The 72,089-nt window shown below is 37.6% G+C and overlaps 6 protein-coding genes across 7 annotated transcripts; 2 read left to right on the top strand and 4 right to left on the bottom strand.

Annotated features, from left to right (window-relative positions):
• Nucleotides 1–22,382: 22,382 nt before the first annotated feature.
• On the bottom strand, nt 22,383–26,755 carry LOC133782594 (uncharacterized; the record flags this gene model as incomplete). Its single annotated transcript, XM_062221951.1, has 2 exons — nt 26,678–26,755; nt 22,383–22,841 (listed from the first exon to the last, which is right to left on the bottom strand). Coding segments are annotated over exons 1-2 (537 nt in total), but the record flags the coding sequence as incomplete, so codon positions are not given.
• Nucleotides 26,756–34,948: 8,193 nt separating this feature from the next.
• LOC133782505 (uncharacterized) lies at nt 34,949–37,415 on the top strand. Its single transcript, XM_062221862.1, has 3 exons — nt 34,949–36,775; nt 36,856–37,229; nt 37,364–37,415. The coding sequence occupies exons 1-3, from the start codon at nt 34,949–34,951 to the stop codon at nt 37,413–37,415; spliced, it is 2,253 nt and encodes a 750-aa protein (XP_062077846.1).
• Nucleotides 37,416–37,754: 339 nt separating this feature from the next.
• Nucleotides 37,755–38,778, bottom strand: LOC133815154 (uncharacterized). The gene is made up of 2 exons (XM_062248044.1): nt 38,404–38,778; nt 37,755–38,302 (listed from the first exon to the last, which is right to left on the bottom strand). Exons 1-2 carry the CDS (start codon nt 38,733–38,735, stop codon nt 38,083–38,085), a joined length of 552 nt encoding a protein of 183 aa, XP_062104028.1. The 5' UTR covers nt 38,736–38,778; the 3' UTR covers nt 37,755–38,082.
• A 284-nt stretch (nt 38,779–39,062) lies between these two features.
• On the bottom strand, nt 39,063–40,845 carry LOC133815099 (uncharacterized). Its single transcript, XM_062248001.1, has 3 exons — nt 40,231–40,845; nt 39,619–39,756; nt 39,063–39,523 (listed from the first exon to the last, which is right to left on the bottom strand). The coding sequence occupies exons 1-3, from the start codon at nt 40,780–40,782 to the stop codon at nt 39,215–39,217; spliced, it is 999 nt and encodes a 332-aa protein (XP_062103985.1). The 5' UTR covers nt 40,783–40,845; the 3' UTR covers nt 39,063–39,214.
• Nucleotides 40,846–45,164: 4,319 nt separating this feature from the next.
• On the top strand, nt 45,165–46,549 carry LOC133785802 (ras-related protein RABA5b-like). The gene is made up of 2 exons (XM_062225020.1): nt 45,165–45,697; nt 46,030–46,549. The coding sequence occupies exons 1-2, from the start codon at nt 45,370–45,372 to the stop codon at nt 46,344–46,346; spliced, it is 645 nt and encodes a 214-aa protein (XP_062081004.1). The 5' UTR covers nt 45,165–45,369; the 3' UTR covers nt 46,347–46,549.
• Nucleotides 46,550–62,437: 15,888 nt separating this feature from the next.
• Nucleotides 62,438–68,963, bottom strand: LOC133785790 (uncharacterized). Of its 2 annotated transcripts, XM_062225007.1 has the most exons (14): nt 68,618–68,963; nt 68,392–68,501; nt 68,067–68,129; nt 67,765–67,963; nt 67,461–67,565; nt 67,237–67,367; nt 66,573–67,125; nt 66,221–66,286; nt 66,012–66,088; nt 65,315–65,596; nt 64,383–64,710; nt 64,109–64,261; nt 63,170–63,700; nt 62,438–62,955 (listed from the first exon to the last, which is right to left on the bottom strand). In XM_062225007.1, the coding sequence occupies exons 1-14, from the start codon at nt 68,879–68,881 to the stop codon at nt 62,767–62,769; spliced, it is 3,051 nt and encodes a 1,016-aa protein (XP_062080991.1). In that variant the 5' UTR covers nt 68,882–68,963; the 3' UTR covers nt 62,438–62,766. The 2 variants fall into 2 exon arrangements, with proteins under 2 accessions (XP_062080991.1, XP_062080997.1); XM_062225013.1 differs by lacking the exons at nt 68,392–68,501; nt 68,618–68,963 and adding an exon at nt 68,322–68,341.
• Nucleotides 68,964–72,089: the final 3,126 nt, after the last annotated feature.

Genomic DNA, 72,089 nt, shown 5'->3' with positions numbered 1-72,089 from the left:
ATCTTACCTCAAGCTCAAGATGGAACCCTCTTCAATGGTTGAACACAATCCTAGACCCTCAAGGCTTACTCCCCTAGCTCGAATCCTCAATTGGGGCGTCAAAAATTCAAAAGAAAAAGGAGAAGAAAATGACCGGGAGAAGAAGAAGAAGAAGCTCTGTTTTGGTTTAAGTTTTCTACAGCCTTCTCTAGTTCCCATATATCCTTGGTCAAAAGACCAAAATGCCCCTAGGTTAAATAATTCCCTCTTAAGGCTAACGAGGGTAAAACCATCCTTTCTCCCCTAATCTCGTTAATCATAATTAACATCCTCGAATTCCAGTTATTCCCAATATTATCAAATGCTAATAAATCATATCCCATTACCCTTTAATTCCCGGTAATGAACTAATCATCAAATTACCCCGAGACTCACCCCAAGCCCTGAAATTAACCCCGTTATGACCCAACCGCTAACTTGCATTCAAAGATCGTCTCATGCCAAATAGCTCAAAAAAATCCATATTATAATGTGGCATCATCAATGATTCACCAACATGCATGAAAATATACAATTATGCCCTCAATGGGCAAAATTACCAAAATGCCCTTATAATGAAAAGTGGACCCACATTCATGCATTTATCATCATATAATAATATAACTCACATAATCATGCATATAATCATTTAATGGCATAATAAATCATTTATGGCCCTCCTGGCCTTCTAATCCAACCATTAAACCTCATTAGGGATTTTGGGGCATTACAGTGGTGGATTGGATTAAGAAATCAGTCCAGGAAGATGCAACTCAACAACCTAATGAAGAAAGCTCCAATGCAAAAGGGAAGAGGCTTCCCATACCATAAACAAGGAGGAGGCACCTGCATGTGAAGCTAGAGTGCGAGTGAGACCCATCTAGCTGAGGGACTTCGTGAGCATGGAGAGGCGTTAGATAATTTTGGTGTAGCCAATTCTGTTATGATGTGTATTTCTTTTTCTTGCTACTGACTTGTTAAGTATAAATAGTTTTTTGTAATGACTGGGATATTTTTTATGCTAAATGAGAAGCTGAAAAGCTCAGGGAGATTGGTACTGTCTCGAAGAGAAAAATTCAAGGAAAATATTGGTGCTTTCATTGTTCTTGCTTACCATGAAGAACGAAGAAATTGCTACCATGCTTCAATCCTTGGAACTCAGTTTTAAGCAGTATTCTGATGCTCAATTGGAGTTCGAGAATTTTTTTGCATTACTAGACCAGCATGTGCTCAAGACGGAGGAGCAGGTTGGCCAACAGTCAGTACCAGCTTCGCTGGCCATGGAAGGGAAGGGTAGTGTCGCCCATGATACTGGTCGCTCATCAGGAAGACGAATAGATTCTGAACTGACAACCGCGACTTGAATTCGATTCTCAAAACCTTGAGAGTTAAGGTTCCCCGTTTTGATGGAACAAATGTTGAGGATTGGATTTGTAAGATTAACAAGTTCTTTGAGGGTGGAATATGTTATGCGTTTATTTATGGTGGCATTTCATTTGGATGGAGCTCCATCTACATGGTTCCAATGGATGGAGAAAGGAGGTGCTATTTCGGACTGGGAATCCTTTTTGAGATCTCTACAACAGCGGTTTGGAGCATCTATCTATGATGACCCATTGGGTCAAATATCGAAGCTCACTTAAACGGGAAGGGTCTCACAATATCGTGTCGAGTTTGAAGCTCTAATGCCCCGCATTACAGGTGTTTCATAATCTATGTTCTTAAACTTCTTTATTTGGGGACTGAAATCAGAGATATGCAGGGAGTTGTTGATGTATAAACCATTGGATTTGACCGATGCTATGGCTAAGGCCCAGTTGTTTAAGGACCGTAATGACGATTTGACTCTGCGCCACCTTTCGGACAACACTCGTTTAGGAGGGGTTGGTAGATCTTCGGCTACTGCTCAAGGGAATGCCACAATTCAACTATCTTCGGCCAAACAAGGGTTGGTATCATCAAATGCCGTTGGTTCACATCCGAGCTCCAGTTCAGGTACTACGTTACCTATCAAACTCTTATCACCTGCTGAGTTGAAGGATAGGAGAGACAAGGGTCTCTGTTTCACATGTGATGTGTACTGTGTATTGTGTATTGGTGAATTATTTTATCTTAGTTGTGGTGTGGTAATGCTGGGGCATGCTTATCAGCAGTTGGTGCATGTGGATGAATGCCTATATTTTGAATGTTTGTGATTGGTTATGTTCCTTGATGGATTTTGGAGAAGTTTTTACCCTGTCATCATGGTCTGACTGTCGAGTCATTGATTGCAGATTGACTTGGATAGCTATGCGTCCAAGAAAATCTATGCGACTAGCCAACACTAGGTCTGGGACCGGGGGTGATGACCAGGGCCCGATCCCTCCGCCAGTCCCTGAGAACTGGCAGCAACTCATGGCAGATATGCATGCTCGATTATAGAGCCCAGGATGAACATATTCGCTTACTGCGACAACAGGCTCCATTAAGGAGCGCTGCCCCTGTTGTACCACCTGCAGTGGTACCAGCTGTAAAATCTGGGAGGTTGGGAACAGGTGGGAGCCATTGTATGAGCGGTTCAGGAAGCAGCAACCCCCAATCTTTGAAGGTGGACCAGACCCACTGAAGGGTGAGCAGTGGCTGACTATGATTACGACTATTTTGGATTTCATGAGAGTATAGGGGCATGATAGAGTGGCATGTGCCACTTATATGTTGAGAGAGGATGCTCGCATCTGGTGGGAAGTGGCATCGCAGACCAGGGATGTTACCGCTTTGAGTTGGGAAGGCTTCAGAGACTTGTTCAGTAAGAAATACTACAATGTTGCCGTCAAGGCAGCAAACGTTAATGAGTTCGTGGGTTTGGTGCAGGGCAATATGATTGTTACTGAATATGCCCTAAAATTTGATAGACTTGCGAAATTTGCACCAGATCTTGTGGCTACTGATGCTGCTAGGCAAGATAGATTTATCAGGGGGCTTAATGCTATGATAGCCCGGGATGTTAGAATTACAACGATACCTGGAGGAACAACTTATGTTCAGGCCGTTGAGAAGGCTCTTGCCGCTGAGGAAGAGGAGAACAAGATTTGGAAGGAATGTGTGGTGAGGCGCGAAGGCCGCAGAGTGGTGCCTCCTTATTCAGGGATAGGTAGGGGCGGAGGCCCCAGTGGCTTCAAGAGAAAGACTCCTAACACTTTGACTGCTGCTGGTCCTGATAGGAGGGGTCGGGGTGGTCAGGGTGGCCGTCAGGATGGTGGTGAGGCATGGCGGACCTATCCAAAGTGCCCGAGGTGTAGAAGGCGTCACCTGGGCGAATGTCGGGCCACAGCTTGTTTTGTGTGCGGAACAGTGGGGCATCTCAGGAAAGATTGCCCAACAGTGAAGAAAGGTGAAGCAGGAAAGGTGGATAGCTTGACTCCAGCTCGAGTATTCACCTTGACTCAGGCAGAGGCCGAGGCTAGTCCCTCGGTAGTTACAGGTCAGCTTTCTAGCACTAGCTCTCCTTTTATTGTATTGATTGACTCTGGTGCTACACATTCCTTTGTTTCTAGTAGAGTGATTGATAGATTGTGTAGACCTAGTGAATATCGGACTGCAGGGTTTGGGACTTTATTGCCTACAGGGGAACTGGTAATTTCTAGGAGATGGATTACGGCACTGCCAGTGATGGTTAATAGTAGGGAACTTTCGATGGATTTGATTGAGTTAGACATGGAGGATTTTGACATGATTCTAGGGATGAACTGGTTGGTTAGATATGGGGCTACTATTGATTGCAGGAAGAAGATGGTGACTTTTGAGCCTGAGGTCGAGGATCCTTTCGTTTTTGTGGGTGCGGTATGTGGACCCCGCGTACCCATGATTTCAACGTTGAGAGCCAGAGACTTATTATAGGGAGGATGCATAGGTTTTCTAGCCAGTGTAGTGGATACCAATAGGGTTATGCCAGCAGGGCCAGGAGAGACCAGATTGGTGTGTGAGTTTTTGGACGTATTTCCTGAGGATCTACCAGGGTTGTCGCCGCGCAGAGAGATTCAGTTTGAGATTGAGTTAGCACCGGGGACAAAACCAGTATCAAGGACACCTTACAGAATGGCACCAGCTGAGTTGAAGGAATTAAAGATACAGTTGCGGGAGCTTCTGGATCTGGGTTTCATCAGACTTAGTTACTCACCATGGGGCACTCCAGTGTTATTTGTTAAGAAGAAGGATGGGACGTTGAGGATGTGTATAGACTACCGAGAATTCAACAAGTTGACCATAAAGAATAAGTACCCTCTACCAAGGATCGATGACTTGTTCGATCAGCTGCAGGGAAAGATGGTGTTCTCAAAGATTGATCTACGATCTGGTTATCACCAACGAAGGATCAAAGATGAGGATACACCGAAGACGGCCTTCCGGATGCGATATGGGCACTATGAGTTCTTGTTCATGTCTTTCGGTTTGACCAATGCCCCGGTAACTTTTATGGATTTGATGAACAGGGTGTTCAAGGACTTCTTAGATCAGTTCGTCATTGTCTTCATCGATGACATTCTAGTATACTCCAGTTCAGAGGCAGAGCATGAGCAACATCTTCGACAGGTTTTACAAAGGTTAAGAGAGCATCAGTTGTGCGCCAAGTTTAAGAAGTGTGAGTTTTGGTTGCCAGATGTGACTTTCCTTGGGCATATAGTTGGTGCAGAAGGGATTAAGGTGGATTCGTCCAAGGTGGAAGCAGTGAGAGATTGGCCGAGGCCAAGGAACGCCTCGGAGCTGCGGAGTTTCCTTGGGTTGGCAGGTTATTATAGGCGGTTTGTGAAGGGATTCTCAAAGATCGCTTCACCAATGACAGAGTTGACAAGAAAGAATCAGAAGTTTGTTTGGTCAGAGAAGTGTGAGAACAGTTTCCAAGAGTTGAAGCGACGACTTATTTCTGCACCTGTGCTGAGTCTTTAGAGGAAGGAAAGTTTGTGGTTTTACTGTGATGCATCGAGGATGGGTTTAGGTTGTATGTTGATGCAGAATGAGAAAGTTATAGCCTATGCATCGCGGCAGCTGAAGGAGTATGAGCAGCGGTATCCCACTCATGATTTGGAGCTGGCGGCAGTGGTATTCGCACTGAAGTTTTAGCGGCATTACTTGTATGGAGAAAAGTGTGAGATATACACGAACCATAAGAGTTTGAAATACTTCTTCACTAAGAAGGATCTAAACATGAGACAGAGGCGTTGGTTGGAGTTGGTTAAGGATTATGACTGCGATATTCTTTACCACCCGGGGAAAGACAACGTGGTGGCGGATGCATTGAACCGGAGGGGCCCAGGACAGTTGTATAGTTCCACCCAGATCTCAAGGAAGTTAGCAGATGAAATGACCAGAGCAAGGATAGAATTGGTGGTGGGCTAGTTAGCTAATATTACATTGCAGTCGACCCTGCTAGAGAGGATTAAGCAAGGAAAATTGGTGGATGCGCGGTTGCAGGAAGTTAGGCAGCATGTTCTAGCAGGGATAGCTAAGGATTATTCTGTCTCTGGGACTGGTATGCTTCAATATCAGGGGCGGATTTGTGTTCCAGCAGATGAGGGGATCAGACGAGAGATACTGGATGAGTCTCACACTACGCCATACTCGCTTCATCCGGGTACCACAAAAATGTATTTGGATCTACGGACATTATATTGGTGGCCCGGGATGAAGAAGGATGTGGTAGAGTACGTGGCTAGATGTTTGACATGTCAGCGGGTAAAGGTTGAGCATCAGCGACCAGCGAGATTGCTTCAACCTTTGGGTATCCCAGAGTGGAAGTGGGATGACATTACTATGGATTTCGTGGGGAGGACTACCCAGGACAGTGAGACTTTGTGACTCGGTGTGGGTGATAGTGGACAAATACACCAAGTCAGCTCATTTTTTGCCAGTGAAGTAGACGTACTCAGTGGAACAGTATGCAGAGTTGTATGTGAGGGAGATAGTTCGTCTCCATGGGGTTCCAAAGTCTATTATATCTGATCGAGACCCTATCTTTACCTCCAAGTTTTGGGGAGCTCTGTAGAGAGCCATGGGGACTTAGTTGAAGTTTAGCACAACTTTTCATCCTCAGAATGACAGACAGTCTGAGAGGACGATTCAGGTATTAGAGGACATGCTTAGGGCGTGTGTGATTGATTTTGAGGGATCTTGGAGTAGGTATCTTCCATTGATCGAATTCTCATATAACAACAGTTATCAATCTACGATTGGAGTGGCTCCTTACGAGATGTTATATGGAAGGAAGTGCAGATCACCCATTCATTGGGATGAGATGGGTGAGAGAAGGTATTTGGGGCCAGACATGGTTCAGAAGATCAATGAGGCTATTGAGAAGATTCGAGCCAGAATGCTTGCTTCGCAGAGTAGACAGAAAAGCTACGTTGTTCCTAAGCGTAGGGACGTGGAGTTCTAGGTTGGGAACCACGTATTTCTACAAGTTTCACCACTGAGAGGGGTGAGGAGATTTGGGGTAAAGGGCAAGCTGAGCCCTCGGTTTGTTGGACCTTTCGAGATTTTAGAAAGGATTGGACAGTTGGCTTACAGGTTGGCCTTGCCACCGTCCCTGTTAGGAGTTCATGATGTATTCCATGTCTCCATGTTGCAGAAGTATGTTTCAGATACGACACATGTGCTGAAGTATGAGGACTTAGAGTTGCAAACAGACTTGTCCTATGAAGAGCGACCAGTTCAGATTTTGGATCGGAAGGACAAAGTCTTACGGAATAAGACAATTCTGTTAGTGAAAGTATTGTGGAGAAATAGCAAGGTCGAGGAAGCGACCTGGGAGTTAGAGACAGCGGTGCGGGATCAGTATCCTGAGTTATTCAGGTAAATTTCGAGGATGAAATTCTCAATAGGAGGGGATAGTTGTAACGACCCAAAATCACTAATATGGCTTAAGGGCCTTGATTAGTGTGCCAGGAGGGCATAATTGGCTTATGTGTGAATTAATTGATTTAATGCATGATTACATGATAAGCATGCTTGTATGATTATATGAATGTAAATGAGGTTAAATGTTATATCTGTGAGAACCACATTATTATGTGGGTAGATTCGCAGAGTGCGACTTGAGACGATCCTAGGGAGCTAGATAGCGGGAAAAGTCACAACGGGGCTCAATATTTGACTTTGGATAAGTCAGGAGTATTTTAGGTATCGAGTAGTTATTTAGACTATCAGGTTATGGAAATAAATATATGGAGATATATTTGAGGATAGAAAGCTTAGGCGGGAATAATGGGGAAATTTACCATTTTTCCCTCGAGAACGTTTCCAGTACCCCGAGTCTCGGGATTGACTTAACTGGCTAGGATTAGACTAAGTTAATGAAAAGCAGAGGAATAAAACACAAACCAACCTTCTCAGCTCTTCTCCTGTCTTCTCTTCTCTTCCTTCTCTTTTCACTTTCAAGAACTACAGAAAATTCAAGGAAAATCAGCTGGGAACTTAGTGATTTGGGCTAGAAACTTGTAGGTTGAATCTAGTGCTCAGCTAAGGGAACTCAACCAAGATTAAGGTAAGGGCTGAATCATACTTCTAAGCATTTGAGTTTTGAGTTTTTGGCTGGGTATTAAGGGTGTTTATGGTTTTGATGTTCAAGGGTTGAATTAAAGCTAAGAAGCTTGGATTTTAGCTCAGGAATTTGTCAAGAAAGTGGTTCAGCAAAAGAGGTAAGCTTCAACTCGTAATTTAGAGGTTTAAATTGAGTATTGCATGACTGGTTTTGGTATTTGAGTTGCTGGGTTTCAGAAATCAAAAATGGAATTTTAGTAGGTTTTTAGGCTAGATTTCTGTGGGATTATGTTGTTAAAGTCATGTTAAAAGTTTTGTGATTAATGGGTTTGAATTAGGGTGCTTTGGGATGGTTTTGGATGAGGTTAGGATGCTAGAAATGGTGGATTTTCTGGGCATGAAGGGGAGGGTCGCAGCTCTGTTCTAGAGCGTTGCGGCCCTACGAAGCAAGAGAGCCAGGGAGGCTCGGCCAAGGGAGAGCGTCGCGGCGCCATTGGGCAGGGTCGCGGCTCGTGTCTGCTTGCTAGGGGCCTTGGGCTCTGTTTTAGGGGTGGGTCGCGGCTAGGTTTCAAGGGCCACAGCCCTTAGGTACATTCTTGAACATTTGGGGATTTTAAGCGCTGGAATCTAGCCTAGGGTGCTCGGTATCAATTTCACCACCGTGCTTGGTGGAATTCGATGTCCCGGAAGCTAGTATTGTACCCGGAAACCTTTATTTGAATATTAATGGAATCCATTACCTTGGTTGTGACTAGGTTTTAAAGCTAGGGCTCGGGAAATGGATCGTGCTCGAGGAACGTCGCTCGTAATCAGTAAACGTAGAAATTAAAGGTAAGAAAACTACACCCGGTTGTATATTTGTAATGGGACTAAGGGCTCCCTAATATGTATACTTGAAAGGATGGTAGTATTCCATGTAAACGGTGAACCAACGGCCTAAGAGTGCCAAGGGTTACACTAGCGCACAGGGCGCAGCTTGGCCACTGGTAGCCGAGGACAGCTTATTATGCACTGAGCTCGGTTTAAGCGGGCTGGAGTTAGTGGGGTAAACAGAGGGTGCGGCCTAAGTTTTCAGCCTTGAATCTTATGTGACCTGACTGTTATTTGTGGTTAGTTTTGTCATTAGTTCCGAATAGGTGCTGAGTGGTTAATGTGGAATATTAAGTGTTTGATCATGCTTCAAGAATTGATTATCTGTTATTGTTGGTTGTGTTGCATATTGTGTTTTCTTGCTGGGCCTTGGCTCACAGGTGCTACGTGATGCAGGTAAAGGCAAGGGCAAACTTGACCAGCCCTAACTTGGAGAGCTCTGTGAGCTGAATATACATGACCAGCTGCTCAGCCGCCACGGTTGGGGGAAAGGCAGGAACATGAGAACCAGAAATGTCTGCTTTGCCTTAGTATGGTTGATGGTTGTCTGTACTTTGGAGATTCTGTAAACCAACTTTTAAACACTATTTCTTTTTGGGATCCCATGTATAAAACTGTTTAATTATATAAAGTGTAACTTTTGAGACCAAAACCTTTTTAACCCTAGCACATTCATGGTTAGTGGCACGTTTTTAACTAAAAGACTTGATTAGCAAGTCCTACACCTTTATAAGTACACAGTGTAGCGGTCTTGGTTATCCAGGGCGTTACACAACAACAATAATTTCATCCAAGAATCCTTAGCTAACCATTTAAACGTACCATGGGAGGAAACCAAATGATTCAAAGTATACATGGGTAATGGTAATTTTTTACTCTGTTCAAACATATGTAAGGAGATGGAATTTGATATTATAGGGGCATCGCTTTGTTGTTGATTTATTCATGCTGCCTATTTGTGGATTAGATGTTGTATTAGGGATGCAATGGTTGCAAACTCTCGAACCTTGCATTCATGATCACAAAGCACTCACTATGGAGTTTTCATGGCAGGGAAGTGTGGTTAAACTAGCAGGTTCAAGTGAGGTAGCAGCCCAACAACTCACTTATACTCAGTTTCATGCTCCACTAAGGGAAGGTGAAGTTAAAGATCTATATAGGCTCACGACTATGGTGGAAGAACCCAACAACGTGTCTGAAAATTTGAGCACTTTAAAGGTTAATTTTCCCACTGAAGGACATGGTTTGCTCACTGAATTTCCTGCTATTTTTTAGCAACCAAAGCAGTTACCGTCGCCCCGTAGTGTGGACCATAGAATTTTCTTGCAGCTTGGATTAACTCCCATCAATGTGAGGCCCTATAGATACCTTTACTTTCAAAAAGATGTGATTGAACAACTGGTTACGGAAATTATATCCTTCAGCTTTATTAGACTGAGTATGAGCCCGTATTCTTCCTTGGTTTTGTTGGTCAAAAAGAAAGATGGGTCTTGGCGATTTTGTGTATATTATCGAGCCTTAAATGGAATTACGGTGAAAGATTGATTTCCCATTCCGACCATTGATGAGCTATTGGATGAGTTGGGACAAGCAGAGGTGTTTTCGAAATTGGACCTTAGAGCTGGATACCATCATATACGTATGGATCGCCGCGACATCCACAAGACAGCTTTCTAAACTCACGATAACCATTATGAGTTCGTTGTTATGCCCTTTGGTCTTACCAATGCACCATCTACCTTCCAAGCTTCCATGAATCAGTTGTTTCGACCATTTCTGAGGAAGTTTGTTATTTTTTTCTTTGATGACATCTTGATTTACAGTCCATCTTTGGAAGCTCATGTCTCTCACTTACGTTTAGTGTTACAACTTCTCAGCCAAAATAACTTCTATGCTAAGGCTAGCAAATGCTTGTTTTTTCAAAGCACTATTGAGTACTTGGGACATTTGGTGTCCTCACAAGGAGTGCATGCAGATCCTTCCAAGATAGATGCTATGGTTGATTGGCCCACACCTAAGACATTAAAACAACTACGCGGATTCCTGGGCCTCACGGGGTATTACTGGCGTTTTGTGGCGCACTATGCAACTATTGTTGCACCTCTCACGGAGTTACTGAAAAGGGACAACTTTAATTGGAATCCAATCGTTGCAGAGGCGTTTGAGAGACTCAAGAAAGCCATGACGACAACCCCAATTTTACATCTTCCAGTTTTTCTAAAGAATTTGTGGTAGAGACAGATGCATCTAAGGTGGGAATTGGTGGTGTTCTCATGCAAGATGGCCACCCTATAGCGTTTTTCAGCAAGAAATTGGGTCCGCAAATGGTTGGTGCTTCGGCGTACAGTAAGGAAATGAGGGCTATTACTGAGGCTGTGACTAACTGGAGGCAATACTTGTTGGGGAGGCACTTCATTATTCGAACAGACCACAAAAGTCTCAAAGAGTTGTTGACACAAGTTATACAAACGACAGAGCATCAACAATTTCTCATAAAGTTATTAGGCTTCAATTTCTCCATAGAATACAAGGTGGGCAAAACCAATTCAGCTGTTGATGCATTATCAAGGCAGTATGAGAGCAATTTTTCCACTCTTCAACTAGTTATGAGTTCAGGTTGTTTTGAGCTCTTGGAGGAATTGCGATGCGAAAATATAACCTGCCCTGACCTCCGTGAGCTACATACTCAATTGCTAAAAGGAGAGCTGGACAATTCTATGTATTCTGTCAAAGATGGACTGTTGTATTACAAGAAAAGACTGTTGATCAGTAACCATTCCAACCTAAAGCAACAACTCTTACATGAGTTCCATGCCACTCTGGTTGGAGGACACGCAGGTGCTGACATAACTTTTCTTTGTTTGGGAGCTAATTTATTGGCAGGGTATGAAATAGGAAGTGAGAAGATTTGTACGCTCCTGTCCCACTTATCAAGCAGTGAAATACTCATCCACAACACCTTATGGTCTCTTACAACCCCTCGAAATTCCAGAACGTGTTTGGGAGGATTTAGCGATGGATTTCATTGTTGGCTTACCAAACTTGTACAAGGTGACTAATATCTTGGTCATCATTGACAGATTCTCCAAATATGCACATTTTGGAGCCTTACCAACTTAGTACTCAGCTACCAAAGTGGCTGAATTATTTTCCACCATGATGATACGACTTCATGGTCTACCTCGCACCATTGTGCTAGACAGAGACCCTATATTCACCAGTGCATTATGGAATAAGCTTTTCGAATTCATGGGAACCACATTGAAAATGAGTTCGGCGTGCTACCTGATGTGAGTGTTGCCAATAAACCAGTGATGATGCCATTGTCTATTTTGGCTACTCGAGTGAAACTACAATAGAATAACAGGATTCTACAAGTCTTGGTGCAGTGGACTCTCAGTTCACCAGAAGATGCTACTTGGGAAGACTTTGATGCCTTCTGCTGACTGTATAAATTTCCCAACCTTGAGGACAAGGTTGTTTTTTAGGAGGGGAGTAGTGTTAGCCAGGCCCAATTTGACAGCCCAATTAACTTAGAACTGGTGGATATACAAGAAAGGGTGGTGGAGTAGATTAAGAAACCAGCCCAAGAAGATGCAACTTAGCAACCTAATGAAGAAAGCTCCAACGGCAAAAAGGAAGAGGTTGCTCATACCAGAAACAAGGAGGAGGCACCTGCGCGTGAACTAGAGTGTGTGTGAGACCCAGCTGGCTGAGGGACTTCGTGAGCATGGAGAGGCATTAGATAATTCTAATGTAACCAATTATGTTATGATGTGTATTTCTTTTTCTTGCTGCTAACTTATTAAGTATAAATAGCTTTTTGTAATGGCTGAGATATTTTTTATGCTGAAAAGCTCAGGGAGATTGGTACTGTCTCGGAGAATACAATTCAAGGCCAATAAAAACTGTATCGAACGTCTTCATTTAGTTGTATTAATTCAGCTCAAAGGATCTCTTATACAAAAGCATTAGAAGCTCTAAAGAAAGTGAGTTTTGTTCAATCTTTGGTATTATAATTCTGGAAAATAAATGTCATCTTCAGTAATATTTATCTAACCACAAGTGGTGAATTTTCTCTAGCATGCTGCTGATAAGAAAGTGGAAAGAAAACTTGAAAGGGGGGTTGCACTAACAATAGAAAATATAAGTTATTCAACTGCATATTTATGGTAAAAATGTAAAATTTAAAAGATAACAAATGAGGACTTATCTCCATTGTACTTACCATTGTCAATTCATGACAATTATTTGGCTAACGAGATGTACAAAAGGCCTGTAATCATATGCCAGAACGACAATAGATGAACAATACTTGCAGCATTTAATTTGGCGGTACCAAAGGTAATAGAAACTTTATTCAAATCTCACTTCCAAACAGAACATTTAGTGGCCTTTCTTTAAGCTTGTTAGCATGGTCAATATTTGTTAGGTTGTTAGAGTTTTATTCCTTAGTTTTAGGAATATTGTTATCAGATTTTTTTTGTACAAATATATGTATTATAAGCCCTAATGAATAGACAGCAAAGATATATCATTAATCTATTTCTTTTATCTTTTTTTAATATTTTTTCTTGCTGAATATACTTTCATGGTATCAAAGCTGAAAATATGACTTCGACAGGGGTAAGCAACGATAAGGTTCAGACTAAGTCTTTGAACCAGTCCCACCAGTCTACAAAATTACTCCTAACTCTCTCTATAAACCTATTTTCCCTTCAAATTTTGGCATTTAAATTAAATGGACGAAATTTTTTAAGCTGGTCCCAATCGGTTCAGTTGGTAATTTGTGGCAAAGGGAAGATCAGCTTCCTCAATGGCTCCAAACCACCTCCAAAAGATTCAGACCCTTCCTATTCTGATTGGGACATCAATAACTCATCGGTGATGTCGTGGTTAATTAATTCCATGGAGAACTCTATTGCTGAAATTTATCTTCTTTATTCAATGGCCAAAGAAATTTGGGATGCCATAACTATGGTCTATTCTGACCTTGAAGATGCTTCTTAGATGTTTCATCTTCGTACTTGTGCTCGCACTCTTCAACAAGGTGAAACCAGTGTTACTTTATATTTTAATAATCTAACAAAACTCTAGCAGGAATTGGATTTGTTTTCTCCACAAAAATGGCATGACCTTAAAGATGCTGAGATTTATCGCAAAATCCTTACAAAGGAAAGGATCTATGATTTTCTTGCTGGGCTAGACAGCAGCCTAGATCATGTACGCATCCGGATTCTCAGCAACAAAACAATCCCTTCCTTGGACGAAATTTTTGTTGAAGTCCGTAGAGAAGAATCTCGCAAGCATGTCATGCTTCCTTCCGCTATCCAACAAAAAAATCTTTCTTCTCAAGAGGCTTCGACATTGCCTGCTCTTAATGTTGATAATCGTAACTCTGAGAAGCCATCTCAGTTTTGTGATCACTACCAACGACCATACCACACAAAAGCTGCATGTTTGAAGCTTCATTGGAAACCAACTGATTGGGTCCCTCATCATCTTCGTGGCACTGAGAATAAAGCGTTACAAACTTCATCTTCTACCGAGGGTGACAGTCCTTTCACAAAAACTCAGTTGGATCAGTTGAGTAAATTTTATTCTGGGAATTCAGTTGTGTCAACAACACATGGTACAACACTTTCTGCTATTGCAGCCACCTCTTCTTCTACTTCATCCCCTTGGATTATTGACTCGGGTGCTTCTAACCATATGGCGGGTAATAGATCCTTGTTTTCTAATTATTCTTCATACAAGGGTAATCGTGGTCAAAATTGTTAATGGTTCTTTCACCCATGTGACTGGTATTGGTTCAGTTCACTTTATTCCTAATATTTACTTGAAAATGTCCTTTACGTACCTAAGTTATCATGTAACTTGATGTCCATTAGCAAGATAAATGCAGATCTCGGTTGTACGGTCAATTTTTCACCAAGTTTATGTGTTTTTCAGGACTAGGTCTCGGGTCAGATGATTGGGAGTGCTAAGGAAGTATTGGGACTCTATTATTTTTTGCATAAAAGGTCTTCGAATGGGAGTGGGAGTAGCTGCCTTCTTGTGACCGAATCTTCCTATTCTCATCAAAATAAAAAGATGCTTCTTCATTATAGATTAGGTCATCCAAGCTTTTCTTATCTACGTCGTTTATTTCCTAGTTTTTTTTCAAATAAAGACTATTTTGTTTGTGAAACATGTTTACTTGCTAAACATACTCAGGCTTCTTTTCCTATGCATTCTTATAAACCATCTAAACTTTTTTCACTTATTCAAAGTGATTTATGGGGTCCCTCTCGGATCTCATATGTTTCTAATAAAAAATGGTTTGTTTCATTTATTGATGATCATACTCGTGTGTGTTGGGTATATTTGCTTCGTGAAAAAAATGAAGTTTCTGATATCTTTGAAAATTTCTATGCCATGATTGAAACACAATATGAAACAAAAATTCAAGGTATATGAACTGATAATGGTACTGAGTATTTTAATTCTATCCTTAGGCCATTTCTTCTTAAAAAAATGGATTATTCATCAGAGTTTGTGTGTTAACATCCCTCAACAAAACGGGTTGGCTGAACGAAAAAATCGTCATCTTTTGGAAGTCACTCGAGCTCTTCTATTTGGGGCTAATGTCCCAAAACGTTTTTGGGGTCATGCTCTTTTGACAGCCTGTTTTTTAATTAATCGCATACCTTCCAAAGTTCTTAAGTTTCAAACTCCTTTACAATGTTTACAAAAATCTTTTCCTAATAACAAATTTTTTTTTTCAGAGATTGATCTTAGAGTTTTTGGTTGCTCAATTTTCGTTCGTGTTCATACTCAAAATCATGGCAAACTTGAACCACGTTTTCATAAATTTGTTTTTCTCGGCTATTCATCTCTTCAAAAGGGATATCGCTGTTTTTCTGTTGAAAAAAATAAATATTTCATTTCTAAAGATGTCACTTTTTTAGAGAATCAATATTTTTCTAAGGAAATTCAGTCTCAGTGTAACACCCTGGTTACCCCAGAACAATTACGGTGAACCAGAAATTTGACCTACTACCCGAGTCCTTTGGTTAAAAACGTGCTCTAAGTGTGATTAACGGGTTAAGGTGGAAAACTAATAAAAAGGAATGGATATTTTCATTACAAACTGCTCTGCAAAGCTAATCAAAACATTTACAAGTTGTTCTCAATACAAAATGGTCATTACTATTTCAAATTTACAATCCCGTCGACCTAAGCGGCAAAAATAGGGTAAACCCCCTAGTTCCTCTGAGAACGCCTTAGCCGTGGTGGTCAAGCAGCCGCATATGTACACATCACCACCTAAGCTCTCCACTTAAGGCTGGGTGAGCTTTTCTTTCCCCTTACCTGCACCACATAGCACCCATGAGCCAAAGCCCAACAAGAAAAGCATAATAAAACATGATATAATATCAACAATGATCATAATAATCATTCAGGACCAACAACCCAAACAAATAGGTGACAATCGCAAAAGTCACAAAAGTGGGTATAACCCCTTCTCGCCATGTGACGTTAGGGTCACTCGGGCCTAATAGATTAGTGAACCTTTCATGAGTTTGAACAGGATAGGTGTATGGTGAATAGTCACCAACATAACCTTCCTCATGACCTTAGAGTCATAACCCTGGAACAGCGTTCCCTAGCCATGTGACAAACAGTCACCGGGGCCATATGCCCTGGCTCTGAATAACTAGTCTCAGACTAGCCAAGCACTTATAAGTTCATCAACCTTAGGGTCGGTCCAGTGTTAATTCCTTAGAGCCATTCAACACTGATATCGATTAGATCTAATCTTCATTCGGCCCTGCGTTCAGGATGCTCATGCTGTTTCTGACTCTTAGGTCAGTGTCCCTGACTAGTCAGTGCCATATACAAGTAATCAACATTCACTAGCATTTAATATGCAACATATGTCCACATATATCAATCAACATGCCTCAATAATAATCACGCATGTCATATATACACAGGGAGCAGTTTTCTTACCTCAGGTTCGAGCGAGAAATATAACAAGGACGACCCCTGAGAACGATCGATCTTTTAGTTCCTTAGCGGTTACCTAATCACAACCAATTATAACCTCCATTAATGAGAATCCACATGAATAGGGTCTTAACCTAAGCACCATTCTCGGGACCTCGAAACATGCCCACACGGTGAGTAGATTCGATCCCGGGCCTTAAGGATTGAAACCCCAAGTCAAAAACCCTTAAAAACACTCAAAACGGGACTTTGGAGGAACAGGGTAGCGCTATAGCGCTCAACCCCTAGCGCCCCAGCGCTAGACTCAGAGCCACCAACATGCCAAAAAGCCTCCTGAGGAGTGCTGTAGCGGCGCCCTAGGGTGGGCCAATTGGCTAACATTACGCTACAGTCTACACTATTGGAGAGAATTAAGGAGGGTCAGCTGAGTGATCCACAACTGATCAAGATTAGAGAGGATGTTCTGGCTGGAGTGTCCAGAGATTATTCAGTGTCTGAGCTAGGCTTGTTGAGATACAAGGGGCGGATATGTGTTCTGTTAGACACTGCTTTGAGGCGAGAGATTCTGGATGAATCTCATACAACACCTTACTCTTTGCATCCAAGCACCACGAAGATGTATCAAGATGTGAGATCGCTGTATTGGTGGCCGGGGATGAAGAGAGATGTAGTTGAGTATGTGGCTAAGTGCTTGACATGTCAACAGGTCAAGGCTGAGCATCAGAGGCTGGCAAGGTTATTGCAGCCTCTGGATATCCCAGAGTGGAAGTGGGAAGACATCACAATGGATTTTGTGGTGGGCTTACCCAGGACTGTTGGTTAGCATGATTCTAATTGGATAGTAATGGATCGCTACACCAAGTCAGCTCACTTTCTGCCAGTGAGGACTACTTATACAGTTGACCAGTATGTTGATCTCTATGTGAGAGAGATCGTGCGGCTCCATGGTGTGCCTAGGTCGATCGTGTCAGATCGGGACCCTACATTTACTTCCAAGTTCTGGGGGAGTTTGCAGAAAGCCATAGGGACACAGTTGAAGTTCAATACTGCTTATCATCCTCAGACAGATGGGCAATCTGACAGGACGATCCAGATATTAGAAGACATGTTGAGAGCATGTGTGCTGGACTTTGGTGGATCTTAGAGTAAGTATCTTCCTTTGATAGAATTCTCCTACAACAACAGTTATCAGTCTACCATTGGGGTTGCACCTTATGAGATGTTGTATGGTAGGAAATGCAGGTCTCCCATTCATTGGGATGAGACAGGTGAAAGGAGATACTTAGGTCCTGAGGTAGTTCAGAGGACCAATGAGGCCATTGAGAAGATTAGAGCTAGAATGTTTACTTCTCAGAGTAGACAAAAGAGCTATGCTGATCCCAAACGCAGGAACGTGGAGTTCCAGGTAGGAGACTATGTCTTCCTTAGAGTCTCGCCATGGAAAGGGGTGAGAAGATTTGGGAAGAAAGGCAAGCTAAGCCCCAGATATGTAGGTCCATTTGAGATCCTGGAGAGGGTTGGTCAGGTGGCTTACTGGTTGGCTTTGCCTCCGGCATTATCGGTCGTGCATAATGTATTTCATGTTTCAGCTCTTCAGAGGTATGTGCCTGATGTTAATCATATTTTGAGCTATGAAGATCTGGAGCTTGAGGCAGATCTCTCCTATGAGGAACAACCTGTCCAGATACTCGACAAAAAAGATAAGGTCCTTAGAAACAAGATGATACCTTTGGTTAAGGTATTGTGGAGGAACAGCAAGGTCGAGGAAGCGACCTGGGAGCTGGAGTCAGATATGCAGAATCAGTATCCCGAGTTGTTCAAGTAAATTTTGAGGATGAAATTTCTGTAAGGAGGGGATAGTTGTAATGCCCCGAATTCTCCGATGTGGTTTAATGGCGGGATTAGTAGGCCGGGAGGGCCATACTTGTTTAATTAAGCCATTAAATGATATTGTGCATGTATATGTGAATTATATTATAATATGATGTTAAATGCATGCATGTGGATCCACATTTTAATTACAGTGGTGTGATTGTATAATTGTATGCATGTCAATGATATGTTTTGAGACCACATTATAATGTGGGTTTGTTCGAGCTATTCGGCATGAGGCGATCTTGGAATATTGATTAGCGGTTTAGTCACAACAGGTTTAAGTGCGGGGCTCGGGTTGAGTCTCGAGGTGATTTTAATGATTAGAGCGTTACCGGGTATTAAAGGGTAACGGGATGTGAATTATTGGTGTTTGAGATTATCGAGAATAGCGGGAATTGGAAAGCGTTAATTATGATTAACGAGATAGGAGGAAAATACCAAATGTGCCCTTGGGAGCCTTTAGAAACTATTAAGTGACCTAGGGGTAAAATGGACATTTCACCCTTAGGATAGATATAAGGGGTAAAATGGACATTTCACCCTTAGGATAGATATAACTAGTGTTGGCTGAAAGAAGGTAGTAAAAACAGAGCAAGTTTCTGAGTTCTCCCGTACCTTCTTCTCTTCACCCTTTTTTGTGATTTTTGAACCAATCTTGTGAATTCAAGCTTGGGAAGCAAGCCTTGGGAGTTTGGGGGTGTGTTCCACCATTGAAGAGCATCATAAACTGAGCTTTGGGTAAGTTTCTAACCATTGAATTCCCTGGTTTGCCCTGTTCTAGTTCTGTTTTGCAGCTGTGATTTCTAGGATGAATTCTCTGGTTTGCCCTGTTTTGGTTTTGTTTTGCAGCTGAGATTTCTAGGATGAATTCTTGGTTTTGTTGGGAGTTTTGGTTAGGGTTCCTATGCTTGTGATGTTTGGGTTGTGTTAGGATAGTTTTTGGGTTCATTCGGCATCAATAATGGGATTTGGAAGCTTGGGATTCAGGTTAGAATCGAAGGAGTTGAAGAAGGTCGGTTCAGGGAAGCTCTGGTCTAGAGGTAGCGCTATAGCGCCCACCCTAGGGCGCTACAGCACTCCTCAGGAGGCTTTTTGGCATGTTGGTGGTTCTGAGTCTAGTGCTGGGGCGCTAGGGGTTGAGCGCTGTAGCGCTACCCTGTTCCTCCAAAGTCCCGTTTTGAGTGTTTTTAAGGGTTTTTGACTTGGGGTTTCAATCCTTAAGGCCCGGGATCGAATCTACTCACCGTGTGAGCATGTTTCGAGGTCCCGAGAGTGGTGCTTAGGTTAAGACCCTATTCATATGGATTCTCATTAATGGAGATTATAATTAGTTGTGATTAGGTAACCGCTAAGGAACTAAAAGATCGATCGTTCTCAGGGGTCATCCTTGTTATATTTCTCGCTCGAACCTGAGGTAAGAAAACATCACCTTGTGTATATATGACATGCGTGATTATTATTGAGGCATGTTGATTGATATATGTGGACATAGATTGCAAATTAAATGCTAGTGAATGTTGATTACTTGTATATGGCACTGACTAGTCAGGGACACTGACCTAAGAATCAGAAACGGCATGAGCGTCCTGAACGCAGGGCCGAATGAAGATTAGATCTAATCGATATCAGTGTTGAATGGCTCTAAGGTATTAACACTGGACCGACCCTAAGGTCGATGAACTTATAAGCGCTTGTCTAGTCTAAGACTAGTTATTCAGAGCCAGGGCATATGGCCCCGGTGACTGTTTGTCACATGGCTAGGGAATGCTGTTCCAGGGTTATGACTCTATGGTCATGAGGAGGGTTATTATAACGCCCTGGATAGCCAAGACCGTTACACTGTGTGTTTATAAAGTGCCAGACTTGCTAACCAAGTCATTAAAGTAAAAACGTGTTACTGAAACAGTAGAGGAACTAGGGTTAAAAGTGTTTTGGTCTCAAAAGTTACATTTTCATTACTAAACATTGTCTCGTTACATGGGATCCCAAAAATGACAGTTTAAAGGTCATTTACAAAATTTACAAGGTTTAAATACATTAGCAGCCATACTAAGGCAAAATGAGCAGTTAGGTAATCTCTGTCCTGACACACTAATCAATCATGGTGATTGAACGGCTGGCTATGTACATTACACCTCGGAGCTCTCCACCTCAGGCCTGGTCCAGCTTGCTCTTGCCTTTACCTGCACCACGTAGCACCCGTGAGCCAAGGCCCAGCAAGAAAACACAACAATAATAGAGCACGCACATCTAGCTGTCAAGTCAATTACACATATAGCATCTCATAAACTCAAGCATATCAATAGTCAAGTATTTCATATACTAAGCATCTCAGCTCATAACACACAATGCACAGACGATAACCAGGGCTAGCGCTCACAGGCTGCTCCCTCTGTTATCCTATTGTTTCTGGCTCCCAGTGGCCAATTCGCGCCCCGTGCGCTAAATTCATGAACGGTACTCTTAGACCGCTTATACGTGTCCCTTGGCATAATACCAACGATGACACAAAACACCTCTCGGGAGCACTTAGTCCCATTCACAACATACATTCGGGTGCAGTTTTCTTACCTTTAGCTTTTATATGAGTTAGTTACGGGCGATACTCCGTGAGCGCGATCCGATCCTCGAGCCCTAGCTTAACACCTAGTCACAACCATGAAGAAAGACACCATCAACAACCTTAAATGAGCTTCCAAGCCAAGTTCTAGTACTCAGAACATTGAACTTCACCAAATATGGTAAAAGACTCAACCCCGAGCACCCTAGGTTAAATTCCCAAGCCTAAAATCTCAAAATCCCAAAATCCCCTAAGCGCCGCGGCATAGGCCACCCATGCCGCGGCATGGCCCCCAAACAGAGCCAACCAAGACACAAAAACAGGTAAGGGCCGCGGCATTGCTTGGACCATGCCGCGGCCCGCCCTTCTTCCTCAGCATGCAACACCCCTTGAAGGGCCGAGGCTCTCCAAGAACCATGCCGCGGCCCGACCCTTCGAACCCAGAAAAAAACTCCATTTTCAACCTCCAAACCTCACCTAAAGCTATCCCAAAGCCCCCAAACCAAAACCAATTAACTCCCAACCTTTTTAACATGAATTAAGCAACATAATTCCCCAGAAAACACAGCCCAACACACTTCAATCTCTTCCTTCCAACTTCTGAAATCCAAACCCAAAGAACTTAAAACCAGCCATGATAACCCCCAAATTCAACCATCAAACTATAATTTAAACCTTACCTCAGTTGTAGAATCGATTCTCCAAGAGTCCCATGACCTATCTTCAAAGTCCCTAGCCTCAATTTCCACCTTGAATGTCAAAACCATAACCATTTAAAACTCAGTCATTTCTTTAAGTTCCTAACCCCAAAAACGAAAATTCAGAACTTACCTTAACTCTATCTCAGACCTTGATCAGTTCCTGAGCTAATCCTCCAGATTACTTCCTTCAATTCCCAAAGACACAGCTCAATCCCAGCAGTTCCCTCTCAAACTCAATAGTTTTTCCTTTGTTTTTCTGTGTTTTTCCTTCCTTTGGTTTCCTTTGAGCGTGTAAGTGAGCTGAGAGAGGTATACTTTGTCGGTTTGTGTTTTCTTCTAAAGACTTCCTTAAGTTTAACTTATCCATTAAGTTAACCCCAAGGCTCGGGGTACCGGAACCGTCCCCGAGGCCAAAATGGTAAAATCCCCCAATATTCCCGCCTAGACATCCTAACCTCAAATATATCTCCAATTATTTATTTTCATCACTCGATAGTCTAAATCACTATCTGACACCCAAAATACCCCTGACTTGCCCAAAATCAATTATAATACCCCGTTGTGCCTTTTCCCGCTATCTAGCCCTAGGATCGCCTCGAGTCGCCGGCTGCAGATTTATCCACATCATAATGTGGTTCTCGCATATATCTCAAACATTTATATCACATCATCATATAATATAATCAATTATCATGTAAGCTTCATTAAACATATAATTACTCAATAAATCACAATTATTCCAGTAATGCCCTCCTGGCACACTAATCAAGGCCCTTAAGCCTTATTAGTGAATTTGGGTCGTTACAACTATCCCCTCCTAATGAGAATTTCGTCCTCGAAATTTACCTGAATAGCTCGGGATACTGATCCCGCATCGCTGTCTCTAACTCCCAGGTCGCCTCTTCGACCTTGCTATTCCTCCACAATACTTTCACTAACGGAATTGTCTTATTCCGTAAAACTTTGTCCTTCCGATCCAAAATCTGAACTGGTTGCTCCTCATAGGACAAATCTGTCTGTAACTCCAAATCCTCGTACCTCAGTACATGTTTTGTATCAGAAACATACTTCCGTAACATGGAGACATGAAACACACTATGAACCCCTGATAACGACGGTGGCAAGGCCAGCCTGTAAGCCACCTGTCCAACCCTCTCTAAAATCTCAAAGGGTCCAACAAACCGAGGACTCAGTTTGCCCTTCACTCCAAACCTCCTCACACCCCTCAACGGTGAAACTCGCAGAAACACGTGGTCCCCAACCTGGAACTCCACGTTCCTACGCTTAGGATCAGCGTAGCTTTTCTGTCTACTCTGCGAGGCAAGCATTCTAGCTCGAATCTTCTCAATAGCTTCATTAGTCCTCTGAACCATATCTGGCCCCAAATACCTTCTCTCACCCATCTCATCCCAGTGAATAGGTGATCTGCACCTCCTTCCATATAACATCTCATAAGGAGCCACTCCAATCGTGGACTGGTAACTGTTATTATATGAAAACTCAACCAATGGAAGATACTTACTCCACGAACCCACAAAGTCAATCACACATGCCCTAAGCATATCCTCCAACACCTGAATCGTCCTCTCAGACTGTCCATCAGTCTGAGGATGGAAAGTTGTGCTAAACTTCAGCTGAGTCCCCATGGCTCTCTGCAAAGCTCCCCAAAATTTAGAGGTAAAGATAGGGTCTCGATCAGATACGATAGACTTTGGAACCCCATGGAGATGAACTATCTCCCTCACATACAACTCTGCATACTGCTCCACAGTATAAGTTGACCTAACTGGTAGGAAATGAGCTGACTTGGTGTACCTATCCACTATCACCCACACCGAGTCATGAAGTCCAACTGTCCTGGGTAACCCTCCCACGAAATCCATCGTAATGTCCTCCCATTTCCATTCTGGGATACCCAAAGGCTGAAGCAATCCCGCTGGTCGCTGATGCTCAGCCTTAACCTGCTGACAGGTTAAACATCTAGATACATACTCAACCACATCTTTCTTCATCCCAGGCCACCAGAATAATGTCCGTAGATCCTGATACATCTTCGTGGTACCCGGATGAAGTGAGTATGGCATGGTGTGAGACTCGTCCAGTATCTCACGCCTAATCCCCTCATCTGCCGGAACACATATCCGTCCCTGATACCGAAGCAAACCTGTCTCCGAAACTGAATAATCCTTAGCTGTCCCCGCTAAGGCATGCTGCCTACTGTCCTGCAACTGCACATCAGCGAACTAACCCTCCTTGATCCGCTCCAACAGGGTCGACTGCAAAGTGATGTTGGCTAACTGGCCCACCACCAGTTCTATCTTTGCCTGACCATCTCATCAGCCAATTCCTTCGAGATCTGAGTAGAACTATACAACTGTCCTGGGCCCCTCCGGCTCAATGCATCTGCCACTACGTTGGCTTTCCCCGGATGGTAAAGGATGTCACAATCATAGTCCTTAACCAATTCTAGCCAACGTCTCTGTCTCATATTCAGATCCTTTTGCGTGAAGAAATATTTCAGACTCTTATGATCAGTGTAGATCTCGCACTTCTCTCCATACAGATAATGACGCCACACCTTCAGTGCAAACACAACTGCCGCTAACTCCAAATCATGAGTCGGATACCTCTGCTCATACTCCTTCAGCTGTCGAGACGCGTAGGCTATAACTTTCTCATTCTGCATCAGCACACAACCTAAACCCAACCTCGATGCGTCACAGTAGACCACGAACTTCCCTTCCTCCGAAGGAAGACTCAACACTGGGGCAGAAATAAGCCGTCGTTTCAACTCCTGAAAGCTGTTCTCACACTTCTCTGACCAGACGAACTTCTGATTCTTTCTTGTTAACTCTGTCAATGATGAAGAAATCTTCGAGAACCCCTCTACAAATCGCCTGTAGTAACCAGCCAACCCAAGGAAACTCCGCACCTCCGAGGCATTCCTCGGCCTCGGCCAATCCCTAACTGCCTCCACCTTGGATGGATCCACCTTAATCCCTTCTGCCCCAACTATATGCCCAAGGAAGGTCACCTCTGGTAGCCAGAACTCACACTTCTTAAACTTAGCGTACAATTGATGCTCCCTTAACCTCTGTAGAACCTGTCGTAGATGCTGCTCATGCTCCGCCTCTGAGCTGGAGTATACCAAGATGTCGTCGATGAAGACAATGACGAACTGATCCAAGAAATCCTTGAACACCCTGTTCATTAAGTCCATGAAAGCCGCTGGAGCATTGGTCAGACCAAAAGACATGACCAGGAACTCACAATGCCCATATCGTGTCCGGAAAGCTGTCTTCGGTATATCCTCATCCTTGATCCTCAGCTGGTGATAACCAGATCGAAGATCAATCTTTGAGAACACTGTCTTACCTTGCAGCTGATCAAATAAATCATCAATCCTTGGCAGAGGGTACTTATTCTTAATGGTTAACTTATTCAATTCTCTGTAATCAATGCACATCCTCAGAGTCCCGTCCTTCTTCTTAACAAACAGTACTGGTGCGCCCCATGGAGAGTAACTAGGTCTGATAAACCCCAAATCCAGAAGTTCCTGCAACTGTATCTTCAACTCTTTCAGTTTCGCTGGTGCCATTCTGTACGGTGCCCTAGACACTGGTTCTGTCCCCGGTGCTAGCTCAATAACAAACTCAATCTCCCTACGCGGCGGCAACCCAGGCAAATCCTCAGGGAACACATCCAAGAACTCACAAACCAGTCTGGTCTCCTCCAGTCCAACTGGTGAAACTTTGGTGGTATCCACCACACTAGCCAAGAAGCCTATACATCCATCCTGTAGCAAATCTCTGGCTCTCAATGCAGATATCCTGGGTACGCGGGGTCCACGCACCGCTCCCACAAAAACGAAGGGATCCTCACCCTCTGGCTCAAAAGTCACCATTTTCTTTCTACAGTCAATGGTAGCTCCATATCTAACCAGCCAATCCATACCTAAAATCATGTCAAAATCCTCCATACTCAACTCAATCAAGTCTACTGACAACTCTCTGCCGTCAACTAACACTGGCAGTGCCCTAACCCATCTCCTAGACACCACCAGCTCTCCCGTAGGCAATATAGTCCCAAACCCTGAAGCACTAAGCTCACTAGGTCTACACAATCTATCAATCACCCTATCAGATACAAATGAATGCGTAGCACCAGAATCAATCAAAACAGTAAAAGAAGTGCCAGCACTAGAAAGTTGACCTGTCACTACCGAGGGACTAGCCTCGGCCTCTGCCTGCGTCAAAGTGAACACTCGAGCTGGAGTCAAGCTGTCCACCTTCCCTGCCTCGTCCTTCTTCACGGTTGGGCAATCTTTCCTGAGGTGTCCCACCACCCCGCATACATAACAGGCCTTAGCCTGACACTCGCCCAAATGGCGTCTCCTGCACCTTGTGCATTTCGGGTAAGTCCTCCACGAATCGCCGCCTCCCCGACGGCCGCCCTGAGTACCCCGACCTCCTCTATCAAACCTAGGAGAAATTGGGGCTTCAGGAGTCTTTCTCTTCAAATCACTGATACCTCCACCTCTACTAGAACCAGAATATGGAGGCACCGGCCTACGGCCCTCCCTTCTTGCTGCACTATCCCTCCAAATCCTATTCTTTGCTTCCTCAGCAGTCAGAGCCCTTTCCACAGCCTGGGCATAGGTAGTCACTCCAGGAACTATGGTAATCCTCACATCCCGGGCTATCATGACATTTAGCCCTCTAACAAATCTGTCTAACCTGGTCGCATCGGTAGGCACAAGATCCGGTGCAAACTTTGCAAGTCTGTCAAATTTCAAGGCATACTCTGTAACAGTCATACCGCCCTGAACCAATCCCACAAATTCATTCACCTTCGCTGCCCTGACGGCAACATTATAGTACTTCTGATTGAACAAATCTTTAAACTCCTCCCATGTCATTGCAGCAACATTTCTGGTTTGTGATGCCACCTCCCACCAGATTAGGGCATCCTCTCTCAACATATAAGTGGCACATGCCACCCTATCATGTCCCTCTACTTTCATAAAATCAAGTATGGTGGTAATCAGGGTCATCCACTGCTCAGCTTTTAGTGGATCTGGCCCACCCTCAAAGATCGGGGGCTGCTGCTTCCTGAACCGCTCATACAACGGTTCCACTTTATTACCAACATCAACAGGCTGTACCACAGGTACCAGCGCCAGTGGCCCAGCTGGGGCAACACTCCCAGATGGAGCCTGCTGCAGCATTCTGATCAGTTCATCTTGGCTCTGAAGCCTAGCTTGCATTTTTGCCATTAACTGTTGCCAGTTCCCAGGGGCTGGCGGAGGGGTTGGGCCCTGATCATCCTCCCTAGCCCCAGACCTGCCGGCTTGTCGTGTAGATTTCCTTGAGCGCATAGCTATTCAAGTCAATCTGCAAACAACAACTCGGCAATTAGGCTAAGACGACAGGGTAATAATCTCTCCATAATTCACTACCGAAACTCCAATCATTCACAAGCAAGCAAATATAGCAATTTATCCAGATATTCATTCACATGCACAGCAATGCTAATAAGCACGCCTTAATAACATCATGCAATAGTCAAGGGCCAGGCCCTATCAGAATCTCATGCTCCCTATTCATCAAGCAGATATCAACATTCATATCTCACTCAAATCATTTAAGCACATAATCATGCATATACAATTACCAAACCCTGAGTTGAGCTTGTCTCCCGCAGCGAATGTACATACCCAGCCAGTCTTCAGGACCCATAAACCTAGGATGCTCTGATACCAAGTTGTAACGCCCTGGATAGCCAAGACCGTTACACTGTGTGTTTATAAAGTGCCAGACTTGCTAACCAAGTCATTAAAGTAAAAACGTGTTACTGAAACAGTAGAGGAACTAAGGTTAAAAGTGTTTTGGTCTCAAAAGTTACATTTTCATTACTAAACATTGTCTCGTTACATGGGATCCCAAAAATGACAGTTTAAAGGTCATTTACAAAATTTACAAGGTTTAAATACATTAGCAGCCATACTAAGGCAAAATGAGCAGTTAGGTAATCTCTGTCCTGACACACTAATCAATCATGGTGATTGAACGGCTGGCTATGTACATTACACCTCGGAGCTCTCCACCTCAGGCCTGGTCCAGCTTGCTCTTGCCTTTACCTGCACCACGTAGCACCCGTGAGCCAAGGCCCAGCAAGAAAACACAACAATAATAGAGCACGCACATCTAGCTGTCAAGTCAATTACACATATAGCATCTCATAAACTCAAGCATATCAATAGTCAAGTATTTCATATACTAAGCATCTCAGCTCATAACACACAATGCACAGACGATAACCAGGGCTAGCGCTCACAGGCTGCTCCCTCTGTTATCCTATTGTTTCTGGCTCCCAGTGGCCAATTCGCGCCCCGTGCGCTAAATTCATGAACGGTACTCTTAGACCGCTTATACGTGTCCCTTGGCATAATACCAACGATGACACAAAACACCTCTCGGGAGCACTTAGTCCCATTCACAACATACATTCGGGTGCAGTTTTCTTACCTTTAGCTTTTATATGAGTTAGTTACGGGCGATACTCCGTGAGCGCGATCCGATCCTCGAGCCCTAGCTTAACACCTAGTCACAACCATGAAGAAAGACACCATCAACAACCTTAAATGAGCTTCCAAGCCAAGTTCTAGTACTCAGAACATTGAACTTCACCAAATATGGTAAAAGACTCAACCCCGAGCACCCTAGGTTAAATTCCCAAGCCTAAAATCTCAAAATCCCAAAATCCCCTAAGCGCCGCGGCATAGGCCACCCATGCCGCGGCATGGCCCCCAAACAGAGCCAACCAAGACACAAAAACAGGTAAGGGCCGCGGCATTGCTTGGACCATGCCGTGGCCCGCCCTTCTTCCTCAGCATGCAACACCCCTTGAAGGGCCGAGGCTCTCCAAGAACCATGCCGCGGCCCGACCCTTCGAACCCAGAAAAAAACTCCATTTTCAACCTCCAAACCTCACCTAAAGCTATCCCAAAGCCCCCAAACCAAAACCAATTAACTCCCAACCTTTTTAACATGAATTAAGCAACATAATTCCCCAGAAAACACAGCCCAACACACTTCAATCTCTTCCTTCCAACTTCTGAAATCCAAACCCAAAGAACTTAAAACCAGCCATGATAACCCCCAAATTCAACCATCAAACTATAATTTAAACCTTACCTCAGTTGTAGAATCGATTCTCCAAGAGTCCCATGACCTATCTTCAAAGTCCCTAGCCTCAATTTCCACCTAGAATGTCAAAACCATAACCATTTAAAACTCAGTCATTTCTTTAAGTTCCTAACCCCAAAAACGAAAATTCAGAACTTACCTTAACTCTATCTCAGACCTTGATCAGTTCCTGAGCTAATCCTCCAGATTACTTCCTTCAATTCCCAAAGACACAGCTCAATCCCAGCAGTTCCCTCTCAAACTCAATAGTTTTTCCTTTGTTTTTCTGTGTTTTTCCTTCCTTTGGTTTCCTTTGAGCGTGTAAGTGAGCTGAGAGAGGTATACTTTGTCGGTTTGTGTTTTCTTCTAAAGACTTCCTTAAGTCTAACTTATCCATTAAGTTAACCCCAAGGCTCGGGGTACCGGAACCGTCCCCAAGGCCAAAATGGTAAAATCCCCCAATATTCCCGCCTAGACATCCTAACCTCAAATATATCTCCAATTATTTATTTTCATCACTCGATAGTCTAAATCACTATCTGACACCCAAAATACCCCTGACTTGCCCAAAATCAATTATAATACCCCGTTGTGCCTTTTCCCACTATCTAGCCCTAGGATCGCCTCGAGTCGCCGGCTGCAGATTTATCCACATCATAATGTGGTTCTCGCATATATCTCAAACATTTATATCACATCATCATATAATATAATCAATTATCATGTAAGCTTCATTAAACATATAATTACTCAATAAATCACAATTATTCCAGTAATGCCCTCCTGGCACACTAATCAAGGCCCTTAAGCCTTATTAGTGAATTTGGGTCGTTACAGTTATGTTGGTGACTATTCACCATACACCTATCATGTTCACATGGCAAAAACAGGGAACTTAGGCCATATTTTTCCAAATGCTCACCCAAAAAAAAACACAAATTAACACAAACAAACATATATATATGCCTTAGGTTAAATATGATAGACAAAAAAAATGCACACGTATATGATAGAACCATATATATATATGACAAAACCAATATACTCTCTCTAAATAAGACCATAAAACTGTAAAAAAAACATTCATCGCCATCATTCAAAGCAAGAAAAACACAAGCTTGAAAACCCAAACAGAGAAAACCTTCAATAACAACACCAATGAAACCCACGAAAACAAAAAAAAAAGTACAGAAAAAAAAAACTAACTCTGCGTTTGAAGGGGAAACAATTTGCAAGTGGCTCTGCATTTCGTTCGTCTTCTTCTCCGTCTGGCTGCGACTCTTGGCTCTCAATTTGCAGGTGACTCTGCGTTTGAAGGAGAAATAGTGACCTGCGAGGGAAGGAGAAACAGTGACCTAAAGTCGTCGTCTTCGTTCGCGATTCACCTGCGTGTGGTCTCCGTTTCTGCGTCTGGCGTCTGGCTGCGAATCGTGGGTGGGTCTCAGTTTACAGGTGGCTATTTGCAGGTGACCTCCGCCCTTCCTCTCCATTTGCCTGCGTTGTTTGCCTGCGACGTTCGCCTAGTCTCTGTGGGTATGCTGTAAGGTAACGTTCATCTTAGCTTGTAAGAGAAGCCAAACAATCTGAACATATATGATATACACCACGTTTGTCTTGTTTATATTAATTCCTTATTTTAATATCATTAAGTTTTTATTTATTATTATTATTACTTTTTTAATAATATTATTACTATTACTTAATTTTCAAATTAATGGAGGGAGGGCAAACTTGTCATTGAAAAAAAATTATTCATCGAAATTGACATAAAGGTACTAATTTTAATTAATTTTCAAAATTGAGGGTACCAAGCGAGTAATATTGATAATAGATGGTACCAAAATTGAACTTTTTCAAAATGAGTACCAAATGAGTACCTACCTTTTTTTTTATAATACTGCTTAGCGATTAATAAACATTAACTTAAAATAATTAGATGATTTATTTACATTCCAATCTCAGAGAAAATATATATAAAACTATAAACTCTCTGCGTCTCTTAAGTCGTTCTCTTTTTTTTTTTTTTTTAAAAAAAACTCATAAAGTTATAATAACCATGAAACGAATGCCATTAATTAGATCTGAAGACCAAATTGGAATAAAATCACTAAAACAACACTTTATGGAGACAATACAACATTATAGTCTGTAAGGACCATTGGACACCATCTATTTCCCCATTGGTATGATATTGTCCGCTTTGGGCCTAAGCCCTCACAGATTTGTTTTTGGGCACCTTCCCAAAAGGCCTCATTCCAATGGAGATGGTGTCCAACTTTATATACCCAAGATCCTTCCCATTTCTAGCCAATGTGGGACTTTGGTTGTACACCCAACAATCCTCCCCTCAAACAAAGGACCACCTTGCCTCCCCTCAGACGATTACAGATCTAAACCTGAATCCCTCGATTCCAACACTCAAGATCCCCTTGAGTAAGCTAGATGAATCCCTTCACCAGCTAGATTCGAAATCCCTTCGAATACCTGAATCGCTCGATTCCAACACTCAAGATCCCCTTGAGTAAGCTAGATGAATCCCTTCACCAGCTAGATTCGAAATCCCTTCGAATCAGATCTGAACCTCTGATGGCTCTAGCAGCAAGCTTCACCTCCTTTGTTTGGCGGCTAATTTTGGGATCCGGCTCTGATACCACTTGTAAGGACCATTGGACACCATCTATTTCCTCATTGGTATGATATTGTCCGCTTTGGGCCTAAGCCCTCACGGATTTGTTTTTAGGCACCTTCCCAAAAGGCCTCATTCCAATGGAGATGGTGTCCAACTTTATATACCCAAGATCCTTCCCATTTCTAACCAATGTGGGACTTTGGTTGTACACCCAACATAGTCCAAACATCCAAGAGGCCTTTTGACAAAAATGATAAAATAATAATAAGTAAAGAACCAAATAATATCACATACCTCTTACTATTTTTGTCATTGTTAGGGCTATAAATCAACCATTTCACATGATACCAAAAATTTTATGAGTAACATTTCAAATCCTTACAATTTGTTGGAAAATCATTTACTCTGAAGCCTCAACCTCTAATCAGTTTTGGGGTACTTTACTTGTTGAGGGTTATGGAAAGATAAATAATATAAAAGTGTTGTTATTTGATATCTTAAAATATCCAATACCATATAAGTTAGAATTTTATAATTAGTTAACAATAATTCATAATACATATTAAACTCAAATAATATTTGATTGTGCTAATAAGGATATGTCACTTACTTTACCTACTAGCAAGATTGATTACTAATAATGCGGCTTAGCTTAGCAATTCTCATAATATAATGGGTTGATTTTTCTTTCCAATGACAAAACAAGGGTCCACTAAATTGTTTTTTCTCTTCGTCGTTTGTTTTGATATATCATCGACCACAAATATGATTGTTCGGTGGTCCTTAAAATAGAATGGTCCATTTTTTTTAATAATAATTTTGGTAATGGGCCATATAGTCTGCGACTAGCTTGGTATCAGTTTCTCATAAGAATTAAATATCTATATGTGAAATAAAAAAAAATGTAAATGTATATTGGGAAGTTCTAGAATAAGGTATGCCTTTTTATTTATGAATAGGGCACGACTATATTTTAGTCATGTAAATTAATTTTAACTCTAGTTATTTTTATGATGTTGTTCATTGCAGTCATAACATGACTCCTGCAAAAAATTTAGAAATTTCAAATAATTTACGATGTTAAAGTCAAAATTCAAAAAATTTATTGCATTCGTGTTTTTTTTTATACACATAAAAAACAAATTTTTTTAACTTTGATTTCAGCTTCGTAAACTATTTAGAATTTTCCAAAATTATGTAAGAGTATGCTATGATTACAATAAATATTATTATAAAAATATAAAAAATTAAAACAAATATAAAATTATAATTAATTTACGTGCCTAAAATAGATTAAATACTAGTAAAATTGTATACTTTATTCTAGAATTCCCCTTTGTGCATATATACATATACTATGATCCTACAAACAGGGTCAAATAGATTTGTGCTTCGCACTCTAGTGAAAAGAGACCAAATTTTAGAAAAATTAATATTATTTTTATATATACAAAAAGTCTCCAAATTTAGAAAGATATCAATTTACACATACTTATTATAAAATTACTAAATTTTGTATTGGGCTCCTAATGGCATCCTACCAAGCCATACCATTATCATAGACTTGTCAATTGGAGAGCATTTTTCCTCCACTTTTGATACAATTCAACTTATTCATTAGTGTAGAAGGAGACATTGCAATTTAGGATGTCACAATTAATTAAAAGGCTTTTACATATACAACTAATGTAACAATATTATAAATTAATAACAACCATTTTATTTAACAATTATAACTAACTCCTTTTATAACCAAAATAAAAATACATATATAATCATAACTCAATTGCAATTAATAAAGCTCTTAAGCATATCAAATCAAATTAAAACATAAAAAGAAATTTTATATAACATCATAATAAACATAATTCAAGACTTTATAACTTACCAAAAAGGGAATAAGGTTGAAATCAATTTCAAATAAAGATAAGTTTCTCCATTCTTTTTTTGCATTGACTCTCATAGCTCTGAAATTTTCGATTCAAATTATGCATAATGGTATAAACTCTAAAATTTTCTATATACATTGCTCACCTTATTAACTTTTAAACTTATCTATGCCTAAAATAAATGAAATATTATGTATAAGATAACTATTTGGTTTCCATACATATAACTTAACTATTTTTTTGTACAAATTAGTTTGGTGGATGAAAAGTGACACCATTTGAGTAATGTAACTTATGAGTTTCTAAAACATAATAAAACATTAGACACAAGTTAGTTTACTATCTAAAATGTTTTTAAAATAGAGTAAACATTGAAAACCATTGTACCTTATATTTTCAATAATTAAAATCCTGTTGTAAATATGTTGATATTTTACAAACAAAAAAATGCGTTAGTAATGATTAAAGATAACACCCAAAATTAGATTAATATTAATTACTCGGCTTACTTTATTACATTTATATTTTTCCAAAAATAATGTTAGACTAATAAAATATTCACATAAAAATTACACACAATATGTAAACAATCCTAACCATACAATTTAAAATGGTGTAATACTTGAAAATATTAATAATTAAAACTAATTATAGATTTTGTATGAATTTTATATATCTCTAGCATTACTTATTTTCTAAGGAATATTAGTATAAAATATTTGTGGTGTTAAACATCACACATCAATATAAATAAATTTTAACATAGGTTTATATCTTTTTGGACTTTTTCTGATTATCTGTTTGGACTTTCTGTTTTAAAAAAAATATCTTTTTTGGATCCTATATTTTGTAAAATGGTTCAAATAGACTCATTAAACTCAGTTTTGATGAAGAAAAAATTAAATATAACAACACAGTTTTTAAGCATAATGATTTTATTTGGGAAATTTTTATATATACGGCATTTCACCAAAAGAATTCGAAAAATACGGTAATCCATATTTCTTACAATTTTACGGTAAAAGTGAAGCCCACACCCAACCCAATACGGAAGACCCAACATTTCCCACCATTATATACAGAAGACCCAACCCAACCATTACAACTCAGCCAATGTTTATGTAACATGCTGTACTCAATAAGTATTCAGAGAACTCCATGGATTTCAGCTTACAAAAACGAGAAAACTGGGAAAAAATGAGAAATTTTCTTCTGCAATCTACTGCAAAATTTCTGAATCGATGTGTCTACAAAAACAATTACACGATATCTGTTTTGTGGTAAGTTTCCTTGTTCTTGGAACATAATTTATAGCTTTCGGAAATCATTAAGATAAATATAGCAAAAACATATATATTAACACATATCTCCACATAATCATATACAAATTTTACCATAGAAACATTTGAAAACCCTGAAAACCTTTTATTAAAAACAAAACTGTTACAATATTATAAAGATGTTTCTTAGATTGTCTCATCTTTAAGTTATTTGATCTTCCTTGTGCAGAATTTGGGCATTTAAAAACCAATAAAGGGATGAGTTTATATGCTAAATTCTCATTTTGTTGGGGGATAGCTTGTGCTGGATTGGGTAGTTTATAACCCATAAGGTATTTGTGTTTGCTAAATCTGTTATGCTCCTATTTTGTTTTATAATGAAAATATAAAATTTCTACATATCAATCTAATTTTTCTTTTTATTCATCTGCAGACATGAATCCAATAACATCTTTGGTATATTATGATGGTCATTGGAATGAAAATAATGTGTATGAGGATTTCAAAATGCTGGGAGTGTTAATACCATTAGATTGCTCATTTACAACACTAATGAGTATCTTGTCTACAGAGTTATCTACCATTCTGTCAACAGAAAATGCAACAATTGAGTACCAGATTGCAGAAACATTGCCTCCATTGAAGATCAATAGTGATAGCTCTATACAATTCTACTTGGAGTGCAAAAGAAATGACAGAACACTCACAAAATACCCTTTGATAGTTTCTGTAACAGAGAACAACCAAACAATTACCTGTGGAGCACTTCAAAAGATGAGTTCTATTGTTGCTTCAAGTAGTAATAATATAGAGAATGATATTTCGGACACATCGACATTCTCTATAGATGAACCTCAAGAACTACCAAATTTTATTCAATTGGCAGATCAAATTACAGATTTGATTTTGGAGAAGGAACGACATGAATCAATTCCTGAACATATCGGAACAGAAACTACAGTTATAACTCATGCAATTTCTGATGGAATAAGAGAGAAACAGGTATACAAAAACAAAGAGGTTCTTACAACAACAATTGGTCTCTATGCCATAAAAAACAATTTTCCGTTCAAGGTCCACAAATCTTGCAAAAGAGAATATCAGTTGAAGTGTCTTGATTCAGAATGTACGTGGTCATTTCGTACTGCAAGATATGGAAAGACAGATATGTTCCAACTTAGGAAGTTCAATCGTGCCCACACATGTTCCTTGGACATTATTCTTGGAGATCACCGACAAGCTTCAAGTAGTATGGTTGGGAATGTTGTGAAGACCAAGTTCACAGATCCAAAAACAAATTATAGACCTAAAGATATAGCTAAAGACATGTTGGACAGATATGGAGTTTCCATGAGTTACCAAAAAGCATGGCGATCTAAGGAAAAAGAAGTTAATTATGTACATGGTTCAAGTCAAGATTCCTACCGAGACATTCCACGATATCTGCACATTTTGAAGCACAAAAATCCAGGTACTGTAACAGATTTGGAAATTGATAGTCTAAACAGATTTAAATATATTTATATGGCTATGGGACAATCAATTCTAGGTTGGAAACATTGCATTCCAGTAATTGTTGTTGATGGAACATTCCTAAAAGCTGCATTTGGCGGTACACTTCTCACAGCTTCAACACAAGATGCAAATAGACACATCGTCCCATTGGCTTTTGCTATAACAGATTCGGAAAACAATGATTCATGGGAGTGGTTCTTCAGAAAAATAAAAGAATGTTATGGAGAAAGAGAAGAGTTGTGTATAGTTTCAGATAGACACGAAAGCATAGAGAATGCTATAAAAAATGTCTTTCCAAATGTAACTCATGGAGTGTGCTCCTACCATCTTTTCTGCAACATAAAGACCAAGTTTAGAACAGATGCAGAGGCAACCAATATTGCATTTCATGCTGCTGCAAAAGCTTATAACATGGAAGATTTTGAAAAATACATGAAGGACTTGGACAGTTTACATGAAGGAATCCATCCTTTTCTGGCCAATGAAGTTAAATATGAAAAGTGGGCAAGAATCCACTCCAAAAGTCGTAGATATGCAGCTATGACTTCAAACATAGCTGAATCCATTAATGCAGCACTAAAAGAAATGAGAGAGCTTCCAGTAACAACATTACTCGAGTGCCTTAGAAACCTGATTCAAAAATGGAGCTACAACAACAAAAAAGAAGCAGAAGCAACGTTTACAGAATTGCCAAAGAAACAAGAGGAATACTTAAGAAAGAACTTTGTCAAGTCATTAAGAATGACTGTAAGTACAACTATTTCATTTATTTATAAATACCTCTGTATTAATATACTTCCTTGTTCATTATTATAATTTCATTGCAGGTAGAACCAGCTAGCACACTCATTTACAGTGTACACAGTGGTTTAACAACAAACATTGTTGACATTGCAAAGAAATCTTGCTCTTGTAACAAGTTTGATTTGGATGAATTACCTTGTGAACATGCCATGACAGTCATTAGAAAGATGAACCTTCAGTATAAAAAATATTGCTCATATTATTTCACAAAACAAGCCATGTTGAACACCTATAATGCATCAATACATCCATTGGGAGATCCAAACACATGGAGAGTTCCACCTAATGTTGAGGAAATAGAAGTACTACCTCCAAAAGGAAACAGAAAAAGTGGAAGGCCAAGGAAAAAAAGGTTTGTTTCAGCAAGAGAAGGGTCTTATCAGCTTAAATGTGGAAGGTGTGGAGAGCTTGGGCACAACCGAAAAACCTGCACAAACCAGCCTCTATTGAGAACAAAAAAACAAAAAAGCACTCAAAGCTTATAGATTGAAAATACTTTTTATTTGAATTTTGAAACTTTGTATGTTTCAGTACAGTGATTGGAACATTACTTATCACTATTACTTGTGATAAAGAATTATGAAATTTTATTGAATATATGGAATATTATAAAAACTTAGGAAAAAATTTGCATCAATATATCAGAATTAATGATCAGGGCGTTTTCAGTAAATTTTTGTTACATATTTGATACAGATATATCTTAAATGAATATTAATGTAACATTTTGTTACATAATTGTTACAGATATGTTACTAGTTTCTCACAGACACTTCCAACATCAAATAAATGGGAAATAAGTTCTTTTATAAGCTTATGTTACAGTTTTGAAACAAAAATATTTGATTTTCATTTGTAAATTTCCAGTCCATTTAAAAGCATTAACTTCAAAAGTTTGAAACAATTTGATACATATTTGAAACTGAAGTTATCGCGACTATTAATAGATGTTAAGTAATGCTACGCAATGTTGCATGAACTTAGGTTACAAACTTTTAACAGATGTTACCTAAAACATGAAATACAAAAATAAAATTGTGAACTCAAGTTACAAACATGAGACACCTCTGTACAACATTCCTCATAAAAAAGGGCTAATATCAAAATTCATTGATATGCCACAATATTCAAAATATTCAAACATGATACTTGCTTGAAAGTTTGCAAAACAAAAATACAAAAGTTATCTTGCCATAAGTATGTATCGTCTTTACAAGATAAAAGCCAAAATGTTAACTACTTTGATACTCTCATACTTCTATTGCATTAACATTCAACATCTTCTTGCTCATTCTTCCTCTGAACTCCCCATCAGATAGATAGCCTTCATCTTTCTTTCTTTTAGCATGGACATATAGCTCGACTGCAATTTTGTTTCTCTGGAAACTAACATTCAGAGGATTGGGGATATTTTCAATAAGTCCATGCATAAAAAATTCAGCAAACTTTATGATAAAAATCCCACAATCGCTACAAAAAAAAAAAAAAAATCAAAATCAGTAACACATAAATGCATATAAACAAAATGATGCAACCAAAAAATAACAATAACTAAAAAAAAAAACACTTACTTGTTACTCTGTTGTGGAACCTCATCATCAAACACAATGTCCAACGGGTGACACATATCAATGCCCTTGAATGCTTGTGCATTTAGATCAATATCTTCCCTTGACTCATAAAAATTATTTAAAGAAAGAAACAAGGGCAACAAAGTAGAATATGCTTCAACAACTTTCAACACTTTCTTATCCATAACTCTATTCCTCATTGAGTTGTAGACTTTAAAATATCTCTGCTTCACGTTGAACTCCCCAAGAATCCAATGATTACAGCCAACAGCAGTCATATTAATAGGGAATAAAACGAAATCTACTAGCGACCAAGGGGTGTTACAAAGCATTTTATAACCACAAATATACTCAAAAATAACACTGTTATTCGATATAACAAATCTATCACAGTCACTTGACAGATACACATCATACAGAGCAGTGATAACTTGATCAAAAGAGTTATCTGTAGTAGTAACTCTAACCTTTATCAACTCACAATACTTGGCTTTTTTTCTAAGGTAATAAAATGCCACATTAATATGCTGAAAAAACAAGAAGCAAACCATAATAAGAATAATGAAAACAGTAAAACTAAAACAACTTAATAATAATAAGCGAAAAAAATACCTCATTGTCCAAATCCCTCCCATCTTTAACTAAATCATAAAACCAAATTTTTCTGTCAATCTCAGTTACACAAAACTGAAATGGCTCCTTAATGATACTATTATTATCATCAAATTTCTTATACCTATAACAAATATAAACATTTAAAAGTGAATTATGGTGAAACAGAAACTGAAATACAAAATAAATAAAAAAACAATTAAAAAATAGAAGCATACTTATTATTTTTTCTCAGCCCCAGAGAAAACCACTTGTTAAAAGAGTCTTGGTCAATTTGATTAGGCAGATCAAAAAGATTGTCTCCAAAAGCATATCGTCCCACAACCTTCCTTTTAGACTTCACAACCTCCAAATGTTTCATATCCTCAGAAGAAGATGATCCAAATTGGTTCACAAAAGGAGATTGCAAAACTGTAGCAGGCTTTGGATTCCTTTTGCCAACAGCAGGAGTAGACACAACTACTGGATTCATCAAAGAACCAGCAATGGGTGTTGCCATAATAACTTCCTAGAAACAAAAATAATATGAAAAGCTCAATAATACAACTATTGGAACATATTGCAAAAAGAAAAAAAAAATCAATATCTGCCTTGTTTAGTTACCTTTTTCTTTGCCAAATCACCAACAGCTGCATGAACAACTTTATCAAAAATCTCCACATTCATGTTGTTAAAAATATGAGCCTCTTCTTCTAGATCTTTAACAACATCAGCTACATCATCATGAGGTTTGACAATATTCTATGGAAAAACAAAATTTTATAAATTAATACAGAAATACATGAATACATGACCTTGAAAAAAATACAAATCATGAAACCAAAATAACCTGGTCATAGCTCTGGAAAAAAAAGTTGTAGATATAATAAAAAATAATAATTGCCAAACAAAAAATTCCAAAATTCATAAGTTTACAAAAACATAACAGAGTTTATACATGCTCTGGAAAAGTCTTGTACAAAACTAACTTAGAAATTAAAAGTTTACAAATTAATAACAAGAGGTTTACAAAACAATAATTATAAACTTTCTCTTCCACTTCTCATACTCCAATGGAAACAAAATCAGATTCCTATCAAAAAGGGAAAACAAAAATTAATAAAAATAAAATATTAATTATATATATTAACAAAAATATAAACATCTATAAAATATAAAATAAAAAATAACAAACCAACCAAGCAATAAAATTAATATTTAGATAAGAATACATACCATTGTTTCTTCAACATCATTCCCAGTAGTCTTCTCATTCTCATTTACTGTATCATTCTTATCATCTGCAATTACCATATCTCCAGCAGCATCTTCTTGCATTGCTTGAATGCATTCATCAAAAACTTGGGTAAAACTTTCATTCTCAAAAAACTTATCCTTTTCCTTTGAAACACCACCACCACCAGAAGTATCACCAACATCAGCTCCCACAAAACCAACATCAACAGGATCAATATCATCATTAATACCACATGATTTTGGCCTCAACTCACCTAACATTTCCATAATTGCCTTGTGTTTTAAATCTTGATCGTTTTTCAAATTAACCAACATCTCCATCAATGCCCTATGTCTAGATTCACTAGCAGACTTTAAAAATGCAATTTCCTTAGACATAATGTTACACTTCTTCTGACATTCATCCACAATAATTTTCATATCAGAAAAACCAAATGTCACACAAGGAACATAGGATGAGGAAGGAGCCTCACTGGTTGGTTTCTTTGGAGGAGCAACAAAATCATCATCCTCAAAATCAGCAACATTCATATCCTTGTTGCACTGGAAAAAACCTTCAAGCTTGAAGGCATTGTTCTCTTCATCAATGGGCAAAACTTTAACAATTTTAGTCTGCAAATAACAGCACAGAAAAATCAGTTTACAATATTAAAAAAATCAAATAAATTCATATATAAAGAAAAGCAAAAATAATAAAAATTACCTTATGTAATGAAAACACATTCCTCTCAAGCTCCTTATGAGATGGGATTGCAACAGATGACCAATTTATAATCCTAGGCAGACCACAACTAACCTTCTCACAATAAGTTCCCTCTAAACTAGGAATTGATTCGTAAATGAAAACTTGGAAAACAAATGGCAAACCATTCAACTTATAGGTTGGGTAAGAACCTTGTCGAGTAATAACAACTTCATTTTCCCTTAAAGCATCTCTCAAAGATGAGAGAGTCACATTAAAAATATCCTTTCCCCATGGAAAATGATTAAAACCACCACTATCACAAAGATACAAGTTAGTTTTTTCAATGTTCTTCTCTTTTTGCCAAGCATACAAAAAATTAGTGATCAGGTAAAGTGCAGCCATCCTAACAGCCTCATCATCATTATCAAAATTGGCAGCCTTAAACCTTTCTTCAACAATAATTCTTGAAATGCCCCTTGTATGGTCACCAAAAAATTTAGAATACAATCCAATAGGATTACTATTCTTAATTCCACCTCTATCAATGTCACCAAACACATTTAACCCAGACAATAACCCAAATTCACCCAAAGAAAACCTAATCAGCTTTCCACAAACTTTAAACCACATTTCATTTAAGTTTGGTTGGTTAACTTCTCTCAACAAAACATGGTGAACCAATTTAGCTTGATTAGCATAAGATTTAAGGTTTAGAAAATGACCAAAGCAAGTCTTACTAAACAAAACCTTTTGAGAGTCAGTCAATTTTTCTGAGATCACATTGATCTTCTCAAAACCACAGTGAAAATTGACTCTTGCTCTATAATGATCCTCATGTTTGATAAAACATTCCATATGCTGCATAGAATAATAGACAACCAACAAAATTTTAAAACAAGACAAATCAATTATTAGATGACAAGAAAAACACAAATTGATGAAATGAAATTAAAACAGATAGAATCAAAACTTGAAAAAATGAAAACATATTTCAATAATATAAAACCTATTATCTTTAAATACAAAAACTAACAAATTGGAACTTGTAACATATGTTTACAGAAAAGAAAAACATATTTACAACATCAGAAAGAACATTAACAACCTTGTAACACTTGGTTACAAAACTAACAATATAGGACCTGTAACATATGTTTACAAAAAAACAAAAACATGGTTACAAGATCAGTAATACCATTAACAAACATGTAACATATAGGTACAAAAACCTAACAAAAATTAACAAAATTAAAAACATAAATCAGATCAGAGCATGAACAACATATAAAACATATTTCAAGAATATAAAACCTAATATATAAAATACACAAACTACCAAATTAGAACCTGTAACATAAGTTTACAGAAAAGAAAAACAAATTTACAACATCAGTAAGAACATTAACAAACTTGTAACACTTCGTTACAAAACTACCAAATTATGACTTGTAACATATGTTTACAAAAATGGAAAACAAGGTTACAAACATCGGAAATACCATTAACAAACCTGTAACACTTTGATACAAAAAAATAACAATTGTTAACAGCAACAAGACAAAAAGACCCATAAAAAACAGATTCAAAACAAATTCAAAAACAGATAAAAAAGAACAAAACGAATTTAAACGACACAAACATAAATACCTTCGGTTTATCCTGTAAACCAACATTCTTCTTCGCAATTTTTCTGTTAGCCTTGCACTTTACTTGACTAGAACCTCCAATAGATAGTTTCTTAGATTTCTTCGCACTGACTTTGCTCTTTGACAATGCAACATGTTTTCGCTTCAACTTTTTCCCAATTAAGTCAGCACTCGCATGCATGTGGCCCTCCTTCAACTCATTTGAACCACCAACATCATCCTCGATCACATTAGGAAGGGGAGAATCCGATGAATACTTCAAAACAGCTTTCCCTTTAGACAAAGGAGAAAGATTACTCTTCAGAAGTTTCCCCTTCGTTTCGGAAGACTCTTGATCGTCGGAATGCTTCGAGGATGCTGGGCCAGAGAACGCAGCACCCGACCGAGCAGGAGATGCAGACCCCGCACGAGTGACAACCATTGTTTAACCAGTCAATGCCAAACGATTTTGAAAAAAAATGAAGAAACTCAGTTAGGTTTTCGGATGAAGAAAAAGAAAAAATGAGAAAGGGAGAATGAAACATATGAAAGAAAAAGAGAATACAAAAAAACTTCGGGGTTTGAAATTTGAAAAAAAGACTTTATAAAAAAACCGTATATTTGAAATAAAAAACCGTATAAAAGTAGGAAACCGTATATTTCAATTTTTTTTGCTTTATACGGTGTATTATGTAATTTTCTCATTTTATTTTTATTCTGAATTGTTAATTTAGTGAATTATTTGTGATTTTAGTTGAAAAAACTTTAACTAAAATCGGGTTTAGGATTCTATATTTGAACAATTTTACAAAACATAGGGTCTAAAAAGTAATTTGTCAAAATACAGAGTTTAAACAAATAATGTGACAAAACACAAGTCCAAAAATGTATAAACCATTTTAATATTATAGATCATACATTTATTTATATCAATATGGTGTGTCATACACGTTTTAGTATTTTCTTTTCTAAATTAAGACCACAATAAATTCTCATCTTGCTTATTATGTCAATAACTAAATTAAAGCATGATCAGTTATTGGGTAGGTGGATTGTATGAATGAAATTAGCTCTGTAATATCCACAATTCACTTGCTTTGTATCTTAGATTAAATGCAGATGTTATGTACAATTTTAAACTCATTTATTTTATTAATAGTGATACGTTTCAAGCTTCCCATTAGCTATTTGCATCTACAGCCTTTCCAAAAAATAGTCCTTAGATAAAAGTTTCAAAAAAAACTAATAAAGAATATGATAATTTTTTTCTTTGTAGTGAAAGGTGTAATAAATGCATATATACCTAAATTAATATAACTTTGACTTCAGTTCCATTATTAAATAATTTATGACTTAACCAACCCAACCGCATTTATAAATACTCGCATTAACCATTAAATTGAAAAGTGTAAAAGAAATCAATAATGACAAGTAGTATATAAATAAATATATATTTAATTTACGTCGAAATAATATATTGAGACCTTTAAACTCACCGTATTTTAAATTTTACATAAAACTGTTTGTGGTTTTGGAAATTAAATCACATTTGTTTTAGTTTCAATTTTTTTTGTTAAAACTTACTATTAAAAGACTAAAACCATACATTAAATATTTCTAACTCACTTAAGCAACAAAACAAATTTTAAGAGTAACATATCTACATACAAAATATTATACATATTTATGTGGCAAAACATATTTATTTAAGTTAAGAATGATATATTTAAAAAAAAAACTTGCTCTATATAAGTATGTAATATTTTATTGTACATATTTACTTATTCTTTAAACTAAATTCTAGTTTAGACCCTCTATTTTATAAAAGTTTATTTTTGAAGCTGTATTTTGCCAAACATTTAAATATGTTCCCTAAATCTAATTTTTGGTCAAACTATTTAAGTATTTTCAAATATGACTAAAATATCTTATGTTTTATTAATTAAATAATTTTAATTTATGTTTAATTAATTAAAAGTCTCATTTCTTCTCTCTTCGAGCCAACATATCTTTCTCTTAATTAAACTTTTATCCTTCTTTCGCCATCCTTCCATTGATTCAGTTTCAAAACACACAAATGTTAACAACGTCGACGCTCAAATTGTCAAAGAGTTATGTCGTGCGTGTCAAAAAGGATATTCAACTCATTATTCAGTCTAGATCGAAGCTCGTCACCACCTCTTCCAGCTTACCTAGCCTCACGAATCCAACTATCATGATTCGTGATTTTATTTTTTAAGGTACAATGTTGAAAATCCAATATTGAAAAAGAAATGAAGAGTCCATGTGGAGAGGGTGAGGAAAAAAAATATTTTTGTTTTTATTCAGTTTTTGTGAATTTTTTATTTTGAAATTTAAATATGATAATATTTTTTTTTTAAATTAATAATGTAATTTAATTTAATTGAAGGGTAATATGGCCCTGTCAAAAAATATTTTGATTAAATTTTAGTTTAGGATGATATTTTTAATTATTTGATCAAATATGGTCTATAAATGATTTTTTTGTAATAGAGATTCTAAATTATAATTTTACAAAAATACTGGAAACTAAGATAATATACTTAAATTGTATTATCTGGTTCGAATAGAAACTAATGGTCTACTTAGTAGCTTTACGCGTAAAAGGAAGAAGAAAAAAATCCCCCGCCAATTACGCAGTCTGTCTACAAAGCTAAAACCCCAAAGAGTTCTTCATTATAAACAAACTCACACAAAACCTTTCTTCTTTCGTCTACTTCTTCTGTGTTCTGGTTTTAGATAAGTTACAGAGTAAGATAGAGTGGTAGGAAGGAAGCTTAGTTGACAATGGCGGAGGAACAAGGAGAGGAGTACTTGTTCAAGATAGTGTTGATTGGAGACTCAGCGGTGGGCAAGTCCAACCTTCTATCGCGGTTCGCTCGCAACGAGTTCGACCCCACCTCAAAGGCCACAATTGGGGTGGAGTTTCAGACCCAGGTTGTCGATATCGACGGAAAAGAGATCAAGGCCCAGATCTGGGACACCGCCGGCCAAGAGCGTTTCAGGGCAGTCACTTCCGCTTACTATCGTGGCGCCGTTGGTGCTCTCGTCGTTTATGATATCACTCGCAAGACTACCTTCGACAGTGTCAAGCGCTGGCTCGATGAGCTTAGCAGTGAGTACAGTACTCTTCTTTCTTATCCATTTCATTTTCACTTATTTCCTTATTTAGATTATCATGGGAAGTTTTTGGGTACTCACAAATTTCATTTTCAAATACTTATCTCATTGATTTAAACAATGACCATCTGGGTTCCAATAATATTTTGGTAATTATTGCTTATAAATCTAAAATAAGAAGAAAATTAAATGATGTGTTTTAAGCTTGAATATTCTTTCAAGTCACATAAGTGGTAAAAAAGTCATCTTTTTTTTTTACTTGGATCCCATATCAACTATATTTGGTATCAAAACGTTTAGCTAATCGACCAATGAATGATTTTGTAGCTCATTGTGATACGACAGTGGCAAGAATGTTAGTAGGGAATAAATGTGATTTGGAGAACATAAGAGATGTGAGTGTTGATGAAGCCAAAAGCTTTGCTGAAGAAGAAGGTCTGTTCTTCATAGAGACATCTGCACTTGAATCTACTAATGTTCAATCGGCTTTTGAGACTGTCATTAAGGATATATACAACAATATCAGCAGGAAAATCCTAAATTCTGATTCTTACAAGGCCGAGTTATCAGTTAATCGAGTCAGCCTGGTTAAGGACGGGACAGAAAAGCAAAATAAGTTTAATCTATCTTGTTGTGCTAGATGAGCAGAATTTTTCAATTTTTTCGGGGGAGAAAAATTAAAAATTCTTAATAGAGTTGTTTTGGTGGGGCTGAAAGCATAAGATTGTTCTTATAATTATAATTTGTATTTGTATTTGAAGATCAATTATCAAATAATAGTCTTGTATTTTGAGACCTTAAAGTTATTTATTTTGCTTGTTCACACATAGTGCATTTTCTTTTGTAATATAGTTTATGCTTGTTGTTTAAAACATTTATTTAAAAAGGTTTCCTTGCAAGAAAAAAAAAACAACTCATGTTACAAATGTCCAAATGTGTGGATGAAAAAGTATAAAAGGCTTATTCATGAAGACATTTGATTTTGAGTCTACCAATTTTCAAAGGGAAATTTGAGTTTTTATGCTTCATGGGGAGGTGTAATTCAAAATAATGCTAGGCTTTTTTATCATTACAAAATAATGCCAATTCATTTTAGCATACCCAAAATACACCTATCACAACTATCTCCCCTCTTCCCTCTTATCTTCCTTCTTCTTGTTTCTTCCTCACTCTCTTTCACTCACCTCACCTCACACCGCCACTAAGAGCACCACGGTAGAAGGAAGTCGAGCAACCCCCTACGAAGGAACCCCCTACGAAAGCCATTTGTAGAGATCAAGACCAAAGTAAGGGTTGAGAAATCTTGGAGAAAAATCTTATGGGTAAGCAATTTTTTAATAAATACTTGGATTAGTGATATTTTCTTTAAACTTTTTGGGCATTTCGAATAGATCTGAGCAATATTTGCACATATTTTTTGTTTTTTTCTAGTTTTTTGTCGATCTGCGTTTTCTGGAAATTTTCTGGGTTTGAGTTGTGCTCGATGGTTGCTCGATGCCTGCTCGATGCAGGCTCGAAGGCACATCAATTTTTACGGTTGCATGTTGTGCTCGATGGTTACTCGATACCTACTTGATGGGTGCTCGATGGTAATGTGCATTCTCACTATTTCATGCATGCTCGATGGTTGCTCGATGCCTACTCGATGCAGGCTCGATGGCACATCAATTTTTACGGTTGCATGTTGTGCTCGATGGTTACTCAATACCTACTCGATGGGTGCTCGATGGTAATGTGCATTCTCACTATTTCATGCATGCTCGATGCAGGCTCGATGGCACATCATTTTTATGTTGCATGTTGTGCTCGATGGTTACTCGATGCAAGCTTGATGGTAATGTGCATTCTCACTATTTCGTGCATGCTCGATGCCTGCTCGATGCAGGCTCGATGGTCATGTTTTTCAGCATCCTTAAAATACCATTTCCTACCATTTGTTTTTCAGCTAATTGTATTTGTGTTTTTTTATTTCAGGTTCTACTGTTTACGTATTTGTTTCTTACAACGGTGTTTGGGAAACAGATGGTAGGAAATGGTATTTTAAGGATGCTGAAGGTGAAGTGATACCAGTAGAGAATGATGTCACTTACTTGTAACTACTTAACATACTGCACGAGACATTTCAGGTGGATAGAGAGGTGTATGTGTAATGCCCCAAATTTCCTAATAAGGTTTAGGACCTTGATTAGAAGGTCGGAAGGGCCATAATTGATTTATTATGTTATTAAATTATTATATGCATGTTTAGGTGTATTAAATATGCATGTGAACCCATTTTTGAGTAATTGGGTGATTTTCATATTTTTGCCATTTCGGACATATTTGGCATATATGTGATATGTGTGTGGTACTTTATTATTATTTGGTTATGCTAGAGTTACTTAGCACAAGACGATCCTAGGAGGTAAGCTAGTGGGAAAGTCACAACGAGATTTATTCTTGACTCGGAGTGAGTCAAGGGGTATTTAGAGCATTACCGGGTTATTGGGTAATGGGAATAAATATTTGGTGATAAATTGGAGTTAGTAAGATCATGGGGAAATTATGGAGGTTTTGACTATTTTGTCTCTGGGGTGTTTTCAGGATCCCGAGCGTTAGGATTTGTTTGAGGCTACTTAAGTTTGAAGTAACCTTTTTAAGAAATAAAAATAACGTTATGTACATTCTCTCTCCCTCAAAGTTCCATTTTTCGTCTCCCGATCGCATTTTTGAAGGTCACTTGAGTTCTAGGACTCGGATTCAAGTGAGGATCGAGGCATAACGATCCTAGGAAAGATTAGAAGCTTATTAGCCGGAGGATTTAGTTGGAAACAACTTAATCGGAGGTAATTCAAGTTTTAAGTTTTTAAGCTTGAATTGGACTTTGTGTTTTGATCAGTTTTTGTTAGATTTGAAACTTGGGTTTTGTTGGTTTTGGATCATGGGGATGTTTGGGAACTTTGATTTTTGGATTTGGAGATGTTTGGACATGTTTTTGGGAGGTTTTAAAAGGTTGAAAATGGGGAAAAATGGCTGGTCCGCGGTTGGGCCGCGGCTTTGTTCTTAGGCGCCGCGGCCCAGGCTCGAAGAAGCAGGTCGAAGGTTGTGTGTGCGCTGGGCGCCGCGGCGCTTGCCCCTGATGCCTCTGTTTTGGCTGGGGGCCACGACTCAGTGAGTTGGGGCCGCGACGCTTGAGGGTATTTATGGCCGAAATGATGTTTTAAGCTTGGGAACTCAAACCATAGGCCTCGGGATCATTCCCACTACCCGGATTAGTGGGGTTTGATGTCTTGGAGGCTAGGTTTTGGTTCCGGGATTGGTTTTAGAACTTGAACTCATTGGATCACCATTTGTGGTTGTGACTAGGTTATCACTAGAGGCTTGAAATAAGGATTGTGCTTGTGGCTCGTTTATTGGTAACCTGTGCTTCGACCAAAGATAAGAAAACTGCATCCCATATGTGACATTCATGGTTATTCATGAGGCATGTTGAATGTTTAAATGTGGACATGGATTGATTATTGAATGCTTAGCAAATCTTGCTCACTTGTGCATGGTACTGACTAAATAGTCAGAATTGGCAAAGGTGTCAGTATCAATTGTGAAGTTGTGACTCATTAGTCAAGTTCGGCAGTGGTACTGGGCACTGGTCACACAGTGCTGACTCATAAGTCAGGAACGGCCTTAGCGTGTTCAACGCAAGCCAACAAAGATTAGATCTAATCGACATCTGCATTAAACGACTCAGAAGAGTGTGAATGCCGGACCGACCTCAAGTTCGATGAATACTAAAAGCGCTTGTCTAGCCAAAGGCTAGTCATTTAGAGCCACAGCCAGCAAGCCCAATGACTGTTTAGTCACATGGCTATGGGTGCCGGGCTCCGTGTGACTTACCCATCAGTCACTCATCTATTTAAGCTAGTGACTACCCATTAGGGACTCATCTGATTAGAGCCATTGCAGAAAAGCTCGGGTAACGGTTTCGTTACACAGGTATGGGCACCGAGCCCCATAGTGACTTGTTTGTCAGTCACTCATTATGGTTTAACAGAACCTCAAAGTGATATTCACTCATCTGTTCAGGGCTATAAGCTCTGTATGATCATTCTGATCATCATTTGCATGGCTTTGGGCACTGAGCCCCGTAGTGACTTGCTTGTCGGTCACTCAGTATGGTTTACGAGAACCTTAAGTGTAAATCACTCATCTGATTAGGATTGGCTTGATGGTCATCCAATCAAGAGGGCAGGATTTCTTATCCTAGATTCCCCAGCATTATTTGAATTTACTTGCATGCTTGCATAGAGCTATGTTTGCTAGGCATGCCAAATATAATATGATATCATGATATGACTGTTCATGAGCATATTGAGTTTTCTTGCTGGGCTTCAGTGCACGGGTGCTATGTGGTGCAGGTAAAGGCAAAAGAAAGCTGGACCACCCCTGAGTTGGAGAGCTTAGGTGACGATGTGTACATGTGCGGCTGCTCGACCGCCACGACCGAGGTTTGAAAGAGGAAATAGGGTTAAACCCTGTTTTGCCGCTTAGATCGGCTGGTTGTAAATATTTTCTTGTAATAGACCTTTAAATTATATTTTTGGGATCCCAATGTATACAGTAAACGTTCTAGTGAAACGTTACATCCTAACCGAAATTTTTAATCCATAAACCGCTAATCATACTTAGTTACACGTTTATGGCCAAATGACTCAATTAGCGGGTTTAACACTGTTTAAAATGCGCACCGTAACGGTCCCTGGAGTTTAGGGCATTACAGTATGAATTGAAACTCGAGGTGCCATATGTATGCGGTGACCAACCATTTGCACCGGTTCAATTGAGGAATGATCGTCAAGTTCGTGTATTCTTAGGAATAAGCTTGAAAGAACGGATAGTCTTATGTGTGACTCCAGTTAAGAAGAATGTCATATCAGATCCTTCTCCTAGTGTGAACAAAAAAGACACGACCAGTGTTGATCCATCTCCTGCAGGTAGCAGTTACAAGAATCTTAGCGAGGTGGGCACTTTTGTTCCAGTTACTGATCCGATGGCTACTATTCAGCTTGATATACCACAAGGAGGTCCCACAAGTGTGCTTGAGGCATATGAGTACGATCCCTATGTGAATGATGATCCAGTTGGTAATTGCTTTGAAGATAATGATGATGGTTCCGAGGATGACTCGTATTATAGTGCAGATGTTTCAAATGAGGAGTTAGACATTTCCCAAGCCCAACAAGTAGAAGAAGAGTCGGGACTGCCTCTTGCACAGGCACACCTCCCAACTCAAGGATGTCGAGCACCTTTTAGAAGCAGTAATCAACCTGCTAGGGCAGAAGATAACACTGGATAGAGGGAGACAATTGTATCAAGAGAAGATCACACCAGATGGAGTGCCCCAATGTTTATAAAAGAAGATATTGAGGCATCTGCTAAAACACATTCCTCATCATCTGGTGCACCAATGGGAGAAATATATGTTGGGAAGACTTTTGAGGACAAGATTGATTTAAAAACCAAAGCTGCTCTATTTGCAATGAAGAATAACTTTGAGTATATGGTGAAAAAGTCTGGTATTGACGTGTGGTATCACATGCAAAGATCCTGACTGTTGTTGGAGACTGAGAGAGAGAAAATTACCAATGTCCCCCATGTTTGAGATCACGGTATACAAGAGCGTACACACATGCTCACTAGAAGTGCGACAAAAAGGTCATCGTCAAGCTGCACCGTGGGTGGGTCGTTGGACACCTCATAAAGAACAAATACGCAGTTGATGGGATCAGTTACATGGAAAACAACATAAAGGAGGATATGAAGAAAATTTTTGGTATTGATATAAGTTATGAAAAAGCATGGAGATGTAGAGAGAAGGCACTTACGTATGTTAGGGAGACATATGAAGATTTGTATTGCAAGTTTCCATCCTACTTGCACATGTTGCAGCAAAAGAATCCAGGTACAATTACTGATTTTGTCACTGAAGATGGTCATTTCCTATATTGCTTTTTTTCCCTTGGAGTTTGTAGGAGGGGATTCAGATTTTGTCGTCCTGTGATATGTGTGGATGGCACGTTCCTGAAGAAAAAGTGCAGTGGCCATATGCTATGTGTCGTTGCTTTGAATGCGAATAGTCATTTATATCCAATTGTGTTCGGGTTGGTGGATAGTGAGAACCACAACTCGTGGAAATATTTCATGACAAAGTTGAAGGAAGCCATTGGGGACGTTGATGACTTGGCTTTCGTGTCAGATAGGCATGCTAGTATTATTCATGCTCTAGAGGCTGTCTTTCCTGATGCCTACCACGGTGCATGCTACCATCACATCAATATGAATGTAAAAGCTAAGTTCAAGACTGATCACTGTCACAGTGAGATGTGGGCAGTAGCCTATGCATGGAAGAAGACCGAATTTCTAAAGCATTTTGAAAATATTAAGCGAATGGATCCTCTCATAGCTGCTTATTTGGAGGGAATTGGTTTCGATAAGTGGTCTCGTCCTTTCTTTCCTGGAAAACAATACAATATAATGACAAGCAACTACGCTGAAAGCTTCAACAACAAGACCAAGGATGCAAGAACCTTTCCAGTTACAATTTTTTTGGAATTCATTTGGTTCACACTACAGTCTTGGTTTTCTGAACGACGTAGTATGACAGAGAAGACTACCACCAAATTATCCACCCTGATGGAGGCAGATGTATCGAACAATGCTGACAAAGGAAGGTTCATGAATGTCTATGCCCTTGGCCAATTCGAGTTTCATGTAACTAGTGCAAACAGCGATGCTGAGGTGAATTTGATGACCAAATCATGCTCATATGGGGTATTCCAACTCATAGGCACACCTTGTCCCCATGCAGCTGCAACAACTATAGAGTGTGGGGGTGAACCTTTACTCTTTGTGTTCACCATTTTACACCATTAAGTCATGGAGGAATTCATACAAAGAAACCATTTACCCAATTGGGAACGAGGATGACTGGATACTTCCAGATGACATTAAGAATATGGCAGTTGGTGTACCCATAGAGAAACAATAAGTTGGTCGTCCAAAAAAGCCAAAGCTAGGAAGACCAAGGACAAACCGTTGGCCATTCGGCGGGGAAAAAGATGTGAAAATGCGTAAGTTCAGTAGATGTGGTGGTCGTGGCCACAACAAGTCCTCATGCAAAGCTCAGCTTTGAGTTTATTTTTTGTTGTATTTTATTTAAACTTGAAGTTGAAGGTTTTTTTTTTATTGTCGTTAATGAATTTTGGTCGCTTGGATTTTTACTGTTAATTGTCGTTAATGATTTCCATGCTCGATACAAAAAAATTTCTTAATAACTTAAATTTTAAGCAAAGAAATATAACAAGAAGAGAATGTTCAATGTCTAACATTCTGATACCATAAGTCAACTGTCCATTTGTTTCTGAACAACTCCATGTTGTCATCGCAGATCGTGTGAAGTGGTAGCCTACCCAATAAGTGCTCGATGTGCTTGATGGTGTACACACCACAATCTCAACAGTGAACGAAACATAAACTGCATTAGTAACAACATCAACATAGAATTTAATTTAAAAAACTTGAATAAAAACTAAAATTTTGATTACCTGACTTTGGTTTGGGGTACTGAATCAACTGCCATGCGGTGCACGTTGAACTCTTTGCATCTTTTAGCTCCAAGTGGAATCGTTAACCGAGGGTCGTCCTTGAAAAGTTGTGACTGCAATAACAACGATGGGAACAAAGTAGACCATGACTTCATAAAGGATTGCAGTTGTTTATTACTTATCACTGTCACGTCTGAATCATAAACATTCAGAGTCCAAGTAGAAATGGAAGCTTCAACTGCAAACCAATGTGCTTGAAGGTAGTTCTGGCACCAATATACAGTGTCTACTCCCTCCCACAACGCCAGAAATTGATTGTCAATTCCCGTAATCATTGACATCACATCTGAATCCCACAAAAATCTTTTCTTATCCGCTTCCTTGGCAGTCTGATATGCATCATAACGGGTCGGTACCACTTGTGAGAACATAATATTCATCACAACCATCTTTCCGATACGCCTTGGGATAGAACTGTCGACGCCTACGTAGCATATGCTTGGCCGCATCAATATGCTGCAAAAATGATAGGAAAGCAATTGTTAAACCATCAGTCTCTATCCATCGAACCAACATTGAACCCCTATCAAACCCCATTTAAAGCTACTAGAACCCAAACCATCTGCCTCTACCCATCGAAACCCTATCGAACCCCTATCGAACCAAATTTAATACTACTAGAACCAAACCATCTACCTCTACCCATCGAAACCCCATTGAACCCCTACCGAACCCCATCGAATCCAATTTAAAAGCTACTAGAACCAAACCATCTGCCTCTATCCATCGAACCCCTATCAAACCCCATTTAAAGCTACTAGAACCAAACCATCTGCCTCTACCCATCGAAACTCCATCAAATCCAATTTAAAGCTACTAGAACCAAACCATCTGCCTCTATCCATCGAACCCCTATCGAACCCCATTTAAAGCTACTAGAACCAAACCATCTGCCTCTACCCATCGAAACCCCATCGAATCCAATTTAAAGTTACTAGAACCAAACCATCTGCCTCTATCCATCGAACCAACATCGAACCCCATTTAAAGCTACTAGAACCCAAACCATCTGCCTCTACCCATTGAAACCCCATCGAACCCCTATCGAACCCCATCGAATCAAATTTAAAGCTACTAGAACCAAATCATCTGTCTCTACCCATCAAACCCCTATCGAACCAACATCAAACCCACATCGAACCCCTATCGAACCAACATCGAACCCTATCGAACCCACTGTTTATATCAGATAACAGATATTAATAAAATTACTTACCCCATCATCGATCCAAAACTGTGGTGTCTTCATCGTTAGAAACCAACTCGGACCATACACACCAGTTTGGACATCCTTCTACGTCTTGTTCGGAATATCTCCAAGCAACCACTTGTCGACCGTCCTGTACTGTGTAGCAAGTGGCTTCTTCAGAGGGTCGATGACTAATGGCATGTCATCAATCGCATCCACACGAGCTTTCTTCCTGGTTGGGTCGGTGTAGTCTTCAAATTTCTTAGGTTTGTGTCTTTTCCTCTTGGCCAATTCAAACTCTACACCAGCAACATCCCCAGGTTCTATAATAGCAACACATGGGGTCTCAGAATTTGCTGTGAGTACTATCGGGGGAGGAATGCCTATATCATGTACGACAAAATCATATGGGAGGTCAAGTGAGTCGGAATCAGATCTTGTACAAATGTCAAGATCTTATTGACAGCATCCATGATGACCGCCTGGTTCTTTAGGATGGTATCCTGATGACTCTCGACTCGCTCCAACCTCTCCAACACCTCCCGTAAATCAGGTTGATCAGGACTGGGGTGTACCGATGGGGTCGGGGCCGAGGGTGTGGGGCCGTGGGGGACTGGGGTATCCTCATCATCAGGGCCATCAACAAAAATATTGGCTGCCTTCGCAACCTCAGCAGCTATCTCCGCCACCTTCTCAAAATCAGTGGGAGTTTCTACCTCTTCTTCTTGGCCCAACCCGAGATACAAGGGAGGATCACCCTCAGTCAGAGTGCTATAATAATCTATCTCCGAAGGTCGGGGCTTCAACATGGACAACACAATCAACTACATCAAATACAAAACATTAAGTTAGTTTGAAACTGTAACGACCTCCTTTCTTAACATACATATATATAGTGTAAAAACAAAGTTTAACTTGAATATAACAATACTGAATTTCTGAATTTACAAAAACTTTATTAAACAATACATAACTAATGTTCATAACCTCAAACCATACAATACTCACAACTAAATAAAAACTTTATCTTACATACAAATCTTAATACTTTTATAAATAATTTTTGTGGCGTTACTACACCTTAACGTAGAAATGAAGATGTATCCAACCGATAAATTGAAAAGCTTTATGTAAATTACAAAGTTCATGAAATACTTTTAAAGCTTTAAGTAAATTATAAAGTTCACAAAATACTTTTAATGAAATATAATTATAAAATCAAGTTTCTCGTTTATTGATAAAACAGCATAGCAGAACTCCACTCCCTTCAGGTCAGCCCCATATGTACAGTCATGTTGGCTCCACGTATACTCATCAACAGTTTATATTTGGGGCCTCTTACCTACAATACAAAACATTATCTGATGAGCTAAGGCTTAGTAAGCAGAATAACTACCTCATATGCATTGAAATAAACGTGCAACATGCTATGTATTTTCTTTCTTTCTTTCACTTTCCTTTCTTTTGGGCCCTAGAGGATGCTGCTGCCGGCATTACATAGGGAATCACATTCCCACCTGAACATAAACATGATAATAGGGAATTTCTCCCTCATAAACATTCATCATATATAGGGAAGTACATCTCCCTCCTTACTTATTTGTGACTTAGGTCTCCCAAGCAGCACCTCTACTTTAACGCTTTCAGTAACTTGTTTGTGAACATTAAGCGTGCTTATGCATAATAAATATAACATTCTTGAAAATAACTTATGCATAAGAACATGGCAGGATAACATATAAAGCATATAAATTCACATAAGACACATTAAAGACTTGTATTGTAGATGAGGATTCTACTTACCTTGCGTCTTGATAAAACAACCGAAATTGTTAGCTTCCTGATAAAAACACAAACTATTAACTTACATAAAATCTACATTATGAAATGTTAGCTTATAATTGTTATTATTCTATTTTTCTTATTTTATTGTTTATTTTATGTCTAGGCGTATGGTCATACTATATTTGTCCATGGGAAGGTTCTGGTCTAAAAGTCGTGGTTATGGTCACACGGAAAATTCCAGGTCATAATACTTGTCCGTAATAATAGGGAATAATGTTATAAGAGTCCATAATAATAATTCAAAGTATGACCATAGCCTATATAAGTTTAGTATTATGAGGATACAAAAAAATAGTTCATATTTCAATTTTAGCATTGTAAAATATGACGACATGGTAAAGAAATCTATATATAAATTTTGGTATTATAACGGCATAGTAAAATAATCTATATATAAATTTCGGCATTATAATGGCATGATAAAATAATCTATATATAAATTTTGACATTATAACGACATAGTAAATTAATCTATATATAAATAGTAGCATAATCTATATATAAATTTTGGCATTATAACGGCATGATAAAATAATCTATATATAAATTTTGACATTATAAAGGCATAGTAAAATAATCTATATATAAATAATAGTTAAATAACTGAACTGAAAGGCTCGGGAAGGAGCTTACCCAAAAAGGTCTTCGTAGGCTAGTGTTACAGATAGAACTTCACCTAGATTTTAGAGATTTAAAACTTTAAAAGAGTGTTAAGAAGAGTTTTAGGCAGAGTGAGAGAAAGAACAATTTTTCATAATTCAAAAATGAATTCTGAAAGGCTCTATTTATAGGAAAACATTGGGTCACTATGCTGCATTGTAAAATAATAAAATATTAAAAATATCAAGCATAGTAAAATAATAAAATATTCAAAATATCAAGCATAGTAATTTGCTTAGGTCATCACTATATCACTACTGCATCAACATGTGGGACCCATGGGGTGGACCTCGCTGTGGGACCCACTATGAATAGTACCCGGTGAATAGTAAAAAAATGAAAATTTCCCAATCTTCTTATATTACTTAGTTTAACATTTTTTACTCACAAACTTTTCTGAAAATGTTTCTCTAACACCCATAAATTAATTATTCCCACCTGTTAGTTACTCCAACAACTTAGAATTGTTAAAAAATCTCATAATAGAAAACAACTATATCCCCAACGGTCATGATCACTATTCACCAACGGTCATAAATGGCTAATTTTTGTCCTATAAATACTTGTTCCTTCAACCATTTACTTGCACAACTTCTTCATCTCTTAACCTTCTAGATAAAATTTATCATCAAATCATGAATTTCTCTTTATTTTTCATAACTTTAGTGATTGTTTGCTTGTATTTAGCATCATTCTATGGGTATTATACTAATGAAATGCCCATGAATGTTATAGTTGCATATTCATTAGTTATTCTTCCACTTTACTTAATAGCTCTAACATTCTGTTAGCATTGTAATGCACTCAAAAGTATGAATAAAAATATCTTCTCTTATTTTTCATAATTGTTGTAATGTATTTGTAAAAAGAAATGGGAGTTACAGAAACCACCAAAGAATACTGCATTTTGACATAATATAGAAGAACTTACACTCGTCTTCTTGAACATCGGTGCAAGGTCGGCCTTCGAAATAGGACGCTCCTTATTGCTCGACCAACTAAGCATCCTCAGAAACTAGTTTCCATAGTTAATACCATACTCACGTGCAAACTGCTGGATGGCTTCGTATGCCCAATACTGCAATGCAGGGACATAACCATACAAATTGTATTTTGCTTCTTTCTGTTTCCCCTTAACTTCCTTCTTCTTCTCATAGTTCCTCTTCTGATGATGCATGTCTTTTTTACATGCATCCATAAGCTTGTTAAAAAGACACCTTCCCCCATGGGTAAGTAAAGAAGTACTCAGTGTCCTCCACCATCTTCAGCAAATCTATCCAGACATTTAACTAGCCCTCTCGTGCAAGTAATACCCCCTCAACAAAGAAACATAGGCCCAACTTGTAGGCATCTTCAACTACAGTGAAGTTTTTTAAAGCAGCCTCCAAAAGCATTATCTTCAATGTTTCTTCATCATTAAAATACTCCTTGATTAAGCGGTCACTAGTCAAGTGTTTCTTCAAATCAGTCTCAGATGGCCCGGAACTGAAGTTCAACCCCGTAACCAAAGCAAACTCGCCTACCAAATCTACAGGGTCTAGATCCCAAATGAAAATGCAACTCATCATCTTTGATGCACTGGATCTTGTGCAACAATAATTGATCTATGAGAGATTTTGAGAAGTCTAACTTCTCAGCAACGAAATTTTTTTTGAAGGGGGATTCCTTCACCCTTTCTATAAACCCGAGCTCCTCAAACTTGTTCTTGATTGTTTTAAAGTAACCATTACCCCTATATGTGACTCGACCAGGAAAGTGATCTGTCAAGGGAAAAAGAAACTTCGCCATCTGCAAAAAATAACAATAATACAGTTAAACAAAGTCGCATGAAAAACCCATCAATAAACATACATGAACCATCGAACCACTATCGATCACCCATTGAACAACCCTAGTGCATGCATCGAACCACCATCGAACCCAACATAAAACCCAATCCATCGAGCATGCATCGAACCACCATCGAACCCAACATAGAATCCAATCCATCGAGCATGCATCGAACCCCCATCGAGCATGCACCTAATTTCTTAGGTTTAAACCTAGAACCCATAATGGGCCACCCTATCGAACCAACATCGAACCCCTAAGGCTTAGCCTATCGAACCAACATCGACCACCATCGAACCCAACAAATACCCAACCCATCAAGCATGCATCGAACCCCCATCGAACATGCATGAAACCCACAGAAGCATAAACCTGGAACCCCAAATGACATAACCTATCGAACCCAATCGAGCATGCATTGAACTTTATCGAGCCTAAACTTGGAACCCTTAACGGCTTAACCTATAGAACCCCTATCGAGCATGCATTGAACCACCATCGAAGCCCCGTCAAACCACCATCGAGCAATCTTACCAAACCCACAAAAATCCCAGACTTCACTCTCAACATACCCACACTAATCCATACCCAAAACAAACCAGATTCAAACCCAAAACCATACACAAACACACAAAAAATCCTAAAATATAACACTACAAACACAAATTCAATGTAATAAAAAATAAGAGCTTACCTTTGTAATGTCAAATGAGAGGGATGGGATGAGCTCGTGGAGAGGGAGAAACTCGAACCCAGAGGCCCTGGGTTTTGGATGAGCTCGTGAGGAGGAAGAACTGAGACGGACGGATGGCGAGAGGCGAGAGGGAGAATCTTTGAGGCGAGACGGCGAGAGGGACAGGGGGCTTCGACGGTGGCAACATGGCAGCTTCAACGGTGGCAGCAGCGCAGCTTCGACGGAGGCTTCGACGGGGTTGGGTTTTGGTTAGTAGGTCGGTCGAGGGGGAGATGAACCGAGAGAGTGTGAGAGAGAGAAAGGAGAATCAAAATGGATTGTGGGTAATTGTAACAGGGGCATTTTGGGTACTGGCAAAACTTTTGGCATCATTTTGAAATGATAAAAATGTCTAGCATTATCTTGAATCACACCACTCCATTAAGCATAAAAACTCAAATTTCCCCTTTTCAAACTGTTTCTGATATGGTCATTGATAACTCTACAAAATAGAGTTATTTTACCATTTTTTATGTGCTAATTGTTGCTTAATTCTTGAGTTTTTAATTGATTTATTAAGTTTTTAAGTAATTTTGAATTTATTAGGATTATTGTAATTTTCTAGATTTTTATATGTTTTTATATATTTTTTATTATTTTATGTTGTAATTTAATTATTTGAAATTTATGTTGTTAGTTTGAATGCTAAAAATATGATTTTATGAAAATAAATGTTATGTAAATTAAATTTTAATAAATATTTTCATGGAAGTCATATGGTATATTTTATTAGTAAAAATATTTAATTTTAATTTAGTTTATAATCATTTTGTAGGAAACAATGTTGCATTGGTGTTTGAAAAGCCAAAAAAAAATGAAGAAAAAATGTGGCATTTTAAGGAAAAAGCAAGAGAAGTTGGCATTTTTCTTCATGGCCCAAGCCTTCTAGCAAAGGCCCAAACGCCAGGCCCACATCCTCCACCAGCTTGCCAACCGAAAGCTCCTCTCCTGCTGCCACCTGTCTCCCACGTTGCCTTCTGAAGCATTTCCTTCACGCCTGCCTTGCCTCCTTCCCAGCCACACTCAGCCACCAAAGCCCACAATGCCTCCAATTGTCTTGAGCCCAACAATATCATTTTGTCCCTATGTCTAAAAATGCCACATTTTTACCCCACTTTCTACACATTTTACCCAAAAACATCATTATTACACCCTATAATTTATCCTGATTTGTCATATTATAATTAATCAATTTAATTAATTTAAATTGATTATTTTAATGCCTATTTTTTGGCTATAAATAAGAGAGTTTAGGGTCAATTGAGAGGAGGTTACTATACCATAATTTCTACACATTTCAAAATCTCTCCATTCTCATCATCTTCTTCTTCTTTTTGGTTATTTTCTATGTATTTTTAGAGGAAAAATTTGGGGGTTTCTCCTCCAAATTTTCCTATTTATGTTTGTAGTTTTTAGTTTGTATTTGCTATTTTAGTTATGAGTTTCTAATCTTTTTAAGATTATTAAGGTGATGATTAAATAATTTATAACTAGATAGTATTTATTTTGTATGTTGATTTCCTATTTTGTGCAACAAAGTTTATGGAATTTTCTTCTTCAAATATCTTTTTTCATCTTAAATATCATGTATTTTGAATTGTTAGCACATATTTACACTTTGTTCTTCATTAGTGCAAAAATATAATATTCTTTGTGTAAGATGTGTCATTAAATTGTACACATCCATGCTTAGAACAAAAATATTATGTTTTGCCTTATAAATAATGTTCATTGATTTATTTGTTATTTCATTAGATTGATTTACACTAAATGCTTTGAAATTATAATTTTGAAAAGTGAAGAAAAATCTTATCTTTTTAGAAGTAATCTGTGCTTAAAATTATAAATCTATTTGGAAAATGATAGTACTAAAACTTGGGAATCAATGTACTTATAAATATTTATAAATATTATTGAACTTATATTTTGTGAATTCTATTATCTTATTAATCTTTATTTTACTATCTCGATTTCTACTTTTAATTTATGTTATATATATTGTCTTTAATATCTTTATTATTATCTTTTATTTTATTTTATTTTATTTCTATTGTTACAAATTCCCATTAATCTTTGGAACTAGGTTAGAATTTATTAATTTTGGTTTAAAATAGTTTTCTTTTCGATTTTAGACAACTCCTTTGGGTTCGATCTCGTGCTTACACAAACACTATATTCCATATACGATTCGTGCGCTTGCGAGTTATAAATATTTAAAACATACTCGTTTTTTGTTCATCAGTCATGGGGTGTTAGACTATCAACACACAATATTGTAAAAATACTTCAATTTTAAAATAATGTCTTATGACATTTATTCTCAAATATAATGACTAAATTATACCACTTATAATATTTAATTTTATTTATAAAATTTTAACATTAGTCAGTACACCTCATTTATAATTAAATTTAAATTCTAATTTTTATACTCTATTAAATTGAGTATTTCTTATCTTCTAAAATTATTTCTATTGTTATTTGTTATAACACAATAATAAAAAAAACTTATATAATATAAAAGTACTTTATTATTTTTTTTTAAATTACATTTTCATAAAATTTATATTTGAGATTGTATGTTTTTTATTTAATTATTTATTCTATTAAGAAAATTTGAAATTTATCAGTTAATTCTCAAATTTAAATAAATGAGATAGTCTATTTTATCCAATTTTTACTTTTTGTAAAATAGTGTACAAATCAAGATTATATATGAAATGTAATTATAAATAAAGACTTTTTTTAAATTTATAGAATGAGTATATAATTTGGGTGTGTGTATATAAATTTATGATGTGTAAATATGACTCCAATATTTAAAATTACTATCAGTCAAAAAGCCCTAAATCAGCCTGGATCTCTCTATTTGTACTCGACAATCTAAGTTCCATTGGTCTTCAACTAATAAAAAATATAAAAGTAAAAAGAACCTTGCCAGAGTCGCTCCTTGGGGCCTATACCCGATTTTATCACTGTTTCTTGCATATCCTCCTGCTGCATTTGGTTCACTTAAAGAGAAACTTTCTTTAAAATCTTGCTTCTCCCCCAGTAACAATTTACATGAATAGAATGAACAAATGGCTGGTCACCAGCAATATATATTTAAGAATAAAATTGACAATACCAATATGCTAACCCTACTTCCGATTTTAGAATGTGTGAGCTCAAGGTTTTCTCAAAGCAGATGCTGCGCCCATGACCACTGCCAATACAAGGCCAAGACCAGCCCCAACCGAAGCCCCCACAGCTGCAGATGTAATTGAACTCTCTTTGGCCTCAGCGTCCCGACCTGCATCTTTTGCCCTTGCACGGTCTCGCACCAATTCCACCAAAAGCCTATCTTTACAGAGTTCCTTTATAGAGGAAGAAAATAAAATTATGAACCAAACTTCAGTCAGCAAGCACTTATGAAATGAATCAAGAACTAAAATTGCATCAAACAATATAAAAAATGGCACACTCTTTCCCCATTTACTAGTTCCGTCTCACCATTTTGTGAATTGTGTACTGAAAGGCAAAAACACAACATAATAGAAAGATAAACAGAACTTAATTAGATGTTTATACCTCTAAGGAGGCTTCCTCGTGGGGTCTTAGCACGCGATGAGCTAGCTGACAAAGTGAATCGACACCCTCCACTGGGAGAATGGTCTCTTTTCTTTGGAAAGGTCTCTGAATAAAATTAATAGGAGCATAAATAAGCCGTTGGGCTCCCACCCTACCATCAGAATTTCCATCTGTAGCACCCAAGGACAGAGAAGCTGTAGCAGCACTGTGAATGACATATGGACAGGAATTAATAATTCCCGCGGTGCTTGGAGATGCTTGATACGCTTGAATAACAGAATCAATCACAGCCTTTTGTTGATGTGCACTGACAGAAAATTTGTTAGTCATGGCAAGGATCCATGGGATTCCAAGTGATTTAGCTTCATCCAGCAGAAGTGAAAGGGCAGGCTTCTGCAGTGAAGCATTTGAGTATCGAGGTATTCTATGGGAAAGGTTATGGACAAGAATAACCAAGTCTGTTTTTTGATTAAGATCGCGAATGCCAGTCCACAGTTCATCTCTAAAATGAGAGGCCTCCATACTCAGCTCCTAAAAAAAATTAAGATAGAAGAGATGGTTAAGAAGCAGATAGAACAAATGCTTAAATTTTCTCAACAGACTTTTAAGTAACATTGTCCAGTATGCCTAATCTATGATCTACATTCAAAGGAATGATCTATTCTCGAAGGGTGATAGGTGTATGTATGCATGTGTTCTTTTTTTCCCCCTCGTACTGAGGATATTTACAATCATTTGGTTGACGTCAATACTTTTGGGGACTAACTTTGGAGAAATTTATATAATCTAGAAAAAGTACAATCTATATCTAATCTAATCATCAGAGGGAGAGAAAAAAAAGCAGTCGTGCACAGCTCCCCATAAGAACCATGTGAATGTGTTGATAATAGTGGAAAAATAAAATTCCATAACAGGTGTAAGTTGATGAAATTAACTCACCTGCAAATTTATTCCAACTGAATCACAGTAGCACAAACCCCCAGCAATAACTTCTTGAGGATCAGTCTCTGGAAGCAGATTTTCTATATTTGTAAAAGTATTTATTCTACCACGAGACAATATCGCCTTAAGAAGAGAAGTTTTACCAGCACCCTGCACAAACCCATAATTCATGATGAATCTTTTTCAAAAAACAAACACGAAGAAAAAATCATGAAGAATCAAGCATAGTTGTGGGAAAATAAAAAAGCTAGAGAAATGAACCTCTTAGTACCTCAAGACCAAGTAGCCGTACTCTACGAGTTCGTACATAAACCTCTTTAGAAACTGTGGTGAAATCACTGGTACAGAACACAAAAAAATCACTCAAACCTTCAGGACGAAGGGATTTTTCCTCATGAGATGATCCAGAAATAAGTTCCCTATTGAGATTAGAGGCTTCAGAATCAATAGAAGGAAAAACATGCATAAATGCATCTGTTCCTGTTTGTTGCATTGGTGGGCGTTTCAATGGAGCTCCAACCAGTACTCTCATCTTTTGTAGTTCTGGCTGAACCCCATATTCCGGAGCTTGGGGGAATGATTCTACCATAGTTGAACACCTAAAAAATAATAAAAGTATGAATTGTCCGACTATATAACATTCAATCTTCATAATTTATTGCAATTGCCAAGTACAAATTCACTCATATCTTCTTCACTAATAAAGCACAAGTTTTTTGACAGAGTATCATTTCTACTTTCAGAAAGCATTTGATGGTCACAGTGCAATAATGAGTGCTGGGACATGGATAGCAAGTGACAGGAAAAGTGGAATTAGTAACATTCTCCAAAAAAAAAATTACTTGGTGCTCGAGAGGCTAAAAATTCTCTGCTACTAGACTCAAGCAGAAATTAAAATATTCAAAAAAAAAGGATTCAATGATAATGACTTAAAACAATATCACTTTTAAGACTCGCATATATTTATTCTCAAACTATAACCTTAAATATCTTAAATTTAAGAACGAATATGATAAATGTGAGAGCGTCTGTATATGAATTCTTTGCAAAAAAGGAAAATGAATATCTTGGTTATATAAGCCTGAATCTATGGTCCTCTTAGTGTATTGTTACTTTTATCCAACAAGCTATGCATTGAATGACAAGGATTTTAATTTGAACAAATTGCTAAAATAGCATAAGAGAGGTGGCAGAGAACAATACCATTTACCATTCACTTGAGCATGAACTATGTTACACAAATGCAACCCAAAACCCGTTATATCAACCTTCAATGGTTCGCTGCTCTTCTGGCCAGGTACACCACTCCACCCTAGAGGGGCAATAGAAGAAGCGGTTCGAATTAGGGGGGATTCTACTATATCCCCAAGCTCAACAGTACCTGCAACTGCAACACCAAGCCACTGCTGTAGATGAGGAAACTGTTGCCATTGCTCCATTCCTATGAAAGTTGAAGAATCATCTCTCATGCACAGTTCATATATTCTGAAAACAGACAATGTCAGACAGTCAGTGGTCATGTCAAGTAAACCTACACTCCCCGAAAATCTCAGAACTTCTTGTTATCAAGCCTGCACCTGGACCTACTTTGGTTTTTCCAACCTCAGGAAATAGTCAAGGACAATGGAATTCCTAGTTCTTTTCAATTTTTTTGATACGCAATGAACAAACACAATGAAAGTCTAATGTTCTAATTTTTATAAGCAAAATATTAGCCTAATGAAACCTAGTAGATCTGAAAGGGCTTTTCGATTCAAATAAGTTTGATACAATGAGCAGACTCTGCAACCTTTTCTGCCAAAGTAAGGGTCTATTCACTAATAAAGTAAATTTTTTATAAAACCCATTAAACTGATTAAAACTCCTCTCGATGCCAATTCAAGTATCAATGACTTTGTACCTCTGAAATCGAGACCTGTATGACTTCATTGAATGGGATTGCAATCTTTCCCTAAGTTCCGCAATCACAGATCTGACCTGAATATATCTTTGCCATAATAAAGCAAACAAGATGAGAAAGTATAAAAGCCAAAAATGGCAACTAGAAGTCAACAATGAAATGATACAATCATATATACAGGCACGCATAAAAGAAAAGGAAGAACATACCGAAGTCAATTTTGAGTACTCTGCATCTGAAAGTGACTGTACTGATGAATTCTCCAAAAGATAAAGCTGGCATTCATGAGTAGAAAAGGATAAGAATATGATAAACATAAGCTCCAAGAAGTTATTTTAATAAGGTAATGAAAACTAACTCTAGAATGAATAAAGGTAATAAAAGTAAATAATTCCCCAAAGGAATCTTTGTCATCCGGCAGAATTCAGTAACACACAGGAAGAAGATAACAATAAATGATACAAGGTCATATACTTTTACAGTTTCACCTATTATGTGGAAAACATGCATACTCAAAAAATCAAGAAGAAAAGAAATGTGGGAATCAGTCCATTTACATACCTGCCCAAATGGTACATAAGAAGGTAAGTAAGGCACGCTGCCCCATTTCCTACCATCCCCACTTTTAGTAGCGCTTTTCTTAGGAAGATTGCCACTGGAAGCTAGATCTGGTGTAGTGTCAGAAATAGGTTTAAGAGAAATGCCATCAGAACCTTCTTCAATTTCAAGAGACTGAGCTTCTACTACATCTTCTACTGAAGCTGTTGCAGAATCTGATGTAGAAACTGATTCAACTGAGCTAACTTTTATTCGTCTGTATTTATTAAGTTGTCGTCGTACACTATCCAAAGGAACAAGCTTTGAAAGTCTCCAAACAGAATTTTGTACAGGTCCAAGACCCAAAACCAGCTGTTCACCTTCGTTATCTTTTACTTTATTGGTGGATTCCTCACGTTTTAATGTAGTTACATTACTATCTTTGGTTTCAAGAGGCACCGAAGTAAGCTGTGCATTATAATGGTGAAAATAAGCCGGAGATAATATGCGTGGTACTAAATCTTCCGGAATGCAATAACTCTTGAAATAATGCTGCCACCCCTTTCTATGAACATAACTGTATTAAAAAAAATCAACACCGCTATTTGGTTAAAAGAAGAAAAAGGGATATAATTTTAACATTTATTAATAAGATAGACCGTTTAATGAAATATCAAAGGTGACCTACTCTCTTAAAGCAGCATTTCCAACAGGAGGCTGGGAAAATGTAATGCATTTGACTTGAACGTTTTCATTCTCTTTTAATGAAGATGAAGCTGCAATAACCCTCAAAATAGCAAGGGTAGCTAATGCTGCTACCTACAAAGACAAACCAAAGGGCAAAAGATATAAACTTTACTCAATAATGAGAAAATATGGCTAATGTACCCAAATAACCACATGAAAACTTACTGCTCCCCCCAGTGAATGACCACATAATACAAGTTTCCTTTTCTTCTTCTGTGCCAGCCTATACAACTCCAAAGCAGGTATTCCCTTTGCACGAGCAAGAAAACCCTGATGAAAATAATGTACAAATACAAGAAGTATTAGAATACTTATTAGCCACATATCCATAGACAATGAATAAGAGTACTAATTACATATGAATATAGATGGGAAGAAGAACGCAATAGATAAACTTATAGGTGATACACAAAGCATACATGACTTAAACATGTCAAATCAAAGTAGTAAAAACATAAAGCTATCTAACCCGATGAGCAGCAGGTTTAGGTTTAGACTTATTATTTAGTTGCTTAGATTTTGACTCTAGAGGATTCCACAAATTTTCCCCATTGCCCTTCCGACTTTCACTCTGATCAGACTTGTTAGGTTCAATTCCATCAGTATCCTCCATGGCATCCTCATGAAATATTGCGCCTTGTAGTATATTTGCATCAGTCATGACATCTCTTCAGAGAACCCAAAAAGTAAAAATCATACTTTTTTTCAAAAAGTAAAAATCATAATTTTTTTCAAAAATAAAATATCGAAAGCTAATCAATAAATTCTCACTTATACTGCTTAGTTCCAACAAAGGAGGCAAACAATGTATCACCCGCTTCTGCCAACAAATACCTGGAACAAGAAAAAAATTAATGAACCTAAAACTAAATAAAATCATCTACCAAAAGCATAAGTTTTACACAAATTCGTAGAAGTTTATATTCACTGAAATGCACCGGTTATCAAAATTGGCTATGGCTACAACTGTAACATAAGAATCTAAGTTGAGTGAGACATTTTGTGAAACTAAAACCAAAAATTTACCAAGTAATCAATCAAATCCTACACATCCATATGGGCCAAAAATGCATAACATAAATGAACACCACAAAACCTGTGAGGAACATGATCAGAAGAAGGTTGAACACGCTCAAGAGAAACAACTTGACCTCCAAAGTCGGCCTTAAATTTGTTCACGGCTCGAACTAACTCAGTAGAAGGTCTCTACAATCGCCACAAATTAAAAAAAATCAATCCCCGAGCAAAATTAACCTAATTTCCACCACCACGGCCGGCCGCCGTTATTGGAAGAATAAGAAGGTGAAGTAAGAGGTCCGTACCTTGTAAACGCACTCGGAGAGAACCATGCAACAAAGGATGTCCTGCAAATCGGCAACGGAGTCGGCCTTAACGGCGATGCAGAGATCGTGGACTTGCTTCCGGCGACGCTCGTACTCTTGCTGAAGCTTCTTCCTCTGCTGGCCGTTGGCGCCACCGTTCCAGGGCCACTTCATCCTCCACTGGAGTGGACCCCAAGAAACCTTGAGGATCTTCGCTTTCTGCTCTCTGATCCACGATTCCACTCGGCTCTGTAACGTCTCCATTTTTCTGTTAGGATTATCGACACACCTCTCTCTATCTCCCCGTTCTCTTCTCTTATTTTAATTTTTAATTATTATTACAATATCTGATCTAAGAGCGGTTTATTTAAAAAAAAATAAAAATAAAAATAAAAATGTCCCCTTTGTATAACTTACTACCTGAGAAACATGGCGTTCCGCGTTCTAGGAAGGAATAGCATATGCCACGGAATAAAAAAAAGGCGGTTATTTATGCTGAAATAATAAAAAAAAAATATACTAATGTGTTATTTAGGATATTTTTTTTTATAGAAAATGATATGTTTGGTTCATTTCAAAAATATATATCTATACATAAAAGTATGTGGAAGAAATTTGGGTTTTAATGATTTATTTTGTTCAATTTAATAGAATATTTTAAATATTTAAGAGAATATACTTTTAAAATAAATTAAAAATACATATTTATTAATGGGAATATACTTATTTGGTATCTTGTGTTTTTGCAAAGTATCATTTTGGTACCCTCTGTTTTCAATAATGCTCATATGGTACCCTGTATTTTAAAATTGTACATATTTGGTACCCTAAACTTAGATTTGATAGATAAAATTTTGTCAATATGATCAAACTGTCATCAGTTATATGTAATTATGTAATTAAATTTAGATTTGTAACTTACATAATTGACAGCAGTTTGATTAAATTGACAAAATTTTATCTATCAAATCTGAGTTTAGGGTACCAAATATGTACGATTTTAAAATACAGGATACCATATGAGCATTATTGAAAACAGAGGGTACCAAAATTATATTTTGCAAAAAACATAGGGTACCAAATAAGTATATTCCTTTTATTAATTATATTAATATAAATTTAAATATTATAAAAATCATTCTTATAATAATATTTAATACAATATTAAATATTTAATAATTATATTAATATAAATTTAAATATTATAAATATTATTATAATAATATATAATATATATCCTAATTTTTAGAAATTTTGCTAGAATAAATATATAGTAATTATATTCATATAAATTTTAAATATTATAAAATATCATTACTATAATAATATCTAATACAAAATTAAATATTTAATAATTATATTAATATAAATTCACATGTTATAAAATATTATTATTACAATAATATATAATACAAAATAAATACATTATATATAAGTGTGTAAATAAATAAATAAATTAAAATAACATTTATCTTCTATCATTTATTCTTCAAACATTTATCTTTTATTAAGAATAAACAAGTTTATTTTTTAATTATTGAAGTGTCATTCGAATAAAGACAAATATTCATTTGGTACCCTATATTTTATCAAAATACACATTTGGTACTCTATATTTATAATAATGATCATTTGATATTATTTGTTTGTAATTCGTACTTGCTTGGTACCCTCTATGAAAATCTGGTCAACCTAAATTTTAAATATGATTATATTGCCTCTCATTTCAAAGATTTATTTGATTTTCTTTTGTTTTTCGTTATTTTAAAATGATTTAAAAATATTTTTGAATTAATAAGACCAAAAAATATTTTTATAAATTAATCAAATAAAAATGAACAAAAATAAAAAATTAAATACAACCCCTAAACTTAAACCTAAAAACTAAAATCAACACCCTAAACTTAAAAACCAAATTTTAACCAGGACTCAAACAAAATAGTTTTAATTAAAGCTTTAAAAAATTATTAGGTTTTTAGTTTACTTTAATTAATTTTAAAATATTGCTTTAGTTTTTTAAAAAAACTTATATTTGGAATTAAAAATATTAATGTTTATTTAACAAATTAAAATAGTTTTATCAAATATTTTTATTTTTAAATTAATTAATTTATTTTTATTTTTAATTACTTTTTCATTGATTAATTTATGAAACCTTTTTTTGTTGTATTAATTCATTAAAAAAAAATTAAAAGAAAAAAAAAAAAAAAAAAGATCAAATAAATCATTGAAATGATGGGCAATATGGTCATATTTGAAATTTGTGTTGACCAAATTCCAGCGGAGGGTACCAAACTAGTATGAATTACAAATAGGGGTACCGAATGATCATTATTATAAACATAGCATACGAAGTGTGTATTTCGATAAAATATAGGGTATCAAATGAGTATTTACCATTTGAATAATATCATGAATGTTTTGTACGTTAGATAAGGTAGTTTGTGATCTAAAAGGTTATCGTATTTTAAAAAAAAACATAAACAATGTTTTGGTTAATTTTTCTTTTAATATGTTTATTTCATTCTTTTATATAATATTATTTATTTATTTAAAATTTATATGAAAATCATAAAAACTTAATAAAAATAATTAGTAAATTTTCTAAATAAATATGTATATATGTGGGGGCATGCCTTTTGTCCTCATCAGTAGGGACATTTTTATTTTTAGCATGTGAAAAAATTATAATCCAAATTTTTTTATATGATGGTGTAAAATGTAGCTATTTAGGACTCCTTCCAATTTTCAGAAAATTCTGAATAATTTATGCTGTCTGAAACATGTTTCAAAATAAATTATTTCACGCGCGTATAAAATAGGCTTCAAGGCAACTTATTTCATGTTTTCGGTACCGTAAATTATTCAGAATTTTACAAAAATTAGTGGGAGACTCTAAATAACTATATTGTACACTGTTATATATATATATAAAAAAAAAAAAAATAGATTGTAACATATTCATGTGCCGAAAACATAAAAATAGGTTGTTTTGAAGCTTGTTTTATAATCGCGTAAAACAGATGGTTTTGAAGTATGTATTCGGCACCGTAAATTATTTGAAATTTCCTAAAAACTAGTAGAATGCCTATTATAACTACAATGTACATTGTCATATAAAAAATTTAAGTTATTATTTATTTACGTGCTAAAAATAGAAACGTCTGTATCGTTGGTGCAAAAGTTATGTCCCTATTATAAAAATTTTCTATATATATATATATATATTCAATATGAAAAAAAAAAGTGTACTTAAAGTTATTTTTAAACTAAGGTTGTGCAGAAATTCCAAAAAACCAAATAAACTAACACTGATGAAATCGAAAACCGTTGAACCATCCTGATGCAAACCGACATTAATTCTGGTGGTTTACAATTAGATGTGCAAACCGATTCTAAAAACCGAAACCAACCGAATACCAATTTGTCATATAGATACGATTATATATATAATGCATATATATATAATACT

The sequence above is a fragment of the Humulus lupulus genome, chromosome 1 (genome assembly GCF_963169125.1).
Source record: "Humulus lupulus chromosome 1, drHumLupu1.1, whole genome shotgun sequence".
NCBI classification, from domain to species: Eukaryota; Viridiplantae; Streptophyta; class Magnoliopsida; order Rosales; family Cannabaceae; genus Humulus; species Humulus lupulus.
The sequence above is the reverse complement of the archived record's forward strand: the minus strand, read 5'-3'. Positions and strand labels throughout refer to the sequence as shown.

Bases quoted from the DNA above. Each gene is read 5' to 3' on its own strand.
- LOC133782505 (XM_062221862.1), top strand. From the start codon at position 34,949: ATGAATCCAATAACATCTTTGGTATATTATGATGGTCATTGGAATGAA. The intron at 36,776-36,855 runs GTAAGTACAACT...ATTTCATTGCAG, and splicing joins TCAAGTCATTAAGAATGACT to GTAGAACCAGCTAGCACACT. The intron at 37,230-37,363 runs GTGTGGAGAGCT...TGTATGTTTCAG, and splicing joins TATCAGCTTAAATGTGGAAG to TACAGTGATTGGAACATTAC.
- LOC133815154 (XM_062248044.1), bottom strand. From the start codon at position 38,735: ATGCTTTGTAACACCCCTTGGTCGCTAGTAGATTTCGTTTTATTCCCT. The intron at 38,303-38,403 runs GTAAGTGTTTTT...TTTTTTTTGTAG, and splicing joins GTTCCACAACAGAGTAACAA to CGATTGTGGGATTTTTATCA.
- LOC133815099 (XM_062248001.1), bottom strand. From the start codon at position 40,782: ATGAATGTTGCTGATTTTGAGGATGATGATTTTGTTGCTCCTCCAAAG. The intron at 39,757-40,230 runs GTATGTATTCTT...GTTTTTCCATAG, and splicing joins ATGATGTTGAAGAAACAATG to AATATTGTCAAACCTCATGA. The intron at 39,524-39,618 runs GTAACTAAACAA...TTTTGTTTCTAG, and splicing joins GTGATTTGGCAAAGAAAAAG to GAAGTTATTATGGCAACACC.
- LOC133785802 (XM_062225020.1), top strand. From the start codon at position 45,370: ATGGCGGAGGAACAAGGAGAGGAGTACTTGTTCAAGATAGTGTTGATT. The intron at 45,698-46,029 runs GTGAGTACAGTA...ATGATTTTGTAG, and splicing joins CTGGCTCGATGAGCTTAGCA to CTCATTGTGATACGACAGTG.
- LOC133785790 (XM_062225007.1), bottom strand. From the start codon at position 68,881: ATGGAGACGTTACAGAGCCGAGTGGAATCGTGGATCAGAGAGCAGAAA. The intron at 67,368-67,460 runs GTAAGTTTTCAT...TTGTCTTTGTAG, and splicing joins GTCATTCACTGGGGGGAGCA to GTAGCAGCATTAGCTACCCT. The intron at 64,262-64,382 runs GTACTAAGAGGT...GGGTTTGTGCAG, and splicing joins TACGGCTACTTGGTCTTGAG to GGTGCTGGTAAAACTTCTCT.